At 42.5% G+C, this 71,895-nt stretch overlaps 1 protein-coding gene, 1 long non-coding RNA gene and 2 other non-coding genes across 6 annotated transcripts; 1 reads left to right on the forward strand and 3 right to left on the reverse strand.

Moving 5' to 3' along the window:
- Nucleotides 1-8,160: 8,160 nt before the first annotated feature.
- On the reverse strand, nt 8,161-14,882 carry LOC109257051 (uncharacterized). Its single transcript, XR_002075900.2, has 2 exons — nt 13,013-14,882; nt 8,161-12,036 (listed from the first exon to the last, which is right to left on the reverse strand). It is a non-coding gene; the product is annotated as an uncharacterized LOC109257051 (long non-coding RNA).
- A 1,066-nt stretch (nt 14,883-15,948) lies between these two features.
- MDM4 (MDM4 regulator of p53) lies at nt 15,949-58,150 on the reverse strand. 3 transcript variants are annotated; one of them, XM_053909018.1, is made up of 11 exons: nt 58,010-58,146; nt 43,348-43,460; nt 41,802-41,876; nt 36,868-37,001; nt 35,742-35,797; nt 31,868-31,935; nt 31,038-31,137; nt 28,474-28,634; nt 27,072-27,221; nt 25,303-25,383; nt 15,949-23,365 (listed from the first exon to the last, which is right to left on the reverse strand). In XM_053909018.1, exons 1-11 carry the CDS (start codon nt 58,143-58,145, stop codon nt 22,793-22,795), a joined length of 1,647 nt encoding a protein of 548 aa, XP_053764993.1. In that variant the 5' UTR covers nt 58,146; the 3' UTR covers nt 15,949-22,792. The 3 variants fall into 3 exon arrangements, 1 of the variants encoding a protein (XP_053764993.1); XR_008424564.1 differs by lacking the exons at nt 15,949-23,365; nt 25,303-25,383; nt 27,072-27,221 and having other exon boundaries at nt 28,522-28,634; nt 31,868-31,906; nt 58,010-58,150; XR_008424565.1 differs by lacking the exons at nt 15,949-23,365; nt 25,303-25,383; nt 27,072-27,221; nt 31,868-31,935 and having other exon boundaries at nt 28,522-28,634; nt 58,010-58,149.
- A 7,354-nt stretch (nt 58,151-65,504) lies between these two features.
- Nucleotides 65,505-65,577, forward strand: TRNAK-UUU (transfer RNA lysine (anticodon UUU)). Its single transcript has one exon. It is a non-coding gene; the product is annotated as a tRNA-Lys (tRNA).
- A 274-nt stretch (nt 65,578-65,851) lies between these two features.
- Nucleotides 65,852-65,924, reverse strand: TRNAK-UUU (transfer RNA lysine (anticodon UUU)). The gene has a single exon. It is a non-coding gene; the product is annotated as a tRNA-Lys (tRNA).
- Nucleotides 65,925-71,895: the final 5,971 nt, after the last annotated feature.

A 71,895-nucleotide genomic window follows, 5' to 3' on the forward strand; every position in this document is an offset into this window, starting at 1 on the left:
GGACTGGGGGCGACCCTTCTGGGAGATGATCAGAAATGCCTAAAACCCTCAGTGAACAGATCAGCTCTCAGCTCTGCAATCCACAAGCTCTGAGACCTTGAGCATGACCTTCTCCCTCTCCCGGTCTGCTCTCCCTCACTGTGGAATAAAGAAGTTGCCCTTGAGGTCTCCAAGAACCCTTCTCCCCGATTCTCAGGAGCTCCCAGGCATTCAGCAGAGGGAGTCAAGGCCAAATCTCAAGCCAGGACCTCCCTGCCTTTCCTAGGACACGGGCCCCACGATATCTGGCTGGTGGCACTGCTCTCTGCCCTGCCCTCTCCCCTCTGCCTCCTGCTTCCCAAACAGATCTGCCCCTCATCCATCTGCCCCTGGTTGTCAGCACAGCAGCTGGCTGGAGAGGAGGAAGAGACTGTATTCATGGCAGCTTTGCCCCATATCCACCAAGTGTGTTGACCCAGAGCCTCTACCCCTCCCCTACCCACTCTGCCACTGTATCCTCTCCAGTGTCCCCTCTCCGGTGTCTCCCCCATGCCCCAACCGCAGGAGCCTAACAGATGCCAAGGTAAACAGCCAGAAGCTACTTACAGCTGGACCCTCTGCTGGGGGGGGATGTGAGCCCTCTGACCTGGGCATCTCAGGGGGAGACAACTTGGGCTTCTATTCACTGGGTCTCCTATCGGTTCCATCTGTCCTGTCAATCCCTATGTGTGAGGTTGGGAGGGGTGGTCACAGACAACCTTGCCTGACACATTAAGGCTGCAGAAGCCTGGGAAGTTTCAATGGCTTGCTCAAGTTCACATGCAGAAGCAGGGAGAGGAAGCCACCCAGTGTGTGATAAGAGGCTTGTCCAGGCCCCCAGGCCATCTTGCCATTCCAACCCCCAAAGCCACATTCAGTACGTGGGTGGCTAGATGTGCAGGAGAGGAGCTCTGTCTTCTAAGTCAGTTCACTGTGGAGGGTCAGGGAAAACTCAAACTGTAAAACTGGGAGGGGTGGGAGTAGCAAAGGAGGAAAAAATAAATCAAAAAACAGACTCCCTCAAGAAAGGAGGCTTTGATCCATGGATCCACTCCCTCAGCCCCGGGCACAGCACCCCTCCTCTGAATCTTTTGTTGTTGTTTTGTTTTTAAGTAATCTCTATGCCCAACGTGGGGCTGGAACTCACAACCCCACGATTAAGAGTAGCAAGCTCTGGGGCCCCTGGTGGCTCAGCCAGTTAAGCATCCGACTTTGGCTTAGGTCATGGTCTCGCGGTTTGTGAGTTCGAGCCCCACATCGGGCTCTGTGCTGACAGCTCAGAGCCTGGAGCCTGCTTCGAATTCTGTGTCTCCCTCTCTCTCTCTGCAACCTCCCTGTCTTGCAGTCTGTCTGTCTGTCTCTGTCTCTCTCTCTCAAAACATTTTATGAAAAAAAAAAAAAAGAGTAGCAAGCTCTACCGACTGAACCAGCCAGGAACCGCTGAATCTTTCGTTAAAAGAACAGGACGTAGATGGGGATGGGTGTCCAGCTACATGCTTAATCTGTACCAGAGACCGCCCTCCGCAAAGAGCTGAGACAGATCCAATCTCCTTCCCTGGAGCTCTGGCTCTCCAGGGGAGCTGGAAGCAGAAAAAGACTCAGAAAACTATAAAAAGTAGATGAGTAAAGAGGAGAGTCAGAAGTAGAAGAGTGGACGAGGAACGCGGGCCAAGGAGACCTCCGGTTCCAGGCCACACTTGGTTCCCTGGTGTCTTTCCTCCCCACTAGCCTCAGGGACAAGTTGACCAGTGTCCTCAGCTCTGGATCATTGCTGCAAGGCCCCTGCCTCTGTGCACCTGACTCAACCGAAGACCCTTGCTGTGACTTCTCTCCATCTCCGCTCCCAGTAACTTACATCCCTCGCTGACCACACACCTTCTTTCTTGGGCCCTGAGCCTTTGCCACTGCTGCTCTGTCTGGACTGTCCTTGGGTCGCATTTCTGTCACTCACATCCAAAACAGCCTAACAGAAGAGAATGCTCATCTAGGAGGGCAGAATAGATAGTCGTTAAGTAGGTGGACTCTGGAGGCAAACTGCCCAGATTTGAATCTCTGTCCCCATTTGCTAGCTGCGTGACACCCGGCAAGTCATTTCTCTGTGCCCCAGCTTATTCATTTGTCAAATCGGGTCATGACCGGGCCTATTTTACAGGGTTGTTGTTGATGAACTAATATGAGCAAATATCTGATTAGAAGAGCACACTCTGCAAGCACAGGCCATTATCACTGCCATGACCACTTCCCCGCTAGACCAGCTGGCCAGGGCTCCTTTCCAAAGGGTGGTAGGCACACTCATTCAGCCCACTGGCCACGCCTGCTTCCACAAGCCGGTAGCATTCCCTTGTGCACGGTTCTCCAGGCCACATATGAGAGTGGGGGCATGGAGCCTCGATGGGGAGGGGCGAGTTCGGTGGGAGAGGGGTGTGGAGGGAGCAAGCGGAGAGAGTCAGGGAATGAGGGGGTAAGCACATGGCACTCCTTGGATGCCCTCGTCCTCGGTGCAGTACCAGGAAAGGGGTGCCCGCCAGTTCTGCAGAGGCCAGGGCTGAGCTCAGGGGCCCAGAGCTGCTGGCAGGAGGCCTCCCCGCTCTGACTGCAGCCTTCCCGTCCTCACAGCACCCGCTTCCTCCTAAAAAGCCTTAGGTCAAATACACCTTACCGCCAAGACTAATCTCTTTCCAAAGCTCCCATTTGGCCCTGGAAGGAATTCACAAATTTTCCTGGCCTTATTGTGCAAATAGAGCCTTTATCCCCCATCCTTTACCTTAGAAAGCTTTCTTGACCTGAACAAAAACATTTTCATCTGCCCTGTTGAGGAAGGTAGGGAGGCGCTCCGGGGGATGGGGGACAGGGACAAACGTTCTGCGACAACACGAAGGAGTAGCGCTTAAGGCATGAGGAACATGCTGCTCTTCACAGCGAACTGACACAAACCAGCCCTCTCTCCTGTCTGGGAGTCAGTAAATATTTGCTGAATGAATGACTGTTAACAGCATGTGATTCGGTCTCTCCTACTCTGGTTAAGTTATAAAGTCCATGCAGCCAAATCAGCATGAAACCCACTTTACGTGCTTGGGCCCCCAGGCCAAGGTGAAAACACTGTTTGAAAAGTGGATTGTCCATTCGGGACCATTCGCCCTCTGTATATTTGGTGGGGGGTCCACTTGGTTTGGTGCTAGGACCGGAGGGTTGGGCCCCTCTCCTCCCTCTGCAGTTCTCTGGTTCCCAGACAAACCAGGGTTAGGCTGCCTGTCCTTTGTGAAATGGCACTGGGACCCACAGGCAGCAGCCCCAGTGAATGATTGCCAGGTGGAAACTCATGGCTTTCTTGCTGAGCCCAAAAATGTGCAGAGAAGAAGGGGCGATGCCTGCAGGACAGATCCTGGCCTCTTCTGGGCCCTGCTTTACTCACTGCAGGTATTTTAAGTCTCTCCCCTGATGCTGTGATTGGCATGTCTGTCCTTGGTTTTGAATTCTGCAGGGGAGTCACACACAGACGTCGGTTACTACCTGCCCACCAAGCATGCGGAGAGATTCTTGGGACGATCATTTCTGAGTAAATTGCCTAAGTGCAGCAGGGTCCACCACGGGAGCTGGGGGAGCATAGAGCAGCGACACGAGGTGGGAATAAGGGACTTGTGCATTAATCACAAAGCAATCAGTGGATGACAAGGGGCCCTGGAGCCACAGGGTTGGTCCAGCTGGACTCAGCGGAGGGGAAGGTCACACTTGCCGGGAAACTCCCATCCATCACCAAGACACCCACTTACCTGACTTCATGTGCCCAGGCCTCCTATATTCCAGCTTGGCAGAAATGCTGCACTGGCCTCACTCATCGTCCTTGACCCATAGCATCAAGGGCCATCCCAGCGTCCACAAGCCCTGCCACACCTGGCCCGGGCCATGCAATCTTCCAGGACAACGCACAGGAGGAGCTCCGACTGGTTAACCTTCAGGAAGCCAGGGACCGGGTTTGGCCTTCCTCAGCTCCTGAGGCCTGCGTACTTCTCCCAGTTATCAGGGTCTGAGGAGAGAGGGAGTAAGTGCTCACTGCTCTCCCACCAACCTACTTGTCTGACCCTCCCTGGCTTCTTCCTTCTCTGGTCAAATCTCCCCCCACCCTCCCTGCCTCAATCCCCACTGAGCAGAGAGGCCCCTGCCCGAGGGAGCTCCCGGCTCACCTGCCCCTGCTCCTCTTTGGCTGTGCCCTAACCCTTGGATCGATTTGTCACTGACATTATTTTCATTACAAGTGTGCTATGCCTTCCAGGTCATTTCCGTTTTAACGGGAGCAATGCCTTGGCCCATGTGTAACACAGGATTTTAGCAGTGGTGATGGGATTGGGGGAGGGAAAAGAGTCTTTTCTTTTTTTTTAACATTTATTTATTTTTGACAGAGAGACAGAGCATGAGTGGGGGAGGGGCAGAGAGAGAGGGAGACACAGAATCCGAAGCAGGCTCCAGGCCCCTCACTGTCAGCACAGAGCCTGATGCAGGGCCTGAACCCATGAACTGTGAGATCATGACCTGAGCCGAAGTCAGACGCTTAACCGGCTGAGCCACCAAGGCGCACCGGGAGGGAAAAGAGTTTTCACCAGAAGGACCGTTCCATGGCTCAAATCCACAGCTCCGAATTCAGACCCTAGATTTAAATCCTGGCACAACTTCCTGGCTGTACAACCTTGGGCAAGACATTTAACCTGTCTTAGCTCATCATCAAGAACAAGAATAAACACACCCACCTTACAGATGTCAGGAGAAGATTTAAAACGTATATATTTTAAGATCCTGGTTACAAGGTTGAAACGACCCTCCTTAGCATGGTAAGGCTGGTGCCTCTGACACTGGAAAGAGGGTGAGGGGAAGGATATCAAACTGTCCTCAGCAGCTGAACCCCAGTAGGACAGGTGACTTTATTTTTTTTTAATTTTTTTTTTTAACGTTTATTTATTTTTGAGACAGAGAGAGACAGAGCATGAACGGTGGAGGGGCAGAGAGAGAGGGAGACACAGAATCGGAAGCAGGCTTCAGGCTCCGAGCCATCAGCCCAGAGCCCGACGCGGGGCTCGAACTCACGGACCGTGAGATCGTGACCTGAGCTGAAGTCGGACGCTTAACCGACTGAGCCACCCAGGCGCCCCAGGACAGGTGATTTTAAAGGCACCTGGCTCCAAATACCCACAGCACCAGGCACTGTGCTCCCCTGGAGTTCCTCCGTTACAGCCAGACCTCTGGGTAAGCATTGTTTCCCTCCTCCCCAGATCCTCTCATGACATGTGCAAGTCCCGGGGACATCAAGGTCCCTAATACTGCAATGTGAAAAGTTTAATGAGAAGATTTTGTTTGTTGATTTGTTTGTGAAAACACAGGGCACCCTGGGGCTCCAAAAGCAGGAGGAAGCACGGATTGTCCCAGTGGCGGAAGGCAAGGTGTATGCTTACCCATGACCTCGTTCCACTCCTACAACATCTCTCAGCGGTAGTTGCTGAGGACGGACAATTGCGCTAAAGGTCAAATCAAGACCCTTGTGCAAATATAAAAGTAACACATGTCAATGATTTCATTTCACTCAACAATTAATGAGGGAACTAGTAAGAGGTCACAGGTGCTCGGAGAATCCAGAGCAGATACATACATAAGCCATCAGGAAACTGCACCTAAGGCACCAAAGACGCAAACTTATCGATATCTGCAGGGCAATAATCGGTTGCATTTCCTCTGGACACAATTTGTATGTCTTCGGGCAAAATCATTTGCATTCTTATCGGTTTTCTACAGTTTTGCTCAAAGACCAAGGAAGACAAAGATAATCCAGAGGGAACCAGACAGGACAGCCGACAACAATCTTTTCTGCCCGTTCCAAAGGCTCTCACAACTTTTCCTAACATGACAATCACCCTCCTTTCATGACGGAGCAGAAAAGACAGAGATGGACATAGAGAGTGGGAAGGGGGACCCTGTCCAGGGCCAGTCGCATCTGAGGGCGGAGGAAGTCCGTGACAACGATGTCACCTCTGGGATGACTTTCGAAAACCAAGAATGAGGTCATTTTCCCCACAAAGTTCTAGGATGCCCTTCAAAGGGCAGTCCTTCACTGCAGAGTACATCCTTCATACATTCATGGCATTCGTATGTCCTCTCCTTTCTGAAACCATGGTGGTCATAGACAGTAGTTACTAGTTGTTGCTTTTTAAATGTACTCGTTTGATGAAATAAAGGCCGGAAACCCTAGGTTGAGTCTCCATCTCATAAATACAGATCCGGCTTTTGCTGTTCTTGGGTTTTGTTCTTGTTTATCTTATTCATCTGTGAGAGCCTAAAATCTAGGAGCCCCGATCCCATTCACAATTCTGAAATTTTGCGTTACAGGTAAAGTGGCTGAGGGCCATGCTGAGCACCGCCTCCCAAGTCCCCCAGCCGATCAGAGTTCCCCGGGTCCTGGTGGAGGATGAGCACCTAACCTGGACGAGGCCTCCAGAGGTGAGGCTGAAGAGAGACGGGAGAAGAAAATGAGACTTACGGACTGAGTCCTGGGGATGCCAGAGGGAGGCTAAGACAGGAGAGCCAGGACCTTCTCTGGGGCGAGTCTCCAGATTATTCCATGCATTGTGCTCCATGGCTTGTGGAAAGCCTTCACCTACACGGTCCTCCCCGTCTGTGGCACAGAAGATTCTGAGGTTCATTAAAACCTGGTCTATGCTGGCACATGGACCAGAAGGGCAAGGAACAGGGCTGGGGACCACCTCCCTTCCCGAGAGCCTGCCCCAATGCCGGATGTAGGGATGTAAGCAAAGCCCAGAAGGAGAAGGGTTACGGACTTGAGAAGCCAAAGACGGATTAGATCTGAAGAATGGGAACAGAGATTTCCCAGCAATGTTAGATAGTAACATTTGCAGCCTGGCTTTTCAACTCCTCCACATCAGGAGTTTGGTTGCCAGAGCCCTGCTTCCTCCCCCACATTTGACTATCCCACTGCTGCAAGTCAGAAACCAGCAAAGGCACTGCTTTTAAAGGCACAGGCTGCCCAACCAGAGAGCAAGACCCCTTCCCAGAGAGCATGGAGGGCACAGGCACTGGCACTGGGAGCTCCATTACAAACCAGATGACGTCCCATCATGGCCCTAAAGGGGAAGGTGGGTGGAGTCCAATGGAGGACCTACGGGCCCCAGCATTCTAAGTATTAAGTACTACTATCCTGAGTACCTGCTTTCTGCTGGATTAACGCCAAGAAAATGAGCAGAGGGAAGGAGACAGCTCCTGATGGTTTTTAAAGAAAAGTGCATTTAAGCTTAAAGTCAGTGTAGCAGAACAGCTGGGCTGGAAAATTGGCTGTTTAGCTCTGCAGTTGGTGTCAGGGACCCACTGGCTGAGAGGCAGTAAGAGCAGCTTGCATGTGTAAAACTGCAGGTAATGAGAACCGAGACAAAGGGCCTCTAGGGAGCGGGGACTCCAGGGACAGCTCTTCCCCATTCCTATACATCAGGGGGAAGGACAGGGCCTGAGCCGGTCACACTCCAGGCGCTGGCCAAGCTCTAGAGTTTCCATGTTCCCAGCTCTGCCTTCGAGGAATCACAACCCCAGGATCCCAGAATCTCAGATCCAGAAAGGACCAAAGATCGCACAGGAATCCTTGCTTCAGCTTCTGGGGGTCCCACTGCCCCTAGGAATGCCCACTCGTCCTCTGCCCAGCCTGCCCTGCGGCTGTCTGCAGCTGGGATGGGGAGGAAATTCTTTTTTGTGTATACTGAAACCTGTATCTCTTCTGTCACCAGCACGGTGGACATACACTGTGGCACCTTTGATGGGAATGGCCTCTCAAAGACGACCTGACTCACAAGTCAAGATGATCCAAATTCACTTGCAGGAATTTTTTTTTCTTGGCCTACCTAATGTTTTTTTTTCTTTTTTTAATGTGTATGTATTTATTTATTTAATTTTTTTTTAACGTTTATTTTTGAGACAGAGAGAGGCAGAGCATGAACGGGGGAGGGTCAGAGAGAGGGAGACACAGAATCTGAAACAGGCTCCAGGCTCTGAGCTGTCAGCACAGAGCCCGACGCGGGGCTCGAACCCACGGACCGCGAGATGGTGACCTGAGCCGAAGTCGGACACTTAACCGACGGAGCCACCCAGGCGCCCCTGTATTTATTTATTTATTGAGAGAGAGCGAGAGATTCCCAAGCAGGCTCCACAGCAGCACAGAGCAGGACGCAGGGCTCAGTCTCACCACTGTGAGATCATGACCTGAGCTGAAATCAACAGTCAGATGCTCAACCAACTCAGCCATCCATCAGCCAAACGAATGTTAGAACTGCTTTTACATCCCATATCTACAATAGAGAGCTTTCCTTTAAAAATCTGGCCTGGTGGATTCTCTGGAAATATTAGAAAGGCTGGCAACAATGAGCCCGCGCTACCACATGAAAACACCCTTTGTGTAGGCCCGGCTGTCCAGACGGCTCCAGCCCCAGCACTCCCTTCTGTCCCCTGACCCGGCTGCCGTCCTGGTCTGCGACAACTGATTGGTCTCTAAAGGTATGAGTTTGAGAGGCCAGACTCTGTCCAGGCTCCGGGTTTTAGCAGCGATTAGAAAGGAAGATCGCCTTGGTCTAGCGCTCATTCCCTTCCTTTATAATATAGCCTCTTCCCTTACAGAGTTCTGCTCACCCCCAGGGATCTCCTTCCTCTTGTTCTGTTATCTTCATCTAGTGACCTTCATTAACATAAAAATAACCAGAGGAGCAAAGCAATTTGTTTAACCCTCCTTTTTCCTGTGACCATACATATAAGTCAGTGGTTCTAACAGGTGGCAGGACCACCTACCTGTACTGTACCTTCTGGGGTTTCTGGAAGGTATAATTAGTACCTTAACGACAGGGCTTGGGGGCCAGAGATGTTAAATATTCTGCTATGCAAGGGACAATCCATAAAACAAAACAAAACATAACAGAACAAAAGTTGGCCTTGTGGAATGCTTCTAATGCTGACTGAAACGGAACCCTGGCGAAGTCTTCCCTGTCCTTCATTTAGCTTCTCTGTGCTTCTGTACGGGGGTAGTCCACTCCACTCGCCCAACACCACACTTCTCTCACAGGGCTGTTGTGGAGATCACATGACATAAAACCAAACGGATAGATGACCCAATACGAAGCACACGGCAAACGTCAGCCATGACAACCCATCTGGACAAGGGGATGGTCAGGGGCGCCAGGGTGGCTCAGTCGAGTAAGCGTCCGACTTGATTTCAGCTCAAGTCATGATCCCTGGGTCACGGGACTGAGCCCCGTGTCGGGGCTCCACACAGTATGGAGCCTGCTTAAGATTCTCTCTCCCTCTGCCCTTCTCCCCTGCTCTCTCTCCCTCTCTCTCAAATTAGAGAAAGAAAAAAAAAAAAGAGTAAGCAGTGGGTACCCTGGATATCACTGCTCCCCTGAAATCCATGACATTTTGAGGAAGGCTCTAGTGGCTGGTAGCCTCAACTTTTCCTAGCTGTTCCCCTCCTCAGATGGAGAAAGGGCTTTTTCCCCCCCAGAACACAGCCTCTTGTGATGAGTACCCATCCATCACTAGACTCTCACCTCAAAGGGATTTAGAGAAATGGCTTCTGAGGCTCAACAGTAAGGCAGAGGCTCAGAACTGGATCCCAGCCCCCACTGCTGGAAGGAAGGCTGGCCATGACTAGGGGAAACAGGAGGGAGGCTGCACATCAAAGGGAAAAACAGCAGTTCAGTTCATTGGAACAATCCAGGAAGAAAGGAACAGCAACAACTTATTACTGAGAGAATAATTTGTAACTAGGTTACAGATAGTCTGAAGAGACAGACAATGGATGGTAGAAATGGACAAAATAAAAAAACGTTAATAGAACTCTCTTGATGGTTGATGTAGAGTAAGAGCACCAATTACCCTAAACTTCTTACTTCAGATTTCCCTTCTGCATTTTGAGGAATCTTGCAAATGATTCCTTCAGGCACCAAGAGCAAGAATATTTAAATAAAGACTTGAACCTAAGGGGTTATCCTCAGGCAGATTCAATTAAGGGCAAAGGAACATTCCTCTTAGATTTACAAGTTACTGGTGCCCTCTGGTGGACAGTGCAGGTTATGTCTGTTGGTTAGAAGCCGGAGATTTGAGGCTCCTATTTGAGGAAGCCGCCTCCCCAGCTCTGATGCAAGCAAGTGGAAGGAAGTCTCAGGTGCTAAGCACCTCACGTGCATTAGCTCATTTGTCCATCAGCTCTGTTTTCCAGATCAGTGAGCTGAGGCTTAGAGACATTAAGTGAACTGCCGAAGGTCACCCAGCAAGTAGCTAACTGGCAATTCTGATTCAGTGCCAAGGATTCCAGAAATCCCGATGGTTACAAGTGTTTCAAACACACACACACACACACACACACACAGATGAAAGTGGATGCAATTTTTGCCAAAATGCATCCCATATTTAGGTAGGAGCTTTACCCAGTTTTGAGCAGTATAAAGCTGGAGTTTCTGAGTTAAAATTTCCCAATTTAGGGCCCGGGAAGTCTCACATTTCTTTAACTTGATTCGAATGCATGGTTTATTTCCCACCAGTGACTCTTTTAAAGGTTAACGATGAAGGGAAGAGTCCCAGAGTGCGAGGAGGCAAGATGGGGTTACCCAGACCAAATGCGTTCATTAGTTATAGTTTAAACTGTAGTCAAAACCTCCTGGGTTTGCACGTAAGATTTGACATGCGTGTATATATCCTTTCTCTCAAGAGGCGATCCAGAGCACCCACCCCTTGACCCCAAGCAAGTTACAAACTACGACTCTGTGAACTGTTTCATGGTAAACATCCCCCTGCCTGCATCCATATACTCTTTTGCTTTCCTCTGTTTCTTTAAGCCTTAAAGGATACCTGGGTGGCTCAGTCGGTTAAGTGTCTGACTTCGGCTCATGATCTCATGGTTCGTGAGTTCAAGCCCCTCATCAGGCTCTATGCTGACAGCTCAGAGCCTGGAGCCTGCTTCAGATTCTGTGTCTCCCTCTCTCTCTGCCCCTCCCCTGCTCGCACTATCTCAAAAACAAATAGATCATTGATAGATACCTGGCTTTCCCCCAAGGAACCTTGGCAATCATTTCTCCAAACCTCACGCACCTTCAGTAGAGGAGATGGGCCTCCCCTGACCGCACCCAGACTACTATCCCTCCACACAGAAATCTCTCCTCTTTTGAGACTTAGACCTCCTTTATAGTGCCATCTGCTTACCTTCCAGATATTTTGCTCACTCATTATTGATTTTGGGTTCCCACAATCCTGCCAACATTCTGGGTGATATCGACGCCACAGGAATGACCCATCCAACACCCCCAGCCTCATAGGACCCTCCCTCATTGACCAACTCAACATCAAAAAACTCCTCTTCCACGATGCTTGAACTGCTCACTCCATGCCACGCCTGGGACCTACCCTCACCTGGGATTGCCCACCTTTGGGCCAGTCCGCTCAGACTAAGTCAGTAGCACACCCCCCAAGTCTTGTTTCTCTGCCCACTGCAGGACAGCCGCAGCTCTGCTCCCTGTTCTCGTCGATCTTGGAGCCAGACTACAGGGCAGCCTTCATTCTGGGGTGCACTAGCCTCATGCTGAGGGAAGAAGCCCTGACTGACCCTCGCAATGTCCCCCGAACCTCTGCTCAGAAGCAGTACACTTCATTCCCGCTGACATTTCATGGACAGGCCTGGTGCCACCAGGGCACGGAGCACTACCCACCCTCTCTGGAGCGTGGTGGAGAGAAGTGGCAGATGATTTGATGACACCATCTATCACAATCTTGGAAGTCTTGATTAGAACATCGGTCTAGGGGTGCCTGGGTGGCTCGGTCGGTTAAGTGTCCGACTTCAGCTCAGGTCATGATCTCGCGGTTCGCGAGTTTGAGCCCCGCGTTAGGCTCTGTGCTGACAGCTCGGAGTCTGGAGCCTGCTTCCGATTTTATGCCTTCTTTTCTCTCTGCTTCTCCCCTGCTCACACTCTGCCTGTCTCTTTCTCAAAAATAAACCTTAAAAAATAAAAAAGAACATCAATCTATCTCGGAACACAGCGGCCTGTCGTTCCTGCTCTCAGTCCACTCCTACCATACCATCTATCAACTTCGTTCAGCCTGTCCATTTTCTATCAGCCCCTCCCAGAAATAATGATGATAGATAACATTTATTGAACACTTCATAGGTGCTGACTTAACATCTATTATCCCATGACGAAGCTGAGACTTAGAGAAGTCAAATAATAACTTGTCTTCACTTTCTCCTTCCTATCTTCGAGGGTAGAAACATCAACTGTTAGGGGAACGGGAGAACCAGGGAGAACCGAGAGCCCAGGCTGGGGATGTGAATGCGTCGTAACAGCAATCTGCAAGTTGTATGATTTTTCTCCTGAAGTGCTCAGCGGCTGGGCTTACTGGCTCTCAGCCAGAGGTAATTCTCTCCTCAAGTGACACGTGGCAGTGCCTGCGGACAGTTTTTCTTGGGGAAGGGGCACTACCGGCATCTAGTGAATAGAGGCCAGGGATGCTACAATGCCCAGGACACCGGTCCCCACAACAGAAAATCTCCCAGTTCCAAATGTCCATCGTGCTAAGGCTGAGGAGCCCTGGTCCGGAGACCCGCTAGTGTCAGGCAATCACCTAGCAAGTTTCTCTAGTCTGTTCTCTCCTCTTCCCCAGACTTCCTGCTTCGGACTTCCTCCATTCTCTTCAAACCCTTCCACCAACTGCCTCCCCCGCGGGACTGCACTCTCCTTCCCTGCTTTCAACCACACTAAACTTTCCAGTCTGCCAGATACCATGAGCTCCAAGGCCCTTGCCTGTTTGCTCTTACCTCGATGCTCCCCCATCTCCCAACCCCCGTCCTTCCCTGAGCTCTCGGCTTCTCGACTCTTCAAGGAGGCTGTTCCTGAACTCTCGACTAGATCAGGCCCCTCTTCTGTATTTCCCACAGCAGCACGTGTGCCCCCAACAGAACACGCGCGACACTAACCCTACGTGTTGCCTAGCCCGTTTCCCGAAGCCACGAGAGCAAGGACCACGTTCCTCAGTTTCAGCACAGCGTCCCCGGGACCTACAAAGCACAAGATAAGTGACAGGTGCTTAGTATTTACAGCCCAGGTGTCTCCATTTCCCTTTGGATCTCTCATACGCACAAAGTCAACACGTCCAAAACTCATCACTTTTTCCTACCTCACCACCACCACAAACCTACCCTTTTACCATATTCTTGATCTCCGTGAGTGGCACCGCCATCCACCAACTGCCCAAGCCATCCCTGACTCCTCCCTTTTTCCCCTCACAGCCCCAGGCATTCATTCAGGAAGTGCGTCCCTTCATCCCTTCCGCCTGGGTTTCCATCAACTCCCTATACTTCTTCTTTTGGGCTTTTGTCTCAGACACAATAGTTTTAACCACTGACTCGATTCTGTCAGTTAGGTTCATTCCCTCAGACAGGTTACTTACTTCCTCTAAGCCTTAAATACCTGATGGGACTAGTAAATGCCCAGTCAGCACCCACCAAACGCTCAGTAAGTGCTATCTACTGTTCTTGCCAGGTCTACTGCCATCACTCTAGGAACATTGTTTCCAGCCCAGGTTGCTGCCAGGACCTGTTATCCCTGCTTCTGCCTGGCACTTCAGTCTATTCTCAACAATGTACCCAAAGCTCCCCAAAATGCAAATGAGATGTCACACTCCCGCTTAAAATCCTTAAATGGCTCTCCACTGTCTTCAGGATAAGGTTCAACCTTCCTGGCTTGGCATAGCCCACCCGCACCACACCCCAGGGCCGTCTCTCGGCACTTCTCCCATCACACCCTTGGCTCCGGTCACATGGAACCACCAAAGCCACTTCCTCCACTGCCGCTGCCTGGCCCGTGTGCATACTGCCCCCATCCCTACCTCCAGCGCAGACCGCAGGCAACTGAGGGAGCTTCCTGATTCACTGTGCTATTCCCAGTGCCAAGCAGGATCTGGCTCAGATTAACATCAAATAAGTATTTATTGACCGAATTGAACTCCCATGCTTTATTTTGAAGAGGAAACAAAGCAAAAAGAAAGTATTAACCACATGAGTTCAGGGTTGGGAAGGTATGTAGTGAGATTATCCCTGCATCCCCAAACCCATAATGACCTGCAATCTTTCTAATAGCACTGATTTTTTGATACCTTTAGAGCGTGGATTTGTGCAAAGTCTAGCAAACGGGGGTGCCTGCGTGGCTCAGTCAGTTATGCATCTGCCTCGATCTCAGCTCAGGTCGTGATCTCACGGCTCTCGAGTTGGAGGCCCCCATCGGGTTCTACACTGATGACACAAGAACCTGCTTTGGATGCGGTGTCTCCTTCTCTCTGCCCCTCCCCCACTTGTGCTCTCTTTCTCCAAAAAATAAACTTAAAAATTCTAGCCATCAAGCACCAACTAGGCATTTGTCTGCGAATGCCAATTTGAATCAGTGACTAGTTTCAGCTCGCCTTACTCTAGCCCCAGACTACATTCAACAATGATTCAGCTTGCAGCACCAGGTTAAGTAGGATGCAAAAATCCAGGAAACAAAACATGTTGTGCGGTTGGAATCCACACAAAGTACCTTAAAGGGGTCACAAAACGTGGAAAGGGTTGTGGACACGGAAACTGGCTTCATCCTTGGTTCTAATGCTCCTCCTCCTTTTTTTTTTTCATTTTTAAATGCTATCCCCAGTATTTCCAGTATCACCCCACACTCCCAGGAGCTCCTCATACAGGTACATATTACATAACTCTAGATAAGACAGCCTCCGAAGTGTGTCCCCAACAGCTGTGCAGCATACACCAATCCGTGTCTGTTTTGCAGTGGCCCTGAGCTCAGGACAACTGACCTGAGTTTCACTCACCTTAACGGTCCCAGCTGGGAGGACATGACCTTCTGAGAACGTGGGCTAGCAAGCTCTCTGGTGGACAGGTTGTCTTGATATCCCTCAAAAGAACAGAACAGGAGGGCCACAGACCAGTGGTTTCAATGAAGCTACTGAAAATGAACGTAAAATGTGCTTTTTTTATAAGAATTTCCTAAGTTTCGTTAGCTTTTCAAGGAGGGCTAGAATCCCCCCAATCTAAAAACCTCAGCAAACGTTAGGCATGGAAGTGATAAATTAACGTGTACTCTGTGGCAAACCCTCACTACCTCTTGAACTAGCCCCAATCCGAAACACAAAATAGAAGCCTGCACCTAGCATGTCTCCGTCAACTCAGGAGAGGCAAATCTGTCACCTCACCATTTGAAATCTCTCCAGTAGCAACGACAGACAAGGCGATACAGTCGTGGGCTCAGAAGAGTTAGGTACAGACTGGTGCCTAGAAGGCAGGCTTGTCTCAAATCACCCTAGACATGCAGGTATGATACATTCTCTAATTCTCAAGGGCTATAGTTGGGGAAATTCCACTTGACCTAACTAGCTCAATGTTCAGAGCGACTCTGCAAAATCTTTTCAGTTTCAGAAAAGAAACTGAAGGACCGGGGCGCCTGGGTGGCTCAGTCGGTTGGACGTCCGACTTCGGCTCAGGTCATGATCTTGCGGTCTGTGAGTTCGAGCCCCGCGTCGGGTTCTGTGCGGACAGCTCAGAGCCTGGAGCCTGTTTCGGATTCTGTGTCTCCCTCTCTCTCTGACCTTCCCCCGTTCATGCTCTGTCTCTCTCTGTCTCAAAAATGAATAAATGTTAAAAAAAAAATTTTTTTTTAAAAAGAAACTGAAGGACTGGGAACCTAAAAATGAAATACAATACTCTAATAGGTGAATGGTGGAAACTATCAAAGTCACTACTGATTAAGTACAGCAACTTCTATGGCAAATTCTATTCTCTCCGTCCCCAAATCAGACAGAAGACTGCATATAAAAACAAAAAGTGAGATTCTGTTATATACAAATTTCCCCAATAATGACACCACAACGGCAAAACGAAAAATATTTAATACACAAAAAGGCACAACAGAATCAACAGGGATTAAAAGCATTACATAGTGCAAAAACCAAAAAGATACAGAGCTATTTTATTGGCGCTTAAAAGGACTAGATGAGAACACATGAAGCTGTCTCCTTTCCCCATTTACTAAGCTGGCCACATTCAGTTACTTGAAGTTGCTTTTTTCCTTCCACGCGATGCAAGCACATTGGCTACACTCCTGTCGGTTATGCTACCTGATGAGATACGTTATTTGGAAAACTGCCTGTTTTCGGCGTATTGGCAGTGCATTTTAGGCCACCTACTCAAGTGCACGTAGAAAATTTTCGTGGATCAAGACCATAGCGTGGCAGTTGTATCTACTATCCAAATTTACACACACTTCTCTCAGAACCTAGAGATGGCCTCTTTTCTAGTCAAGAGCTTCATAGCAAGGAAAGAATAGATGGGCTAGAGGCATGGGTATAAGGAAGCAACATAGGCTCTGCTAGGCAGGCATAGAGAGGAGCTTGTGCTCGGCTTCCAGAACATGAGGTATTCTGAATACATACCCCAGAGCTTGGTTAACAATTCTTAACATCTTATTTAAAGCAATTTACAGGTTAGGTTGCTCCCGCATCCTTTATCTCCATAACAAACTATGAGGTAGAAAAAGGGTAGTACAAGTATTCATTTTACAGATGAGAAAAACTGAGGCTTAAGAAGGTCAAGACCAGGACCACAGAGGGTGGAATGATCTTACTCCTTATCTCTACCCAAAAGGCACATAATAGTGCCTACAGACTAAGGACAGAGTCCTGTTCAAAGGCTGCTTACAACTTCTACCTTGCCAAGTGCTGAGGAGGCCAGAAACATTTCATTCCCCTTTTAAAACATTTTCTATTATTTTTAAAAGGAGGAAAGAAAAAAACCCAAAAGGAGACATTTTGATTATTTTAAAAGGAGTGAAAAAGCAAGGCAAACTGAAGGGGAAAAAAGTCCTGTAGGAAAGGGGAAGGCTGGCCTCAATCTCTTAGTGCGGAGACAACAGTGGCCCTGATTGCCCTCCCTGTTCTCCCATCATGGACACAAAGGAAACCTAAACTAAACTACGAGTTGTTTTTTATTAGACAGTAGCTCTGATGTCACAGCTTCCCCTCCTGATTGCTAGAATCTGCCACCTAACTCTCCAACAGAAACACTCCCCCAGACTGACTGGAAAAGAGGAATCTTATCTAAAGATCACTGTAGGTACAACCACCCAGGGGGTGATACAGAAGGCCTTTGGTATAAAAGCAGTATCCAGAAGCAGACCTCTTTGAACTCTGAGGAAAAAAGAGCAACAGTAAGGGAAGAAGGAAGAGGAAAGGTAGGACGCCAAGGTAGCTGTTAAAAAAAAAAAAAAAAAAAAAAAGCCTTAGGATAAAACATTAGGTGTCCTGATAGGTGTCAGTGTTCTAGTGATTATGTCAACTTTCAAGAAAGCATTTGCCGAATGATAGCGACTGTTCTGACACAGGAATTACTCTATAGCACTTGACCCTTTTCAAGATCCCTGACCCATTCTACCCCAAGAAATGAGGACTCTCACTTGCTGTGCTATGTTCCCAGAAGGTATCAAATAAGGATCCTGGATAAAGGAAAACAATCTGCAGGACAAGCAACATCTTTGATTTCGGATAAGCTACCAAGAGATATATCAGCTACTTCTGCTGCAGATACACTTCTCTGTAACATTTTCAGTCATTCAAAAGGCTCTGACGGAGGTACAGTAAACCCGAGTGTTTTTTAAGGTTGTATTTTCTTTAACAAGGTCACACGCACCAGTAATGGCATTACTTGGGATTGCACGTTCATTCTACCAAAAGATCTCAAAATGCTTAGGATACAATCTCCCACAGGTGAGAAGAGATCTGGCGGCTCCTGTAAAGGACGAATGTAGCAATGGTGACCGAGGAAAGCTCTGTCCACGGAAAGGATGTCCCAAAGCAGTCTGGAAAAACTGTCCCCAAATTAGGCCAGGGAGTCACTTGAACCACTACCTCAGTTCAGCTGTAGACCCTCAGTATCTCTCCTCATACGCTGAACTGCAACTCCATTAATCACCTTCCGGACCATTCCAGCAAAGTAACCTCAGCATACCCTACGGCAGTGCAAAATTCCAGACATTTGTAAACATTGCACTTTTTGCTTTTGGCACAGGGGAGAGCTTACAGGTTTTTTCTCTTTGAAGTGCAGATCCTAAACACAGCTAGTTCCTATTTTATAGCCATTTTCAGCAAAGGCATTAGCAGTCTTGATAGTGTATGTACATACATATATACACACCCATGAATGAAGAGAACCATCAAAGTAAATTCTTCTTTAGGGCTCTGATGAACAATTTAAGTAGATACTTGGCTAAATGGAAAACAACAGATTCACAGTATCTAAAGGCATATAGTTCAAAGTTCACATAACTCTCGGGGCGGGGGGGGGGGGGGGGGGGGGGCCGGGCAAATAACTGGTTAACAAGATTCCTCCTTTCTAAAGAGAACCAAGAGATAACACAATACTTCTGCAGAACCCAAGATCTAGCATTCACCAATTTCTCATTAATGACTTTTCAAAGGAGCCAAATATTGCATTGAGTTGACATTAAAAAAAAAAAAAGGTTACAAATGATCCTGACCATTAAAAATTCTCACAAATAAAACAATGTCCTACAAAGCATTATATACACCTAAATATACATAAATTATTATTAAAACACAACTGCATATTTCAAATGCTTGGCAGTGATTCCATCTTATATTTAGAAAAGTTCATGGCAGTTTGTAGGCTGGCTTGGCTAGACGCTGACCCATTGTTCAAGCCTAGGACTGAGAACCTGTGATATTCCATAGATGGACTACGAAAAAATGGCAATATGCATTGGTCTTAAGATTTTTATAAAGTCTGATTTAAGTATTTAATACAAAAGCATAGCAAATATTATAAGCACAGTGCAAGTACAGGGAGTTAATGAGACAGGAGACATTTTTAGCTGTAACCTAAAAATTCATTGTTTCTTAAGATTTGTCACTTTTGCTCTGAATTTTCTGTCCAGGGTAACCTGATCATAAATATTAATAATGGTAATTAAAATAAGAAATTTGATGCCGGGACGCTTGGCTGGGCTCAGTCAGTAGAGCATGCAACTTGGTCTCAGTCAGAAGTTGAAGCTCCATATTGGGGATAGAGATTACTTAGAAAGACAGAAAGAAAAAGAAACACAAAGACACACACACACACACACACACAGAGAGAGAGAGAGAGAGAGAGAGAGAGGGAGGGAGAGAGAAAGAAAGAAAGAAAGAAAGAAAGAAAGAAAGAAAGAAAGAAAGAAGAGAGAAAGAAAGAGAAAAAGAAATTTGGTGCTAACATGGTATGATTTCATTGATCACAAATCTATGGCATGATGCAGAAAAGTTAAACTCCACTGGCACCCCCTTTAAGAGATCCCTCCTCACAATCAAGATTTCCACTCAAGCATCTGGGAGTGAAAAGGGAGAAAAGGAGACAAATCAGACGGGCTGCTAAAAAAAGAGCGGTAAACTGGCACTGTTTCCAGAACACCAGAGCACACTGTCCACCCTAAATACAACTAAAAGATAAATAGTAGTGTTTGGAAATTAGGAATTTACCTGGCAGAAGTAAAACTATGAAGACTTCACGTACAAACTATGTCTTGCTTTACCGGCAGTGAGTAAAATATACCTGTACCGCAGTAGCATGAAAAAAAAAAAAGAACAAAACCAAAAACAAATCAAGATGCAGGTAACGAACTGCTCTGATAGCGTTACGTGGCCCTTTGTAGGACTCTTCACCCATTCTACCCCAAGGAATGACAAGTCCTACTTGCTATCCTACACTCCCAGGGGTGATTACACAGGATAGGGATCCGGGATGAAGGAAACAATGTGCAGGGGAAGCGGCATCCCAGATTTCAGATAAGCTACCGAGAAATACCAGCTGCCTCCTCCTGCAGATACTATCACTCGTTTCTCTGTAACAGCTGCAGTCAGTCCCACGGCTCTCGGCTCTCATCAGAGATCCAGGAAACCCGAGTCCAGGTTATTGTACCACTCACAGCTCAAACATACAGCTTGGGATGTTCTACGCAAAGTATTTCGTGGTAACGGGGACAGTATAAAACCCAGGTGAGCAAGGGGGAGAAGGAAAGCTGAGTAGCAAAAGAGGATCCTGTGCTAGGCAAGGATGTACCAAAACTGGCATCAAATATCTACAAACACAAAATTTTCCCATTTTTTAATTTTCTAAAAAAACCTGCAACTTTTCCTAAGAGGAATCAGAGGGTACAAGTGCAGATCCCCAACTCTCCCTGTCCCTCCTTTAAGTTACCATTTGCAAAAGCCCCGAACTGGCAAAATCAAACCAAATTGAGGGCTATCAAACTATTATGAAGAGAGTAGTACTTGAGAGAAAATAGGGGAAAAAGCCATTTAAATTGCAGGAGTGGTGGAGCATTTACCATGGTTTAACAAAACACTAAACTCAAAGGACTCGTTCTACTTCTAGAAGGAAAACAAACCCTTGTCCCTGATGCCTAGAGAGAGCCAGAAACTTAACTTCCTTCCCCAAGAAGGAACAATACTGGAGACAATGGATCAGGCTCCTCTGCACCTTTATCTGTCCTCCCTGTGGGAGGACATCTGATTATAGAAGAAAGCCTGACATTTATAGGGCCTTTTTCTTTAGGGAGAAAGTGTTAAAAGTTATCACTCTCTCTAAAGTCCTAGTTTGGCTGCAAGCCACATTCTGCAATATTTTAGGATGATGAGCTACCCCAAATTCGAGAAGCATCCCACTTTATATATTTAACAAACAATGACAAGAGAGTGAGCATGGTTTAGAGACTTACTACAAGTTCCCTAGATTCTAGTAATAGCTGCATCACTAGCTGTGACTTTTGACAGTCATTTAACCTTAAATTTAGCCTCAAGTGCAAAATAACAGGGGCTTGAGTATATGAGTGCATTCTAGTTTTAAAATTCTAGAACTTTTAACAAAACTCCCCCTCAGAAAATTAAATATCCTGCTAAAAATGATCTTGTTCATTCTACTTCTTGTAACTGGGAAAACCCTTCCTTCTAGGGCAGGGCTTCCCAAAGTGTGGTCTGTGGACCACTTGAATCAGCTTCCAGGAACACACGTTCAAATGGAAACTCCAGGGCAAAGTGGGGGGAGGGGGTTTGAGTTTGGCTTTTTTTTTTTTTTTTTTTTAAACTTGGGCTGTTTTAACAAGCAACCCAGGTAATTTTTTGGATCAGTAAATTTGTTAATTGTAGGGCCCTCGTCGCCAAAATCTCATATGCATACCCCTGGGCATACTTCAAGATTTTTCCATGGAGAAAGCAGGCAGGGATAGGTATAAAGACATCAGCTTAAAGGTCTTCAACTTCCATTTGTACTGCCCTAAGATTAATGTGCTCAGATAAGGCTTCTTCAGATCTACCATTTTTCTTATTATCCTTTTCACAACCGCCATAACTCCCTATTTCCAAAGGAAAGGCTGCCTCTCACCCATCTAGAATCTTACTATGGGGCATTGCCTCAGAATGTAAAAACCCTCTAGAGGCATCCAATAAAAGAACAACAAAAAACCTCCAGAGGAATGATTCTCAGAAGATAATGAGGACAGAGTAAAGCAAAGGGAGCTTAGGTTAAAAATTCTATGCCTTACCTACCTTAGAACTGTAATTGAGACGGTTGTGCCAGAAATGTGTTAATGCATTTATTTTTAAAAATAAAGTCAAACATTTTCTGACTGAAAGTGAAATCTGATTTGGCTGATGAATTTTAAAATGAGAACAGCTTTGCTACTTTATATGACAGGACTTTTTCTATAACTTTAATCAACGAAACCTACAGCTCCAAGGCTTTGAGAAAAATGTTTTTAAGGCACATATACAATATATTGGATAGGGTACCCTTTCTAAGTATTTAAAGGTATTTTTAAAATTTAGATGTCACACTAAACATGTGCAAAAGGACAGCTAACCTAGAATGAGAGCCACGAAATGGAGGGGGAACTGCTTGGAAAGAGGAACAAGGGAAACATTCTAAGGAGACAGAAATGTTCCATTGCTTGTCTTAGGCTGGCTACTCAGAGGTCTACAACTCACCAGAAAGGAAACTTTGTCTGTTAATTACATACCTCATGGTGTAAAATGTGCAAAAGGTTACATATACTTTTTCAAAATTCTTTTAGGAGTATGTTAGCAAAAATGCTCCATACCATTGTTCTAGGCACACATGGAGAAAGCGCTTGTTTTTCAAGACTTTTCTTTTAGCTTATCTGAATCGTGCAGCCTGACTGCGACAATCTATATAGCATTACATACCTTGACTAATCAAATTTATTATTATTTCTTTTGTTAGCTTTAGTATTTTTCTAATAGCCACCTTGGATCCTAATGCCTAATAACATTCCCTAACAGAAAAAAAGAATGGGGAATACCATTAACTAAAGAAATAGTGAATCTTCAAATAATTTGGTAAGTGAGCGAATTAATGTATTTTTGTTAGTACTGGCAGTTGCTTTCTCCCAGATCCTCATCTTTGAGGAGAGAATGAAGTGGTATCTTTAACGTATCTTTTCACGTTAACAGCGTCCCCCAAATTGGCAACCTAGTTCTAAAGAACTCATTCTCAAATTCCATATAAGTTTAGAAGCAAAAATGTTGGGGAACACAGATGTTTACCCAAATAAATAAACAGATGTAATGGGCTACACTGAGTAGAGATGCTCAATACTGACATTTTGAAACATGACCTAGCCCTGTTAATATTTTCTGCAATTCACTGAGTTAGCTATGCTATAAAAACCTTAATAACCAACTGAATCTCTTTCTTGCAAATAGGGCATGAAGCCCCAGCCTTCTTTAATCTTCTGGCACAGTGAAAACAAGTGACAAGATGGCCCGTCCTCCCATGAATAATGTTTCCATCTCGTGGTCTTTTCTCACACAGACTACACGGCTTCAAGAGATTCTGGCAATCTTCCATGTTTTCTGTATCTGTTCTCTGTTCAAAAAGGTTATCTGATTGTTCTCCCGTGCTTGATATGGTTTCTTGGCTTTCTGAACTGTGGGCCAAATCCAAGAATTCCACTGAGTTGCAGGGATCAAAAAGTTTAGGGTTTTCTTCCTTTGTATACACATCTTTAGGTCTAACAACTGGAGCTGATATGGTTCTTCGGCAATCAGGGACATCAATTCCTTCATTTTCCTTCTTTTCAGGTATGGCAGTGATATCAGACGTGGAGAGAGAATGGGTTAACTTAGAACAATCGGAATACCAATCCTTCCTCAAGGCCCAGCAACGGAAACAGTACCTCTTGCTTGGAGAGTTAAATTTCTTGCACTCAGTACACTGCCACTCATCCTACAAAGACAAGTGCAGCCAATTAACACTCACTCCGTGGCAAACATGAAGCTGAGGAAAAGGGAGGGTAGGCCCTGGCTCATCATCTCACTAAGCTAGTGAGAGTCCGGACATTCCCCATCGGTGGTCTAGCCTCTCATATGAGCAAATTCCACAGCCACGTGTAAGAAAGTCTTGACAAGTTTTACAATGATAGTGACACAACCGCCATTTTCAAGTCAAGATTTATATAGCTATCTTTAAGAAAGTTAAATTCATTATTGTGGCATTCTATCTCATCTGGATGGAATTTTGATTGCTGGCTTTTCCCTGCTGCCTTCTTTTTAGTTCATTTCTTTGTACAACTTAACTCTCTTACTGAGCAAGAAGCTAAAGAATGAAGCAAAGAGAACACTTTCATTCTTTCCCACTAATTAAGAAATATAAAATTTGGCAAAAAAAGGAAGCTAAAATTAAAATGAGATTTGAAAACTACTAAATTTACTCATGGTCTCTCACTAGCTAACTATACGCCTAAACCATACCCTCTGAAAAATGAACGTTCTTGTCCTTGGATGCCCGTAACTTTTTTCCTACTTCTCCATACCCAAATTAGTAGATACCAAATTAGGAGATACTGGAGCTCAATGAATTTTAAATGCCTTGCTTAATGCGAAGGTAGCTACCTGGAACAAGTCAAGGGTATTTAATGTGGCTAATTGCCTGGCTCTGACAGGATCAATGACTGGACACAGGCAGACTTGATTACTTTCAGAACAAAGGCCACACACTTCAAGTTTAGAAGTCGTAACTCAATTTCATGGGCAAAGAGGCAGGGACGCGACCATCTGTTAAACTGGGTGGTCTTCAGGGAGCCTCACAACACTCTTGCCGGCTTAAGATCCTCACATCTCATCTGAAATGCTATCCAGACACTCAAAGGGGATTCGTAAAGATTTGGAATTCATAACTGATGGTGTGTCACAGTCTAACTGGCATCACTTTTTCTTTTTTAGTAGTACATAAAATAATAGGGCTTATCAAATTCAATGGCATCTTTGATTTGATAAAATACAGTCTATTTGCTTAATAGATTTTCTGGGCCCAAGTAGCCAAAGAAGTCTGATGAAGATGGAAACACTTATCTCTGCTATTTGTGTTATGGTCAAGAACCCTTAACGGACCAATATATTCTACTTTATTACTTAGCTATATGCAGACAGATAATTTGCAGTCAACTACCATAAGGGCAACCGTGGCAGGCCAGGAGTTGGGGAGGATCGACCAAAGACAACATACCACTTTTCTATCCCCAAGCAGCAAACTGTAAACTCTCCTCCCCTGTCCTTCCCCCACCACCCTTCTTCCCACGGTGGGTTAGCCAAGGGAAGCACTAAAAGGAAAATGGGGAACCAGCATGAAAAGAGAAAAGGTATACATTTGAGTCTAAACCTGAGTTGTCATTTGGTGACAAATCCATACCTATTACCTTTCCAGCTTAATACTACATTTTCATTGATTAGCCCTCCATGAATATAAACCTGTGTGGAAATTAAGCCATTTTCCATTTGTCGATTTCTAACAAAGCACTGAAAATATGATCTTTGTACTTGACAAAGAATTTTAGATAGCTTAGAAGTCTACCTTTACGATTACAGAGGGGTGGCTAGTGGGGAAAGCAGTGCAGGACTATTCTGAATAACTCTGTGTCCACTGCATCAGGTCCAAAGAATTTCGTCAGCAGGGAGAAAGGCATACAGACAGGCACTTAAGTCACCCTTTCTCCAAATTCCAATAAAAACCTGTAACAAAATATAAAGAAGCCAACATGTCTTAACGTCAAGGAAAGGGAGATAGAAATGGGGGAAATGGCCTTCTTCAACACAAGTGCAGTGCTGGAACGTACACACTGGGAGACGCGGGGGGTGCAAAACAGCTCTTTTACTAGATACCCCTACCTCAGAGGTAACTTCTACATCAGTATCGTCACTTATGGACTTGGAGTCCTCAAGGTCATCATTTTTTCCCACTTCAATCACCTATGAGGGCAAAGACATCTCATTAGTGAGGTTCACCTAGTTTACAGGAGGTTACAACCTGAGAGCAAAAAAGACAGAAGAGCTTCAATTTAAAACTACACTCTGCCTCCATCACTAGCACTTAGAAAGAAAATAGCTTAAAGGATTCTAGATGCACCCAGCCAGAACTTTAGTAGAAGAAATGATTAAAAAGTACCCAGAAAGGTCATCAAATAGAAGAGGGCGCCCAAATGTATGACTTTAATGAAAATAAACAATATCAGAGTAGAAAAGCTACAAATCATTAAATGTGATTTTTTTATGTTGGGAATCTAGGTAGGCATTCAGAATTACACGAGAAAACGGAAGTGAAGAGTACTATATAAAATAAGGAACTGAGATGTCAAGAATGAAAACAAAGTATTTCAAAGTTTTACTTTTCATATTCAAAAGTAAACCTAGTTAAGTGATACTCTGGTTGCCCTGTAACAACATGCCCATGGACCAGGACACAGAAAGTCAAGAAATGTGGGAAGTGTCTTCTAAATTTTAAAATTTGGAATTTAAAATTCTAACAACACCCTACTTTGTGATCTGGTAAATGGAATAAAACCAATTATGATTCAATTAGGGACCTCAGTATAGCAACTTTCTCATGCAAGTTCAAGTATTCTAAGTCCCACCTCTCTCCATGGAAGTTTCCAAATGTCCCCTCTGTCTTCCTTCAAGCCACTTGTAGTCCCTTCTAATGCTCCCAACATACAACTAGGCTAGCAGGACCTAAGCATCTATCTGCCTACAAACACACCAGCATATCCTTCAGGAACCCAAATTACTATGAAAATCCCTTAAATTAAAAAAATGACCCTATTCAGGGTATGTGTTTTGCTACATTTATTCAATGAATGTTTACTGAGAATCTTGTCGATGTCGGACACTGGATCTGGCGTCCAATTTCTTTTGAGACTTGAGCACATGCTTCATCTTGGTGTGCTCACACCATGTGTATTTGGAGTTCTCTCTTCTTTCCCCTTATTTAAACTCTAAAATACGTAGGGAGAACTCATCTATTTCCATTTACATATAAATGGCTATGAAAGACACTGAGATGTCCAAGAAATAAGAATTTCTTTCCCTACAGGCTGCTGTGGCCATTTAGAACGTTGCCTTGTTAGCAAAGAAAGGTCTCCTAAAGAAACAACTCCACAGTGAGAGATCAGACAAGCAGGAAAGGGCAGCTTATTGCTTCTAAAGGAGGAGGAGTTTCACCCAAACAGTCCTATTCTGTTTTTAAGACAGCCTTGGTTAACTTAATGTGACTCTTAAAACTGGATACAGGAAAACATGAAAAAGTAATGAGTAAAAAGCTCAGTTGGTTAAGCATCCAACTCTTGATCTCGGCTGAGGTCATTATCTCACGGTTCACGGGATCGAGCTCCGCGTCAGGCTCTATGCTGACAGTATGGAGCCTGCTTAGAGTTCTTTCTTTCTCTTTCTCTTTCTCTCTCTCTCTCTCTCTCTCTCTCTACCTCTCTCTCTCTCCCCTCCCTCGTGCCCTCTCTCTCAAAATAAACAAACTTTAAAAAAAGAAATTAAAGGGGGGGAATTATGTGAGTCATCTGTTGTACAAAAGGGTTGGGATACCAGACCTGAACAGATTATGCTAGGTACACGTAGATACAAACAAGGCGAAATGTTTCCAAACATACCTTTTTGTCTCTTACTTTCCCTACTTCTTCACTTGTTTGTTCAGTATCTGCGGCTTCAACTTTGATTCCCACACCAAATTGCTCTGATACAGACTCATTCAAAAACCACAAATCATCTGTGGTGTCTGAAACAATGGCAGTACCTATATCCTAGTAGAAAAAAAGGTTTATAGTCAGACGCTTATCAGTGATGCTGAACCAATAAAAATGAACCCAAAACTCAATGTCCCTAAACATCTCCAAAGAACACCTTGCCTCTTTCTTCGACGGACATCTATTCATTCCACAGACATCTACTTCACATCTACTATGTATAAACTCGTGAGTGGATATAAAGGAGTCTGGCAAAGAATTCTCTACTTTAACAGTAACTCAAGTATAACACTTGAGAAATGGTACTAAAGAGCTTAAAGGCTAAAGACTCATAGCTGCTCAACTAAATAGAATCCATTCCCTCAACTCCTTTCCAAAGGTGGTATTCTGAGAACCTAGAAGACATTCTATTAACTGTGGTACATCATTTCCTTGACAGTCAATAATGTTTATTAAAATATGAGAAATACTGATAGTAACTCAAATCTTCTTTCTGAATTCCCAAACAACTTTAAATATAACTTTCTTTCTACATTCAACTATGGATATTTTATGACATGCTTTTCTCCAATATTCCTAAAAGAAAACTTATTATTTTGCCACCATTATATACCCATTCATTTACTGAGCAAATGCTCACGGAACGCCTTTTACGTGTCAGATACTGTTCTAAGTACCAGGTAACAGAATAGAGTGGTAAATGATGCGAAAGCCCTGGACTTACATTTCAGTAGGGGTAAACAGACAAGAGATACATAAACAAAACAGAGTAACAGTTTTACAAAGCGAGAAGTGCAATGGAGAATATAAAATAAGATGAAGGAAGAGAATAATTATGGCTCGCATTAGGGTATGACACCGGAAGTAATAAAAGGGGTTAGATTTTGGATATGTTTTGGGTAAAGAGCTGACAACGTGAATGCGGCATATGACAGAGAAAGAAATCAATGATATCCCTTTGGATTGGGCTAGAATTACTGGATAGAAGGTAGACGTGTGAAAAAAGAAAGGCTGGATAGGAATGTTTGGGGAAAAAGAAAAATTAAAAGAAAAATCTGGTTTGAACATGTTAAATGTCAGATCATCTAAGTGAAGGTGTTGAGTAGGCAGCTGAATATAGAAGGTGGGCATTTAAGAGAAGAGGTCAGGGCTGCAGATACAGATTTGAGCATCAGGCGCACACAGATGGTGCTTAAAGTCGTGGCACTGAATGAGAATTCTTACACAATGCAATGTGTGGTCAAGAGCAACCAAGAATGTTACTCTTTCAAAAGAAAACAAAAAGTTCCTCTTCAAATGTGACATTTACCTGATTTGTCTGTAAATCAGTTGAGCCATTACTTCTAGGTGTATAGTTGTTCCTCAGGTTTCCTAAAAACCACCAAGGCAATCCGGCTATATCCCACTCCTCAAAGCCAAGGTCCAGCTTAGAGGTCTCACCTTGGGTTAAGTTTTTTATGAAGTCTTCACCTACAGCGGTCAAACGGAAAGAACGGTAACTATGGACACAACACTAAGAATCAAAACCCGGTTTGTAACACTTACAATCTCTTTCTAAGACAGATAAAAAGACATGTCTACATCCAGTACAAAAGTGGCAGAGCCAAACCTATTTAGGCTTCATTCATTGGTAAGTAATGACACCAGAAGTAGATGGATCATTTATCAAGAAATCTAAACTCTGAAAGCATCCAAACAACGACAGTGCTCTTAGAGGATTTCAAAATGGTCATTATTCGCATGTTAAACATTCTTACCACAGCAATAACTAAAGAATGACTCGCTGTAGCACACGATGCCTGATAATGGCGCGATCCATTGAACTGCAAATGGTGGCGGCTTGGTGGTCCGACATGAGACAGAACCAAGGCAGCCCAGACCGGAATGCGCACTCACAAGGTTGACGAGGCAGTCTCACCGCTACCACGTATTCAGGAAATGTTTCTCACTAACTCACGTTTTGAAAGGTAACAACCATCATAAAATGCTGAACTCAAGGTTATCCAAGTAAGTATGTCCTTTCTAGATCAATGGGCTTTCCTGGAATTATCTAAAATCAAGAAATATTACAAATCCAAAACATAAGAAGGCCCCACATATTCCAAGTAAGAGATGTTGCTTTGTACATCCAAGTGGCATTCAAGGTGGTTACTAACATAAGTCTGTTGCTACCACAAGAACTTCTTTTCTTTCTTTCCCATCATCCAATCTTTTTCTGCTGTGCTTTCCTCTTTTCCTACTTTCTCACTCTCCTCTACTCTTCCCAATGCACCAGGCACACCAATGGCAACCACAAGTGTTTAAATGTGCTGAGGTACACGTGCTTGGCAACTTTTGTAATAAATAGATCTCTGTCAGAACAAAAGGTTACCTATCTACTTACAAATTATAATGATCCCCGCCCATTAAGTTCAGGAGAAAGTTCAACTTTTTACTTATTCATTACTAGCATTATCAAAACCCAAATTCCTGAGATGGCACCGTATTAAAATTATTCTCATCTATTCAAGCTCTATAACTTCTTGTAAAGAGAACAGAAATATACTTTCCACATATAAAAAGTCTGTCCTTTCTATCTATTTTCCTGAGGATACTAAGCTATTTATTCTCAAAGTTTACATCACAAACAACATATAATCTCTTGAATTGGCTATTCTTATATTTCAAATAGCTTTCTGAGTAGCAAATAAGCAAGGACCTGCAGTTATAGAAAAAAATACACATTTAATACCATTCAGAACAGAATAAGCTCCAAGGTAAACAGGCAGCCCAAAATTCAGTTGCATGATAAATTGTTTCAATTTTAAACAGCGAAAACAATTTCAGCAGCATCACTCTCTGGAGGTTGCTGGAGGTCTAACCTGCCACTGCTCCAAGTGTGAGCCAGGTGCCTAAGACTAGAAACTATCGGACCATGAAACACCTCTGAGTAATTTATGACATTATACACCTTTGTAGAAAAAATGTTAGGACATATTTTATACAGCAGGGCACAGGGGAAACTTCCAAAATATCGACTAACTCGTTTAACTTGACCATAGCATATCCAGTATGGATGGCAAAGAGCTGAGGACTACCATCCAAGGACAAAGGAACTACTAGACTTCTGATACCTCATTCTCAGCTCTAACATACTAAGTACATATCTTTGCAAACTTCAAAACTCTCTGAAAATTAGCCTTTGCCTCAAGCAGACAAATAAAAATAAAGATTGTAACCAGACTGAACATATACAGGTGTGACAGGATTTAAAAGGCCAAGGCAGGGGCGCCTGGGTGGCTCACTTCGGCCTGGGCGGCCGACTTCGGCTCAGGTCACGATCTCGCGGTCCGTGAGTTCGAGCCCCACGTCGGGCTCTGTGCTGACAGCTCAGAGCCTGGAGCCTGTTCCAGATTCTGTGTCTCCCTCTCTCTGACCCTCCCCTGTTCATGCTCTGTCTCTCTCTGTCTCAAAAATAAAAAAAAATAAAAATAAAAAATAAATAAAAAATAAAAGGCCAAGGCAGCTGACTTGCCAGGCAGCAAACTGATAAATGTGTAGCTATCTTCTATTAGCACACTAGGCAAAGGAAGGGACTGGCTCCAGCCCAGAAACCACGGGTTGCTAAAGGAGCACTACCATCCTCTTCAAAGTTAATAATGGTCACTGGGGGAAAGAAAAAGTTTTCAGAAAAGAATGAGAAACAGAAGTGTGACATATGCCCCTCCTACTTCATATGCAAAGAAAGTACATTATATTTTGAGTTGCTTATATAATGGTCCCAATTACAGCCAGTGCTTAATATGAATAAATGCCATTTCTAGAAGTCATCAACAAAAGAAAAAATGAAAAAGAGAAAAAAATAAGTGTATATAGCCTTAACCCAAAACTTACCTTCTCTAGAATTTCTGCATTTATGTTGTGAGGTAGGCAGTGTAGGTATATTGCCTTCTTCCATTCTTTTCCTAGAACTGGAACTTTCTTCCGAACTTTGCTGGAAAAAAGGGAAAGATGTGTATTAGTGCAGTAAAAATGACTGAGACCAGGGGATGTAGCAGTTCCACTCTGGCTCACCAGTTAGTGTGCGGCACAATGGGTTACGCACAAGAAAGAGATCTCTGGAGTTCACAACAGTCATCAAATAAAGGCAACACCTCTCCTCAACCCACTGTGAGCAGAACTAGGAGAACCCCAAAACTGGGGGGAAAAAAATCTCTGCACAAAAGGTCCAAACCGACTGTTAAAAACAGGCTATCGCTCTAAAGCCTCTAGACTACAAAATTAGGCATCGTTCAGAAAACATGTGAAACCCTCAGCATATACCAAGATGATCATAACGTTCTCCCAGGTCTGGGGAAGCTTTAAGAACGGCCTGACATGAATTTAACTGCCGCAAGCCTGTTAAAATCGAATAAAGCAGTTTTCTCAAACACCTATGTACATACACCATCACACATACAGGCACACACAAAAACCCCAAAGAAAATCCAACTGGAGGAACTGAAGATCAGAAGTGCTACATCCCAAAGAAAGATGCAGAGACTGGAACTCTGTTATAGGCAGAACAGAGAAGGTTCACTCTGTCCCTGGTCTGTGAACTCCCAAGAACCTTTCTTATTAAATTCTTACCACATTCAGGGAAAGGTCTTGGGAGTCCAAGATCCACAGGTACAGAGAAGGGGCCACTCTGTACAACAAAAGAAGTCACCGTGTGGTGATTTTACCTTCAGTTGGTCTTGACTTGGAATATCCATACTGTGATCCTGTGCGAGAGCGAGAGTCTGAGCAGCATCTGGATAGCAAGTAAAACAAAAGGAAAACCTTCCCTGGTAATAACCATTCTTTCCACATAAAAAGGACCTCAGCAAACAACCCTGGAGCCAGGTTTAGTCCCTAACGATGTACTTCTCCATGTTGGCTGGACAAGGCTCTCATCCAAAAGGGAAAAATCAAAACTGATAAAAATGGCAAAGACCAAGACAGGCTATATTCAAGATATGTTACCAAAATGTAATCTGGGAGAAAAGGAAAAATAACTAAAAAATGTCCACAGTAAGGGTTCAAATTTTAATATGAAAGTGATTCCAACCAAAAAATAACGGAGAGTATTTTTACCGTATCTTCCCAAAGGTGCTTATGAGCAAATGTGCCTAACTTGTAAACTAACAAACAAACAGAAAGTCTGGCTTTAATTTTTGTTTTCAACTGTTAAAGTTATACAGGGTTATGAAATCTGCAAATCTGGACTTTTCCCCATTTGCTTTGTACACAATAGCACCTCGTGTAAACTTACATTCTAAGTGTGTATGATGACTTCATGGTTTACATTCCCACCACCTGAATATAGAGTTTTTTTAATTAACAAGTTTTATTTTCCCCAGTTACTATCAACATTTCCTAAGAAGGAAGAGGAAGCAGATAAAGTTTTTCTCAAAGGCAATAAATAGCAAAGAAAACAGTAACCTGAGAAACAGAATTCTAAGTCTGAAAGAAATGTACTTCAAGGACTTGGAAATTTTTCAAGCAGAACAGAAGATGAAAACATAGCCAACAGGAAAACAAGCTGTAGAGAACTGAATAACCTAGAACTCTCATTTTGTGAGGTTATATGTAACTGAAGTGTTCCCAAATAAGTCTACCAAGGGTTGGGTTCATTAGCTACCATCAGGTCCAGAGATAGAACACTTACGGAAAACCTCGTCCTCACGTAACAAAGACTGCCAGAGAAAAGAAAAGAATACAGATCCTACAGTTGTCTGATAATTCAATTGTTTTGCACAAAGCAAACAATTTCAAAACTGTAATTATAAACAGCATTATTTCTACAATCATTTTATAGGTAAATGGAGATACTGAGAAGTTTGAGACGGCACTTTCTGACCAGAGTGGTTTTCAAAGATCAATTATCAGACAATGCGGATGAAGCATTTCTTTAATAAAGCAATCTGATTACTGTCATTTGTAGTTCTAAAACCTTACTACCTTACTTAGGCTAAAACATTTAGAAGCAAAAAGAAATTATCTGGGAAAACTACAAAGTACAAAGGAATTTTAAAATAAGCGCAAAGTTTGTCACGTATTTCATTTTACCGGTATACACGTGGAGATTTGGAGAAATGATTCATAAAGACCCACCTTTACTTTAATGGCATTTCGCAACCATCAAAATAAAAGGTTTAACTCACTTGCAAAGGTGTACACGGAAAGCACTTTTCTCATTTGCCCTTTTAAATATAACACATGTAACTCCATTTATGAAGATCAACAGAGCTGCCCAGCCACAAGCACGAATGCAAGGGCAAGTCGGAGCAGACAATCAATCAAAATTACTTTGGTGCAATTTTCTGGTTTTGAACATTATACTGTGGTTACATAAGATGTTACCATCTGGGGAATCTGAGTAAAGAATATCTGGAACTCTTTATAATACTTTTACTACCTTTCCGTAACTGAAGTTATTTCAAGGTTCACACGTTTAAGAACAAACAAAATGTTTTAAAGATTTAATGTTCACAGGAAAAATGTGTTAAGAAAAACTAACGGGCAAATTCTATATGACACCAATGCGTGTGTGTGGCACAATGAAAAGAACAAGAACTGGCCAGTCAGAAATTATCTGTTCTACCAAGTGTCAGTGACAACTAATCTTGGACAAATCACTCATTCTAAAAAAAAAAAAAAAAAAAAAAAAAAACCAACAAAAAAACCCCTCAGTTTCTTCATCTCCAGACCTTCCTCACAACCTTGTTGTGAGGATCATCTGAAATGTCTGTTACAGAAATTTTCATCTTAATACACAGCATGTTAAATGCTGCAGAGAAAGTGCAAGAAAGAGAGAGAAAAAGTGAGAATCACACCCACTCTAGATATTCAGAGAACAGATCAATCAGAAAACAAATTCCACCGAAAGAGTAGATCAGCAAATATAAAATCCTCTGTGTATTTCAAGTCTGCAGTGAATATCCCAGAAAAGCCCTACTGTTTCACAAGTGACTGAATTTCAATAAAGCACTATATTATTTACAAGGCCTTTCCTCCCAACAGAAATTTACAGCTGGGTGAAGTGGGCGAAGTGGGCAAATTGTTCAATGAAGTCAACAGGCTCCAAAATTCAATGTAAGTTCAAAATCACATTTCAATATGAAAGCAAAGTCTCTCTGCTCTCACTTTAAATCATAAATCTTTATTAGAAACAGATTCTTTCCAACTACAGTATTTAGTTCAGTGAACTACTGAAAGATAACCAATCTAAAAGAAACTAGGGATGCCTGGGTGGCTCAGTTGGTTAAGTGTCTGACTTCAGCTCAAGTCATGATCTCACAGTCCGTGAGTTCAAGCCCCAGGTCAGGCTCTGTGCTGACAGCTCAGAGCCTGGAGCCTGCTTCAGATTCTGTCTCCCTCTCTCTCTGCCCCTCCCCTACTCGCGCTCTGTCTCTCTCTACCTCAAAAATAAATAAACATTTTTTAAAAATTATAAATAAATGAATAAAAGAATTACAAACTTGGGCTTTCTTCAAAGGTCAATGTTACCCAAAATCTGATTTGAAGCTCACGAAGGGGCTTCACATAGGAATGGAGAAAAAAAAGGTGTCATCATTTGGCAACGAGCAAGGGAAATCGGGTTACATTTCAGTTATGTACAGCTGATTCACTTATCTCTAACACACCAAACATCAGACCCCAAAGCAGCCAGTTTCCTGCACACACCTACTAACTTAAACTCAAAGGGCAGTATTTAAAAGATACAGAATCAAGCAAAGGGTTAGGCAAATTGGCATTCATACACCAGAAAGCTAAAACCATTAGGTGAAAGGGTCTCGGGGGACCTTTATAACAGATGGGTCAGGGTAACACCACGTGAGCCCACAGAACCTGAACATCACGGAAAGAGGGACAAGCAGACCTTACATGACCCGGATGTGATGCAACAGATGTACAAAGCACCACCCGTGAAATGTTCTCAGCAAAAAATTTAAACTTGAAACTATTCAAGCATTACTAGTTTAATGAAAATAGAAGAAGACATTTAACAACATCACAAGGATACAATGTGCAACCTCTAGAATGTGGGAAATTCTACAGGACAAATGAGCCATTTCTTCAACAAATAAATGACATAAAAATAAAAGGAGGATTGTTTTATAAAGACACTTAGGGGTGTTTCAACCAACCGCAATGTGTGGACTTTGTCTGGATCTTGATCTGAACAAGCCAAATGTGAAAGATATTTCTGAGATAACTGGGGGTCACTATACATACACTGGCTACTGGACAGTAAAAATTAGAGATTTTTACAGTATGTCCAGATGAAAAAAAATTAAATTAAAAAAAAAAAAAAAAAAAAGCACGTCCAGGTGAAGCAAATGTGGCAAAATGTTAACAATTACTAAGAGGTAGGCATCATACTAATCTATTTTCAGTATATTTGAAATTTTTCACAATCAAAAATTAACGTAATAATAACATTCTATGTAACAGGAATCCCTCTCGATCATGCCAACACAGCATTTCATTTCCACCTCAATCCTCGTTTTCCCATCATTTGCCCCCTTGAGCTCAAAGCTGTGACACACACTGAAGAAATATGATGTGACATACCTGTAGTGGCAGTGGCTAAAGTGACAAGATTCTTTCTTAGCATATCATAGAGAGGGCTGTCAGAGAGACAAAAAAAAAAAAATTAATAACCCCATGGTTTTCCAATTTAGATGTTATGTGTCTATCTGATATGTGACCTTCCAACTTTCTCTATAACACACAAAAAGGCAGATATTTTTTTCCCCCAGGATAGATTTATTTGTAATCATTTAAAAGTCAAGAATGTTCATGCCCAAGCCCTTTTGTTACTTTGCCCTCATTAAAAAACTAATTAATTTACATTTTATTTAATTAGCTAACAGCCCAAGATTTCCTTTAGAGACCATTCCTTCCTTCTAGGAATTTTTACAATTTTAATTGGGGAAGGGGTGGAAGGGAGTCTTACCAATATAAGACAAAATGAGCTCAGAAGAAACAGTCATCATAAAGCTATCCAAAGAGAACTGGCTTCCCAATTACCTACTAGCTTTTGACTCTGTAACAACCATTTACACCCCATGCAGCTGGAGAAAGTCACACAACAGGTCAGAGGACCTCTACCGCGATTCTTGAGGCCCATCATCAACCTCGAGCTGCCCGGCAACACTGCATTTCTCTCACCAGCTCACTTTCCTCTCTCTACAACGGCTTCACAGAATCCTAACCTAGCCACGGGAAGCTCCTCCCACCCAGGCCTTTGCACATGACGTGCAATCTGCCAGAAGCTCTCCTTCAACACTCTCCTTCGGGCCCCTCACTCCTTAGTTCTCTTTCAGCTCTCAGTTCAAACCACTTCCTCAAGGAGCATTCCCTTGACTCCTAAGACCCTGAATCCCACCCCCAACACAGCTGCATGTACCTCTTTTCCGTAACACTTACCCACGGTATAATTTTACCTTGTGCTGGTGTGATTGTCTGATTAAGATGGGGAAGCGCATCTACTGTCTAACTACCCTTTAAGTGCCATAGAATCTGAGACTGCGTTGCTCACTGACTTGTTCTCAGTGCTTCACAGGCTACCTGACATACATAGGCCCTTAAATATTGGTTGACTAAAAAAAAAAAAAGATAACCATTAATAACCTATGGAGACTGAGTGGTTAGACAGAAGCCCCCAAAAAGATAAACCAACCTTCGCTCTCCCTACCTCGGATCTTTCACGGAGAAGCTCTGACGTCCTAGCAGTTCTCCCAGAAGATCTCCACCACAATACACCATATGCTGCTCCTGCTGGTCATAAAGCTGCTTCACCATTATGTACTGGCCTAGATAGTGCATGACCTACATGGTGATAAAAAAGCACGAAGAGGTCTGTGCAGCTGCTCCAAAAGACACAAATTCATTATGAGAAGATAGTTTGCTAGAGAAAGAGGAAACATTTATGAACATGACTGTCGTGCTCGAGAAAGGAGTCCTACAACAAGAGAGCTGTCCTCAACCACCAGGCTCCTCCACTTATTCTCATGCTGGACGTTAACAGACTTACCTTTTTTTTTTTTTTTTTTTTAAGTTTATTTATTTTTGAGAGAGACAGAACATTCTGTGCGTGTGCATGAGCAGGGGAGGGGGCAGAGAGACAGGGAGAGAGAGAATCCCAAGCAGGCTCCATGCTGTCAGCTCCACAGGACCCCAACAAGGACTCGATCTCACAAACTGAACTGTGAGATCACGACCTGAGCTGAAATCCAGAGTCAGACGCTTAACTGACTGAGCCACCCAGGCGCTCCCAAACTCTTACTTTTTAGAAATGTAGGGTTTGACAATGATAAAAAGTGAATTTTCCTAGTATTCCCTTAAATTTTTTTTTTCTTTTTATTTTGAGAGAGAGAGAGAATCCCAAGCAGGCTCCACACCAGCAGTGTGGAGTCCGATGGGGGACCCAAACTCATGAACTTGAGATCATGACCTGAGCCAAAACCAAGAGCTGGACACCCAACTGACCGAGTCACCCAGGCACCCCATCCCCTTAAAAATTTTTTCACCAATCCAGATAAAGACGTCTGTTCTATCATTAGAAGTAATAAACATTAAATGTGCCTGGGTCATAAAAGTATTTTCCAAGTCCAGAGACCCATAACTACAAGAGGTTTTTGATGCATGTTCACTTGTTTTTGGCAAATGAAGTACAAGGGTTAATAAGCCATAAGTGCATAAAACATAGAATCTAGTGTTTATCAAATAAAAGTTTAGCCTATCTGGCTTTTTTCAAAGTTCACAACAATGGAAGGAACTCAGACAAGTTCATGATTCAAAATTTTTAAGTTATCTATTTTTTTCATGATGTTTTCTCTAGGTAAATTTTTTTAAACTGTTTAATTAATTAAATTCCCTTAATGACAATAAGAATTCTGTTATCACAAACAGGCCAAAGCAGCTATTTTTATTTTTAGGCCCCAACTTCTCAGGAATTATTAGGTATCTTCACAGAAGATTTTTCCAACCCTGTTCCCACTATTGGTACAAAAATGCTCCCAGGTTCCCCTCCATCCCAAGCAACATTCTGTCCCAGTGTTAATGGTGCTGTCATACCTAACCAAATATCTAGGGGGAAATAAGATGGGGAAGAGCACCTACTGGAAGAAAAAGGAGAAAGTTTTATATTTAGCCTGTCCAACTTGTAAAAAAGAAATCCACTGTAAGTATGCAAAATAAGATCTACAACACTACTCTACATGAGTACGTAATTAAATGTTTGCAGCTCCTGCCACACCACCACTGCCACCTCCAGCTCCCGGGCCCCAGCTGAAGAAGGAGGGGGGTAAGTAAGAAATTCGCTAGATCATGGCTTGCCCAAAGCAGACTGCTCCCAAATCGACGGGTGGTATAGCACCGAGGAAGCCACTGACTACAAAAGCCCCTGGCGAGAGTGCGCCCACTACTGGAGGAGTGAAGAAACCTCACCATTACAGCTCTGCTACTGTGGCGCTCCGTGAAACTCCACAGAACTTGTGATTTGCAAACTTCCTTTCCGGCATCTGGTGTAAGAAACTGCTCAGGACTTCAAAACAGATCTGTGTTTCCAGCGTGCAGTTATGGGTGCTTTGCAGGAGGCAAGTGATTGAGGCCTATCGGTGGGCCTTTTTGCGAGACCAGTGCTCTAACCCCTGTGCTACGGAGCCTCGGTGGGCCTTTTTGAAGATCAACCTGTGTGCTGTCCATGCCAAACATGTAACAATTATGCCAAAAGACATCCAGCTAGCACACCACACACATGGAGAATGTGCTTAAAAATCCACTATGATGGAAACTATTTCATTCTTTAAAAAAACTATTTTTTTTCCATGGGGTCAAAAGGTACCTAAGTATATGATTGCGAGTGGAAAAACAGGGTACAGAAATCGGGTATTGGCAGCTTTTCCATTTTCATTTGTGTGCGAATTTTTTTTTTAATTTTTTTTTAACATTTATTTATTTTTGAGACAGAGAGAGACAGAGCATGAACAGGGGAGGGGCAGAGAGAGAGGGAGACACAGAATCTGAAACGGGCTCCAGGCTCTGAGCAGTCAGCACAGAGCCCGACATGGGGCTCGAACTCACGGATAGTGAGATCGCGACCTGAGCCAAAGTCGGATGCCCAACTGACTGAGCCACCCAGGCGCCCCTTGTGTGCGAATTTTTAATACAAATGTGGGACCTAAAGCATTAATGCAAGTCAAAATGTTTTAGTGAACACGTCTTAGCAGTTCAACTTCACAATAATTATAAATAAACCTGTTACATTTTTCTGGACAATGCCAGCACGTGGATTTTCTTTTTTTAACAAGTAAATTTCTGGGGCACACCTGGACAGTTCAGGTTATGCATCCGACTCTTGATTTTGGCTCAGGTCATGATCTCATGATGTGTGACTTCAAGCCCTGTATCAGGCTCCATGCCATCAATGTGGAGCCTACTAGGAATTGTCTCTCTGCCCCTCCCCCACTCACCATCTCTTTCTCTCTCTCAAAATAAACATTTCTTTAAAATAAAATAAAAATTAGGTGCGCCTGGGTGGCTCAGTCGGTTAAGTGTCCGACCTTGGCTCAGGTCATGAGCTCGCAGTCCGTGAGTTCGAGCCCCGCGTCGGGCTCTGTGCTGACAGCTCAGAGCCTGGAGCCCGTTTCAGATTCTGTGTCTCCCTCTCTCTCTGCCCCTCCCCTGTTCATGCTCTGTCTCTCTCTGTCTCAAAAATAAATAAACGTTAAAAAAAAATTAAAAATAAATAAATAAAAATAATAAAATAAAAATTAAAAAATAATAAATGTGTACATGATTACTACTCTCACTATACCATACTGCCTCAATGCACACATACTGAGAACCAATACTTAAACATAAAAAATTAGAGGGGCATCTGGGTGGCTCAGCTGATAAATCATCTCACTTCAGCTCAGCTTCTCATGGTTCATGAATTCAAGCCCCACATGGAGCTCTTCACTGACAGTGAGAAGCCTGCTTAGGATTCTCCCTCTCTCTCTCTACTCCTCCCAATCCTCAAAATAAATAAATAAACTTTAAAATAATAATATTAAAATTAAAAAAAATAAACAATTGGTGGGGGCACCTGTGTGGCTCAATCGGTTGAGCATCCAACTCTTAATTTTGGCTCAGGTCATGATCCCAAGTTAGTAGGACTGAGCCCCATGTGGGGCTCCACCCTGAGCGTGCAGCCTGCTTAAGATTCTCTCTCTCTCTCCCTCTGCCCCTCTTCCCACTCATGCTCTCTCTCTCTAAAAAGTATAATAAATAATAAAATAAAAAATTAAGAAATTCTTTACGCACCAGAGAGGATCAAGATTCGTAATAGAGAGCTTCATGTAAACTGACTCTGTCCAACTTTTCCCCAGTAAAACATTCTCTGACCAATATGTACTTAATTTATTCTTAACCCAGGCAAAGTCTGCCATGTTATTAAAGGAGATAGCATAATTTATTATAACTTTATTGAGATAAAAATCCATACTTCAGTAATAGTTTGGAAAAAAAAACTTAGAGAACTCTACAGATACAATTTAAGATGATGCACTTAAATTTAAAATGATAAAGGAAATATGGGTATTGTAGAAAAAAATGCTTCTAATTTATTTCCTTGAAAGATCGAACAGCTCAGGAAATAGGAGTATTCTAGAAAAAAAATGCTTCCAATTTGTTTCCTTGAAAGATCCAACAGCTCAGGAGGGGTACCTGGGTGGCTCAGTCAGCTGCGTGTCCAACTATGGCTCAGGTGAAGATCTCACAGCTCATGAGTTCGAGCCCCAAGTCAGGCTCTGTACTGACAGCTCAGAGCTTAAAGCCTGCTTCGGATTCTTGTGTTTCCCTCTCTCTCTCTCTCTCTCTCTCTCTCTCTCTCTCTCTCTCTCTCTCTCGGATTCTTGTGTTTCCCTCTCTCTCTCTCTTTTTCTCTCTCTCTCTCTGCCCCTCCCCCGCCCACACTCTCTCTCAAAACTAAATAAACATTAAAAAATTAAAAAGAAAACTATTATAGCTCAGGAATGCAGTGTTGCTAGTAGGTCTTAAGCTTTTCAAAAAAGTCAAAAAAAAGCTTGATAGTTTTGTTTCCTCCAATTAGAAAAGGTTAGATTTTTACCCTACTAAATGTAAGCAGTTCAAAGAGATTAACATTTTAATATTGAGTTTTTCCACTTAAGGAATTCAATTTGTTTTTCTTAAGAAAAAAAAAACCTTTAGATGCTAAATAAGTTATTTAAATGCATAAGTGTTTAAAGTAACTCACAGTGCTCAGAAGAGTATCTGACACATTTATAATGGAAAACTACTGCATTTAATTCCTGCCTGGCAGTATATCCTATAAATCATAGACAGTGTCATTTTTTAAATCTTGTACACGCTTTGCATTTTAACTCTGAGATCAATGAATTCATGGTTAATTTTAGGTTTGGCTGACAACACACTTCAAGAGGAAATTTAAAGGAAATAATGAAATTCAATTTAGCTTGATGATCTTTAATATAAAGAAAAAGTTGCCTCTCTAGCACCTCAGAAGTAGAATTTGCTTTCTTAGGCCTGATTTCAGAACTATATATTCGTCAGCTTCTACTTCTTCGCTGTTCTTACAACTGAGAATTTTCTTTGATGGCTTACCTCTTTAACAGTGAACATTTCACCTTGTGCACCTGCTGCCTGCAAAATCTTCAAAAGTGGCAGTTTTGGTCGTACCTGACAGAAACAAAATAAACCTGCTATTTACATTTCAATTAGATTGGTTTCTGAAACCCTAAGGAATAAGAGAACCCCCTTAAATATTTTTTTGTTTGTTTACAAACCCTGGTAGAAATACTTATCATCTAATCACATACAACCTTCCAATATATAAAGTAACTGCAGATGATCAGACTACTACTTGTTACCTTCCTGAAAAATCACATTTTCAAAAGACAGGACATTCACACCTACTAGCACAGCCATAAGAAAAAGAAAAAAGGGAAAAAACAGCCTTCCACACTGGCAAGGATGTGGAAAAACTGGAACCACTGTGCACTGCTGGTGAGAATGTAAAATGGTTCAGCTGCTGTGGAAAACAGTCTGGCAGGTCCTCAAAAAATTAAACACTGACTTACCATATGACCCAGCAGTTCCACTGCTACATACGAACCCAGAACTGAGAGCAAGACTCAAACAAGTATTTGTACACCAGTGTTCACAGGTGAACAGATATGACAGGTGAACAGACGAACAAGATGTGGTATATACATATAAGGGACAGTGACTTTGACATCCCTTGACTGACTGCAGAGTCTATCTTCAGCCACACAATTTTATTTTAAAACTTTTATGGTCAAATTTGTCTCTCTCGTCCTCTCACCACCTCTTTGGTTTTGTTTTACTGAAGGCCTCCGTCATCCTAAAGTTTCACACGCATTTCCTAAATTTTCTTCTAATATTATTTTACTTTTTACGTTTAATCTTTATCTATCTGGGATTTGTTTTTGCACAAAGTTTGAGGTCTTCATTTGTTTCCTTCCAGAGATGGACAATTACATCGAAACCATTTACTACATAAGCCACATCTTCCCCCATCAAACCCAAATTCCACCTTTATCATGTACTGAGGTACATAATACTATATATTGTGCAATATTTATGAAAATAAAACACAAAATTAAGTCTTTTTATATGTTAGAGGAAAAGATCTGGAACAAGACACACCAAAGTGTTATCTCAGAGGGAAGGGACTTTGGGGGAAGAAGGGAAGACATGGTCAAGGAGTCCCTACAGATAAATACTTTATAGATAAATACATTAGAAAACTGAATATTTTATAAGAATACATTTGCAATATTTTAGTTGCAATTTAAAATTGATTTTTAAAGAAAACAGACCGGTTAAAATGAAGTGAGAGAAACAGAAACCAAACATATATCTTGGCCCCAAATTCTCCACTGGCCACCCATACCGTAAAACACAATAATTTTCAAAAGGTACCATACTTTGAACAATCTGGAACCTCTATATATTTACTTAATCAATAATCCGAATTTTGCACACTGATACCATTCACTAGTTTCCCTAATAAGACATTTTAAAAAATAACCCTTTCTGCTCTACATAAAATCCTTCAGTCAGTAAAGTCACCTACATGCCCCAATTCAGATTTTTGAAAACTAGAAATGGCTTAAATATGATTTACCTGATTGGTTTGTTCTGCAGAGATCCTGCAAGCACTGTCAGAAGTTGAACACTGGGCAGAGGTGGAAAATGATGTCATTTTGGCAGTGAAGAAATTGCAGTCTGTTGATAAATCTAAAAGGGAAAAAAAAAACATGATGAAACCTCTTCTAAAGTAGAAAATTTTCTCTTTTAAGATTTACAAAATAGCAGCCAGCGGAAGGAAAAAGACACGTGTATCAGAGCGCCCTACAGAAATGCAATATATCCATAATGAGGTTCTTGATACCCTTCTGATCACTTCCTAAGTTCAGATCCTGCAAACAACTGAAGAGTTTAATTAAGAGTAAGAACCATCTATGCTTCCCTCAGGTGAAGCCTGAAACAGGTTTAGGCATGCTCCAACCCCCACAGTGATGATAATGAGTAAACTGTTTTAGCTGAAAGTCAAATTTACAATCATTACCTCCCCACTGCATATCAGAGTTTCAGTAACTCCTCCTCTCTTTGGACAGTGCTCAAGAGCACCCCCTGGAAGACAACAGTTGTGGAGCTGGGGGAATTACCAAGATTAAGTAATAGATTTAAGATGCCAAGAGCACATCAAGAAAAACCTTTACAACATGTTGAAACATGTCTTGGCAAGGAACCACAGGACAGTGAGAATCAAAATACTCAGCATCAGTTAAAGCAGCTTTTAACATGCGCCAAACCCAAAGAGCATAGCAACTAAATACCTACAAAATGGGTTAAGCCAAGGTGGACATATATCATCACGGAAAGATACAGCATGAATTGGAGAAAGAGAGAGTAAGGTTTAGTTAAAATTGTCACTTTCCACCATCTCTCCTTAAAAAAAGAAAAAAAAGGCTATAAGGAAAAATAAACTTTTAAACAAACTTGTTTATCTTCAGGTCTTTTTTTAGTAAAAAGGTGATAAACGATCAGTGACATTTATCAGTAACAAGCCACATCAGGGGAAGGGTGAAAGAGGACTGGAAAAAAGGACAAATACTCTGGCTAAAACCAACAAGATTCCTCAATCTTCTGAGAACAAGAACACTTACTAACTGCAATAAAATATGAATTCCTCCCTCCCCCATCTGCTTCCCTTGCAACAGAATGGGAAGTCAGACAGGATAGAAGCATAATTTACAATTTTAAAGCAGCTAGCTTTTAATTAGCATTTCAAACCTTATACATAAAACACCAATCCTGATCTCTCCAAAACCTGCCAGTCCTTGTAGCTTTCTCCATTTCAGCAAATGGCAACTCTATCCTTTCAGTTGCTCAGGTCAATGACCTCCAAGCCATCCTTGATTCCTTTTTCTTTCACTCCACACCCAGTTCATAAATAAATTATAAAGCTGTATCTTCAAAATATATCCAAAATCTAACCATTTCTCACCACTTCCATTATTACTGCACTAATCCAAATGACCTACCTCTCAACTGCACTACCCTCCAGTTTTCTTGCTTCCACCCTTGCCCCACTAGCTCCTAATCTCCTCCTTTTGTCTGCTCAAATGTCAGTTTACCAGGGAAGCCTTCCATGACTACCCATTTTTAAAACCACAACTCCCAACCCCCAGTATTCCCTATCTCCTTCCCTGCCTTATTTTTCTTTACTGTCCTGGTCACTATACATTTTAAGCACTTATCATGTAAAACATAAGGAGCAAGTTTTTGTATTTGTTCATTAATAAATCCTTGGTGCCTAAGCTGACAATTATACACACTGTAAAGCAACATGATGTATATAAATATCAATAACAGTGTGGAAGGGAGCGTGGGGGCTGGCTCAGTTGGTGGAGCACCCAACTTTTGATCTTGGGGGTTTAAGTTCGAGCCCCATGATGGGTCTACACATAAAACTAAAATCTTAAAAGAAAAAAATAGTAACAGTGTGGATGGTCTCCAAAAATGGTCCCCAATGAACCACATCAATCAAAACAATACAGTGGAAGTGAGATAATGTGCCAATTCCAAGCCTCGCAGCTTCATTTTTTGTGCTTTTTGGAGGCCTCTAAAATCTGACTCCTTTACTGGAGATCACACAAAAGGACCAAGTGGAGAGTATCAATTGTGCATTTGAGCCCAGCCTTCCAGCCATTCCCTCCAAAGCACCACATTCCAGCACCAGCTGTCACCTGACTACAGCTGCAGGCAGACAAGTGAAGAACCATTCAACTCAGACCACAGAATAAATAAATAAAATGGCTGTTGTTTTAACTAAGTTGTGGTTTAGATAATCAAAACAAATGGCAGACTCACACAGAGCTTACTCTATACCAGACACATATATTAACCCACTTAATAATCCTCTGACATACACAATATTATTGCCTTTGTTTTACATCTAAGGCAAGAGATAACACAAGATAATACAATTTAGTGAACTACTAGAGTCAAGATTTCAACTCAAAAGAGTTCTGAAGTCCCCACACAGTAATTTTTGCCCATTAGACCTCAATACACAGAATTTTACAAAATGGATGTTTACGAGTTCTCTATTCCATTTATCAATCTTCTCATCCCTCACATTCCCAATGATCAATCTTTCTAGTGCTTATTTAACACTGTTTTAATTCCTATCTTATAATGAGTCTATCCGGTTAATCAAGTCTTCTCCCTGTTTTTTTCCCACTCCACCTCCTCCCTATTCTTTTTCAGAAGTGACCAGATATTCTTGGCGCTCTACCTTTTTAAGTTTTCAATGTAAATTCTAGTATAGTTAATATACAGTGTTCTATTAGTTTCATGTGTACAATACACTGATTCAACAATTCTATACATTACTCAGTGCTCATCATGGTAAGTGTACTCCTTAATCCCCATCACCTATTTCACCCACCCCCCCCCCACCCACCTCTGCTCTGGTAACCATCAGTTTTATAGTTTCTCTACAAGAGTCTGTTTCTTAGTCTCTTTTTTTCCCTACGCTTGTTTTGTTTCTTAAATTCCACATTGGTGAAAGCATATGGTATTTGACTTTCTCTGACTTATTTCGCTTAGCATTATACTCTCTAGCTCCATCCATATTGTTGCAAATAGCAAGATTTCCCTTCTTTATAGCTGAATAATATTCCAATATATTGTGTATAAATACCAATCTTCTTTATCCACTCATCTATTGATGGATACCTGGGCTGCTTCCATAATTTGGCAATTGTAGATAATGCTGCAATAAACATAGGGGAGCATGTATCCCTTTGAATTAATGTTTTTGTATTTCGGGGGTAAATACCCAGTAATGCAATTACTGGATCAGAGGATAATTCTATTTTTAACTTTTTCAGGAACCTCCATTCTCTATGCCACAGTGGCTGCACCAGTTTGCATCCCTGCCCCCTTAACTCTTCCATATTCATATGGAATCATGTACATGTGATTAGTATCAACTTATCAAGTTCCATCAAAATCCCTGTTGGGATTCTGAATGAAACTACATTTAATATACAGATCAAATTGTTTTCCAATCATTAACATCATATATTTCTCTATTAGTTATTTAATTACTTTTAGTAAAATTGTGTTTCCCTTTAAAGATCTAACATATTTGTGTTAGAATTTCTAAAGCACATTTTGATATTACTGTGATGCTTTCTCTTTATGATTTTTAGTAGTTTTTGCATATATACAGAAATACAAATGACTTTCATTAATCTTTTATCCAGTCACTTGGATAAAATTTACATATAAGTTTACATAATTATCTTTCTTTACATAATTTTTTCTAATAATTTGTAGAAGTTTCTGTTTTCTATGTAAATGTTATATCATCTGCAGATAATAAAATCTCATTCCCTCCTTTCCAATTCTTGTGCTCCTAATTTCTTCTGTCTTCTGCTTAGGACTGTCAATACAATGTTAAATACACATTAATGATAATGGGCATCTTTGTCTCGGATTTTAAAGGAAGTGCTTCTAATGTTTCCCCATATCATGTTTGTTTTTTAACAGCTACTCTTTATTAGTTTAGAAGAGTTCCTTTCCTTCCTCATTAACAAAAATGTATCACGGAAAAGTGATTTGTAAAATATTGTTTCTGTAGCTATTGAAATGATCATAATTTTTTTTCTTTTAATCTATTAATGTGATGACTCTGGAACTTCATTTAGGGACTTTCTAGTATTAAATCCTTAGAGGGTGCCTGGGTGGCTCAGTCGGTTTGCTGCCTGACTTCGGCTCAGGTCATGATCTCACGGTTCATGGAGGTCGAGTCCCACGTCGGGCTCTGCTCTGACAGCTCAGAGCCTGGAGCCTGCTTCAGATTCTGTGTCTCCCCATCTCTCTGTCCCCCCACTGCTTGCACTCAGTCTCTCTCTCTCTCAGAAAATAAACATTAAAAAAATTAAAACCAAAGTAAATCCTTACACACCTGAGATAAACCACACTTGGTTTGGGGGTATTATTTTTTTGCACACTATTGGTACACTATTGCATTTTGTACACTATTGCTATTTTGTTTAAGTTGTAAAGTCTATATTAAGGAGTGAAATGGGTCTGCAATTTTCCAGCCATGTCTTTGTCTAGTTTGGTTATCAGGGCTAGCAGGCCTACTAGAATAAATTGAATAGTCCCTAGTTTTCTATTGCCAGGGGAAAAAACTCCACAAAATTGAGATGGTCTGGTCCTTGAAAGACTGGTAGAATTCACCTTTGAAACATAAAACTCAGTGTTTCTTTGTGGGAAGATTTTTTTTTTTTTTAACATTTATTTATTTTTGAGACAGAGAGAGACAGAGCATGAATGGGGGAGGGTCAGAGAGAGAGAGAGGGAGACACAGAATCGGAAACAGGCTCCAAGCTCTGAGCTGTCAGCACAGAGCCGGATGCGGGGCTCGAACCCACGAACCGCGAGATCATGACCTGAGCCGAGGTCGGACGTTTAACCGACTGAGCCACCCAAGCGCCCCTGTGGGAAGATTTTTAATCACTTTATTTTGAGACAGCACGTGCACATGCATGAGCCGGGGAAGGGGCAGAGGGAGAGAGAATCTTAAGCAGGCTCCATGCTCAGCCCAGAGCCCAATGAGGGACTCGATCCCACGAACCTGGGTTCATGACCTGAGCCGAAATCAAGAGCTGGATGCTCAATAGACTGAGCCACTCAGGCACCCCCAACCATTTTAATAAATATTAGATTTTTCAAGCTTGTTATTTCTTCTTGCATTTGTCTAAGTTTTCAAAATTATTGGCACATAATTGATGGTATTCTCTTTCTATCTGTATACAAATGCATCTTCCTTTATATTAATGATATTATATCTTTACTACCTCTTCTACTTTTAAAAATTTATTGTTGGTCATTTCCTGATCTCTTAAGACATTTAGCTTACCCCTTCTCTTATAATTTGAATACTTAAGACTAAAATTCCTTCCCCCTCCCACCCTAGCACAATTTTTAATTCAGCCCACAGATTTTGCTATATGAAGTTTTCATTATCACTCATGTATATTTTTAAATTTCCATAATTTTATAAAGCCATGAGCTTTATAGCTATGCCTATGCAGTGATTTTTCCAAATTTATGTTTTTGAACTCCTAATTTAAAAGCACTGTAGGGCAATATCATCCTCTCTGTAGAACTTATTCTTCGAAAATTTTTTTCTTTTTTAATTTATTTTTGAGAGAGACAGAGCACAAGGAGGGGAGAGGCAGGGAAAGAGGGAGACATAGAATCCGAAGCAGCCTCCAGGCTCTGAGCTGTCAGGGCAGAGCCTGACACAGGGCTCAATCTCACAAACTGTGAGATCATGACCTGAGCTGAAGTTAGACACTCAACGGACTAAACCACCCAGGCACCCCAGTTCTTTGAAATTTTTAAGGCTTTCACCTGGTCTAGTTGGTGACCATTGTATAAAATATGCTTGCAAAACTCCATGTACGTTAGGTTAAGCCTGTCAACTTTTTACAATCTTACACATCTAATTTATCAGCCTGACCTACAATTAAGAGAGATGTAATAAAATCTACTATAATGGTGGATTTGTCCATTTATCCCAGTGTGAGTTCTACCAATTCTGCATCATCTATTTTAAAGACTTTTAATCAGAGGCATGCATGCTTTAAATTGCTGTATATTCTTGGTGAACTGTCATTATATTATTGTCGCTATACTGCCATTATATAGTGATTATCGTTATGTAGTAATTCTTTCCACCCCAATTAACACACTGTCCTAAAGTATATTTTACCTAACATTAGTAAGGTCATGCCAGCTTCCTTTTAGGTTTCCAGGTATGTATTTTCTCAATCTTTTTCTTTCCATCTTTAAATGCCATTAAACCTTTGGGGTGTCCCTTGTAAAAAGCATGTATCTGGACTTTGGGTCAGGCCGGGAGGGTTAATCCACCTTGTCAGTTTTTACCTTTAACTAGTAAATTTAGTCCATTCGCTGTAATTAATATATATATGGATCTGTTCCTACCACCTTGACTTAGCATTCATCTGTTCTACTCTTCCTATGCTTCTTTCTAATATGTTACCTTTCTTAAAAATTCTCTCTCCATCACCCTGCTAGTAAGACAAGAACTTTAGCATGATACCACCTGGACTTTAAATTCTGGAATAGATGTATTTTTCTCTTCTTTTTTTGCCTTAGCCCTTACAATAAATATCAAAGAACTATAATCACCTTTACTTCATATATCTTCTTGTAACATGTCTCAGATTTGAATCTCTCAGTACTTCATCCAGAACTATGTTCAATATGGGTCTTTGTATGGCAAGGCTTCCAAGACTTCATACACCTGAGAATATTTTTATCATTCCCCTCCTATTTAAATGAATGTGGTTGGGTATAAGATTCTAAGTTTCTCTCGGGGCGCCTGAGTGGCTCAGTCGGTTGAGTGTCCAACTTCAGGTCATGATCCCACGGTTCGTGAGTTCGAACCCCACATTGGGCTCTGTGCTGACAGCTCGGAACCTGGAGCCTGCTTCCAACTGTGTGTCTCCCTCTCTCTAGGTCCCTCTCCCCCTCATGCTCTGTCTTTCTCTCAAAAATAAATAAACACTAAAAAAAAAAAAAAAAAAAAAAAAAAAGATTCTAAGTTTCTCTTTAAAACTCCGCAAACACTTTTTTGTTTTCCTGTATTTAGTAATGCTGTTCAAAACTGGTTTCAATTCTTGTTCCTTGTAGTAATCTGTTCTTTCTCTCTGAGGCTTCTTTTGCTTTGTTACTTCTAAATTTCATTACAATGATACTAGAAGCAAATTTTTCCTGATCTCTCATCTTCAGCCTTCTAAGGAAACTTTCCCTCTGAGGACATTCATCTTTTTGTTTTGAATTCTAAAAGAAAACTATTTTTCCCACTATTTCTTCAAGGATGTCCTCCCTTTCCATTTTTTTTTTTTTTAAGTAGGCTCCATGCCCAACGTGGGGGTGAACTCATGACCCCCAGATCTACAGTCAAATGCTCCTCCAACTGAGCCAAGCCAGGTGCCCCCTCCTTTTCATTTTTATTTAAGATTCCTACTATTTAGGGGCACCTGGCTGGTTCAGTTGGTGGAGCATGCAACTCCTGATATCAGGGTTGTAAATTTGAGCCCCATGTTGGGTGTATTACTTAAAAATAAAATCTTTAAGGGCGCCTGGGTGGCTCAGTCAGTTAAGCGTCCGACTTCTGCTCAGGTCATGATCGCGTGGTCCCTGAGCTCCAGCCCCACATCAGCTCTGTGCTAACAGCTCAGAGCCTGGAGCCTGCTTCAGATTCTCTGTCTCTCTCTCTCTGCCCCTCCCCCACTCACTCACTCTTTCTCTCTCAAAAATAAACATTAAAAAAATTTTTAATAAAAAAATAAAATCTTTAAAAAATTAGGGGGCGCCTGGGTGGCTCACTCGGTTAAGCGTCCGACTTCGGCTCAGGTCATGATCTCGCAGTCCGTGGGTTCAAGCCCCGCGCCGGGCTCTGTGCTGACAGCTCAGAGCCTGGAGCCTGTTGCAGATTCTGTGTCTCCCTCTTTCTCTGACCCTCCCCTGTTCATGCTCTCTCTCTGTCTCAAAAATAAATAAATGTTAAAAACATTTTTTAAAAAAATCTTTAAAAAATTAAATTAAAAAATAAAATTTTTTTAAAAATCTCTATTATTTAGATGTGAGTACCTCTACATCTATTTTCCTTACCTTTTAGTTTTTCTTTTATATTTTCTTTTTGTCCTTTCCTTCTTTTGTTCTGGAAGATTTTCTCAACCTGGAGCTCTAATTCATTAACTGTATCCATTCTGTTATTTGAACCACTGCATTTTTCAACTCTACTATTTCCACTTGGTTCTCTCAGTCCCTGCTTATTCATGTTTCAAGTTAAGATCTTCCCTATTTCTTTTAGAATAATTACCAGTCTAGCTTTAAACTCTTGGTCCATCTGTTCTATTGCTTGTTCCAATGAAACTTATACATTATTCTCTTGAAATACCTGTGCTTTTCAACTGTCTCTGTTTATTTTTCCCTAGAGGATAGCAGATACCCTGACAGGCAAAGAATATGGGGCAAGGCCAGATTCCAGCCCACAAGGGCTGCAGTAAGCTGGAGTAAGGTAGAAAATAAGTACTAGGGGTACCTGCCTGGCTCAGTTGGTAGAGCGTGCAGCTCTTGATCTGGGAGTTATAAATTTGAGCCCCACGTTGGGTGTACAGATAACTTAAAAATAAAACCTTTAAAAGAAGAACTACTACTAAAGTAGAAAGTCCCAAACACCAGGAAACCACAATCACTCTCCACCCCATGCCATCACTACCCAGATCAAAGACTTACCCTCTGTTCTCCAAGGAGAAGCAGTATTAGGATAGGATTCGGGAGACCTAAGGCTTAAGAAGGTAAGGGACAGAGAAGTGACGGTCTAAAGTCAGTCATCTCCTGTTTTTCATCAACTTCACACAAGTGTATGCTTCTGAAATGCCCTAATTCACTCTTGAGGAAAGCTGGACTAGAGCTCCGAGTCACAAGCGTAGAAAAAGGTGAACTCCAAGGTAATGAGGCAGGGGAGAAACTAGAGTAGTATTCCAGCAGTTCCCTTCCCCCATGGTTTTATTCTCTTACAGCCATACCTGGCTGACTCCTGTCCCAGATGAAACACTGTCCCATCTATGCACACACACACAAGTTCAAAACAGCCTACCTCATGCATTTATTTTTCACGGCATTTTCCTATTACAGTTCCTATACGGATGATTTTGGGAGGGAGCCAGGAGTCATGCAGCATCTTGGTGGGAACAAGAATTAACCACTTGACAGGTCTGAAGAATTTAAACTTCAATAAGCCTTTCCTACTTTGCTTTAACACCCGGTAAAAAGTGTTGTGCCATAAAAAAGGCATTGCTTTAAGGCCCATGGAAGTTAAGTGTAGGACACAGTGCTTTTGATTGCAAGGCAAAGGAGGACTGAGAGGGAATGGAGACAGGAGTGGAAGGATTTTAAAATGGCCGAATAGTGGAAAGAATGGGAAAGCAAATACCAGCAAAGGCACTGTTCAAGGCATATGTGAGAAATGGAGTCAAATGACAAGCTCTGAATCCAAAGCAAGATCTTGTCCCTTTCCCACTTGGAATCTTTTTTTTTTTTTTAAATGTTTATTTATTTTTGAGAGAGACAGAGAGACAGAGTGCGAATGGAGGAGGGGCAGAGACAGAGACACACACAGAATCCTAAACAGGCTCCAGGCTCTGAGCTATCAGCACAGACCCCAACGTGGGGCTCAAACTCAGGAAAGGTGACATCATGACCTAGGCTGAAGTCGGACACTTAACCGAATGAGCCACCAAGGCACCCCTTGGAATCTCTTGATTACAGCAGGGTTAGGTATTGCTACCTGCTCCTTACATGAGAAAGCTCAGCCTTAAAGAAGTCAAATAACTTGCCCAAGTCTAAAGTTTATCCTTTTCCACTATGCTACCAGTTAGTAGTTACATTCAGTTACTCAAACCAGAAAGTCAGAAGTCATTGTGTCTCCCTCTTCCCCTGTTCTCACATCATGAAACCTGATCAATTTTAACTTCTAAATCTTTCAAAACCACCCTTCTTTTCATCTACATGACCATTTCCCCAAACCAAAAAGTGTTATTTTTCGCATGCATCACTGAAATAGATTCTTAACTGGTCTAACCGCCTTCAAACCAAACTCCACACTACAGCTAGAAGGATTAAAAAAAAAAAAAAAAAATTAAACAAAACCAATCCTACAGTGCCAAGCCCTGCTCCATAGCTTGCTATTGCTCTAAAGATAAATACAGAACCTAGCCCCAGTCTTGCCAGTCTTTCCTCTTGTACCTCATGTTCTTCTCCATGCTCCCTGCACCTCACCACACTGATCTTTTAGTTTCTCAGAGCATTTACTTCCTGCTTCAGGGCCTTTGCACACATCGTTCCTTCATTTATAGCAGTGTGAGTTCTGTGCAAGACTAACTCATCCTAGACCTTTTAGTCTCAGGTTAAGCATCACCTCCTCAACAATCATTAATAGATGCTAAACCATTAAAGTAAAAGGCTGGGGGAGGGGGAACTTTAAAACACATGGAGAAGGCTGAGAGCACTTGACCACTGACAAAACTCTCTAAAAGAGCATCATTCACACATCGTATACTTCCTGATGTGAAGCAATAGGAAGGACCTAGAAGCTCCGACCTCCTACGAAGTATTCCTGACAAAAAAACAACGAAACAAGCTTCTAGATCTAACTACTAACTACATGTTTGTAGGAAAACTGGAGAGTAAAGGAATAAGTAATACCAAAAGCAAATAATTACCCAAACCCAGATCATGGGAAATTCTACAGGATCTCTGGTGGCGGAATACACTTAAGGGGGGAGACCATCATAGAGACTTAAAAAACATAAACCTAACACAGCGTGTGTATCTTGTTCATTCAGGTCCTGATTCAAACAAATCATCTGTAAAATGCCATTTTTCCCTAAACAATCATGAAATTTTGAGTTACGTACTAGGTTAATTAAGAAACTGTTAATTGTAGTAAAAAGGCACTATGGTAATTTTTTTTTTTAATCCTGACCTGGTAAGATATACATCCTAACATATTTAAAGGTAAAATGACACACTTGTGATATGCTTTAAAATATTTCATTAAAGGGGGCACCCGGGTGGCTCAGTCAGTTAAGTGTCCGAATTCACAAGCCCCACGTCAGGCTCTGTGCTAACAGCTTAGCTGTGTCTCCCTCTCTCTTGGCCCTGCCCCACTTGTGCTCTATCAGAAATAAACATTAAAAAATTTTTTTTTAATTTCATTAATGGGGCCCCGTGGTGGCTCAGTCAGTTAAGCATCTGACCCTTGATTTTGGCTCAGGTCACGATCTCACTGTTTGCGGGATGGAGCCCTGCACAGGGTTGTGTGGAGCCTGCTTGGGATTCTCTCCCTCCGCTTTCTGCCCTCCCCTACTCACTCTTGCTCTCCCTCAAGAACGTTTTAAACAATATTTCATTAAAACGTTGAGAAAAATAGAAAAAATATTGAATTAGAACAAGAGGTTTTACTTTATTAAATGGTATACACCAAATGGAAAGAAATCACAAACATTGTTTATTGCCTGCATCTTGAAAAAACTAGTAGTCTTAGGAAACACTCCAGTTACAAAAAAAAAAGAATCTACATCACTAATTGGTACTGTTTTGGCTCTCTGGAAGTTTGTTTCTTTACAGCTAATAATGAACCTCAGGAAGGAGTATAAAAAGCTGAACAGAATTTGCCTACTTTTAAATGAACGAGGGAACAAAGTCCTTTTTGCAGTTTTTTCTTGCTTTCAAAAAAACTCTCCCCGGAACAAAGTGATGGTTGCCAGAAGGGAGGAGGTGGAAGGATGAGCAAAATGGGTGAAGGGGAGTGGGCAATACAGGCTTCCAGGAATGGAATGAATAAGGCACACAGATAAAAGGTACAACATAGGGAATATAGTCAATGGTATTATACTAGCGTTGTATGGTGATATATGGTAGCTGCACCTGTAGCGAGCACAGCATAACATATAGAGTTGTCGAACCACTACACTACACCTAAAAGTAATGCAACACTGTGTGTTAACTGTATCTCAAGTTAAAAAAGAAAATAGGAATTAAAAAAAAAAAACAAAAGGACTCTTCCTCAAGAGAGATGTGTTTATTGAAAAGGAAGTCATCCCACCACCTTGGTCCACAACACAGCAGAACTAGGAACAGCCCAGGGCAGGCCAAAATACCCTGGTTTTTCAGTGCATCTCAAGAGTGAAGGACTATCCCACACGGGTCTATAGAGCTGACTCACAAGGCGTTTTCATTTCCAGAAACTCACTCCCCTCCCCTCACTGGGTATGTGTACATCAGCTTCCGTGATCTGTCTCCAACTTACTCTCTCCGTTCCACCTCGGTTTCCACTTCAAGTTTCCACTTCCACCACTCAGTATCTACCATGATGAATGATGAACTCAGTTTCTTGAATCCGTAAGCCCCTTTATCACTCACCTCCCAGGTATTTTTAGTACTGAGTTTTTCAAACTACAAGTTGTACCCCAGTTGGTCTTAATCCCTCCCCTCTATTAATGAAACAGAATAGAAAATAAAAGTAAATAACAAAGGTTAAGTTTTGTTTTGTGGAACCTGCTTCTGTTATTGAAAAAAAGCCAACACGACACAGTTAAGCACCTTTGTATCAGGCACTCTTTAAAGCACTTTTTTGCAATAACTTACTTAATCCATACAGAAATCCTATTAGGTAAATATATTATTGTCCGCACTTCAGAAGAGGAAACAGAGGCAGAGAAGACACTAACTTGCTGAAAATCGTGGTCTTAGAGCGCAAGCACTCTGGCTGCAGAGCCAGAGCTTAACCATTCATTACCCCTCCTGTGTGTACTGGGTCACAACATAAAACGTTTTTTTTTACTGGGCATCATTGTTAAAAAAGTTGGAAACCCACTGCCTTGGCGCTTGTCCTTTCTCCTCTTCTGTGATCTATTTTCTACTCTTGACAATTCCTATTCTACCCAGGTCAAAAATCACTTCCTTGGTCAAGGCCTTCTGATTCTCCAAGGGAAGATGTCACCAGAGCACCTCTATTACCACTTAGGTTTTTATTGTGTCCTCTACTGGACTGAAACCACAGAGGATCGAAATTGTCTTACTCATCTCTCAATGATAATGCAAGCCTGGTTTCAGCCGACATGTAGTCCAAGAGATTCCTACACCTCATCTTCAAATTTCTACCTTTGAAGACAACTGTGATTTTAAGACTGAATTAAAGACTTCTTGTCAGAAGTTAGCAGGAATAATCATTCTTAATTCTTTAAAGCCCTAAGAGCCTCTACTAAACAGTACTGTCTGATTCTCTTTCAACTACATACTTGAAAGTAATAAAAACAACTTAAAAAAAAAAAATAACAACTACTGTTCTATTCAGATGTTGTTTCAGTTCTTACAAAGTCTGCTAGGCACCTACAAAGGTCAAGTGTGTAGCAAGAGTATACTCCTACATAGTTTGCAAAACAAACAACGGGCCAGGAACAACCTAAAACTCCATCCATGAGGAACTGATGAGGAACAAAATTGTTGTACAAACTCTATAACGCAATACTGTGCAAATATTTAAAAGAAAGCCTTACACGTATATTGGATGGAAGGTGTCCCTGCTATCATCTTAAAAACGTAAGGTGCATACACAATACGTACAATGTGACCCCACTGTTGTTTAAAAATGTGAGTACTGTAGGGAAAAATCAGGACGGATGTTAACATCAAGCAGTTAACAGCAGCTAGCCTGAGGAGAGACCCCGTTAGGGTTGATGAACAGTTAAAACTGTACACGCTTCTGTATTGTGTGCATTTTTTTTTAACTTCAGGCACTTACTTATTTATTTCAAACAACGAAAATGTGTGATCGTAACCGGTACTGTCAAACAAAATCCTGTGAAATAAACACTTTTAAACTCAATTGCCTTTTCGTATCAAGAGATTCCTGATAGAAGGAGGGAGGAGACAACACCTAAACCAAAAGGTAGTAATACTTCCCACCAAAGGCACCAAGTACGTTTGACAGATACTTGTTCAGCGTGAAGGGGCTTCCTCACCAACACAGAGATTTCCTAATGACGGGGCAGAGCAATAGCATCCTCTCCGGGTGTCGCTTTAAGACAGTGGTTTTCAAACTTCACGGTGTACAAAACTCAGTTGGGGGGTGCGCTGATGAACATATATATTCCGGAGCCCCATCTCCGGATGTTCTGCTTGGGCGGGTCTGGGTGTGGCCCCAAAACCAGCCTTCTTCAAACAAGCACTCGAGTGCATCGGGCACAGATGGCGCGCAAGCCCTTGAAAGTTACTACCTTCAATTCTTGGGACACCTCAGTGTTACTCTTCCCGCCTCCCTCTGCGCCCATCTCTTTCCTCCAAAGGGCCTCAGTATTTCTCCAATTTTGCGTCCAGTTAAAAACATCGTCGACCGACGATTTCGATTTCCGACTTGTAAACCAGCCGGCCGAACTGCAGCAAGCACGTCAGTCTACCTCCATTTTTACCTTCCGCGGGGCCTCAACGCAGAACCCTTCCCCCACCAGCCCTTCTTCCGCCCGCGCCGCCACCCACGCCTCAAGCTCCACCCGCCCGCTGCCCCGGCTCCGAGGGCCGCCGAACTGGCCGTACCGCCGCCCGCTCCCCGCCTCCCGGCCCCCAGTCGCCCGGGACCCGGCCGCCGAAACCCAAGAGCCACACCTTACGGCCGCTCCATGAGTCGCTCCCCCGCCGAGCCCGGGGGGGGGAGGGGGCGTCAGTCTCAGGCCCTAAGGCCTCAGCAGCATTTTGAAACGGCGAGTAGTGAAGGCGCAACTTCCGGCCTCCTGAACCCATCTCACACCAGGGCTTCCGGTGAGGCCTCCGGAAACCATAGAGACGCCACTGGAGGGCTAGAGAGGCAGAAAGACTGCGGTCTCCCCACCATAGAGTAGAGGCCAGTCCGGGGAGAGAGTCGCAGGACTTGGAAGACTGAGTTGTGAAGTTTCAAGAGAAAACGTTTGAGGAGCTCGCAGAGTCTGATGGTATTTACAGATGTGTCCTAGGACGTCAAAAATCGAGGATGGAAGAAACCTAATAGCGTAGTCAGAGGAAGCCTTCCGCTCTTCCAAAAAACACCATTCCCTCTGTTTCTCAAAGTTAACGTATTCATTCTTATTCCCCAGAGATAGTGGCTGCAGAGGGCAAACAGCATCTTAGTGTTGTCGCTCATTGGGGGAAATAGAACTAGGATATACACGAATAACAACAAGATATGTGATAAATGCTGGAAGAGGTGCAAAGAACGAGGGAGGTGGAGCTTCTTTGGATCAGCAACCCGGTCGAGTCCCAATATAAAAGCTCCTGCCACAAACCTCTCAGGTTGGCCAACTTCCACCTCAGAAGGTGCCAAATGGTATTCTCTCTCCCAAATACCTCCTCTCATTGATTTCAGGATAATTCTAAATATTAGAGGATTTTCTGAGCTGAAGTATGTTACTTTGCAGTTTCCGTTGGTTTCATTTCTACACTTGGGACACATAGAGTAAGGCTTCATTCTTTACCATATGAATACTGTTCAGTCATTTGAAGACAGTTACCATGTCCCATCTCTAACCCTGTGCCTTGTTCTTCTGCAAGCTAAAAATCTCACAGCCTTCAACTATTTCTTACTTGACATGGCTTCAAGCCACCCTGGTCACCATCTTCTGAACAAGTACCTGTTTGTTCTGTTTAAAATGTGGTTCCCAGAACTGGGTACAAACCCATGCTAAATAAAATAGGGCAATGACACCCCCCCTTAATTTGCACATTGCACCTTGCTCTATTTCTGGCATAACCTTAGGCAGAGCTGGAGATCTAGGTCTCTGCAAATGAGCCGAAAAAGTAATGCCTTTTCACAGTTGCTCTGAAAGAGCTTGAAGTCAGCAACCACCTCTCTCAAAAATTAGAGGGGAGGGGCTTTTTTAGGTGAACCAGTCTCCACTGTTTCCCCTCTCTTTTTATGCAATCAATTTGAGTGCTTTTTTCATTTAATTCCCAAACAGGAGTTTGTTTTGTATCTTTCAAATAGTATCCGGTTAGTTTAGGTCTCTTCCTATTGCCTCCTGGACTCTTGGGATTATGATCCTGTGATGCAATTCATTTTGTTTAAGATAAACATTTGTTGAACACCTACTGTGTGCCAAACACCAACCTAGAAGATTCCAAAACAACACCTGGAATCTGTCTAGTGGAGGACTCAGACAGTCCAGGTTAGGAGAATGTGGGTCTACAGCCATACCGCCCTGAACGTTACCAATCTCATCTGATCTCAAAAGCTAAGCAGGGTCACGCCTGGTTAGTACTTGGGTGGGAGGATGTGGTAAGTGCAATGCTTGATGAGCTGCACTTAACCATGCCTGGAAGGTTGAGAGGGATTAGTTCTTCTACATTTTGCAAAAATTTTGATTAAGATCTTTAACGTGTCTTCACTGAAAGTCTTGATAAATACGCTGAATAGGACATGGTTAAGAATAGAGCTTTTCCTGTCATGGTTGATATTAATTCGTGATTAATCATTCATGCTTGAATGTTGTTCTTAAACCACAAATGATTCTACCTACTTGTGGTCAATATCTGGACACATTTTGCTATCCTTTCCCAAGGACTTCATAAAACTTCATCACATGACTTGCTCTAATGAAAATAAGCCATAACTATAGCATTTCTTCTGCTCATCAAATGCACTTAAAAAGAAAATGAAATTAGCTTAAGCTCATAACTAACTCAGTGATCCTCGCTTCCTTCCCTAAGAACTATACTCAAAAACTGTTTATTTAATAAAGAGACAGGAAACCTGGGTTTAGTCTAGCTATTTCTAGAAACCAGAAAGTTACACAGTTCTACAGTTTCCCAGTCTGTGAATAAAATGGCTAAATGAGATGATTTTTCTAGAGTCCCTGGTAGTTCTAAAGGAATTGGAAGTCAGCGTTATTATAGCCTTTCTTAAAAATTCATAATGAGCTACTTCACACATACAAAAAAAAGTATAAAGAAGAATCTAATCTTTTCCCCGTAACTCTTCCTTTTTTTTTTTTAATGTTTACTAATTTTTGAGCAACAGAGTGGGCGCAGGGAGGGGCAGGGAGAGAGGGAGACACAGAATCCGAAGCAGGGTCCGGGCTCTGTGCTGTCATGACCCGAGCCGAAGTTGGACACTGAACTGACTGAGCCACCTAGGCAACCCCCCCCCCACTTTTCCTAAAGAACGATACTTTACCTGTTACAAAAAGGTTTCCTATAGTAGTCCCATCTCCCTCCTTCAACTCCATAGGGAACCACTATTCTGAATTTGGTATTTACCTCTCCCATGCACTTCTTTAGACCTTTAGGATTTATATATGTATATATTCCCTCAGAATTTTATGCTTTTAAAATCTTTGTAAATGGCATCAAACTGTATGTATTCTGCAACTTGCATTTTTTCCTCATTGTTTGTGAAGTTCCACCATGTTAAATCACATATGGTTAGTTAATTTTCAATATTGTGGAGTAATACTGTATCGTAATATATTAAATTGTAGAATTAATTGTTATACAGCAAGTGTGCTTCTCTAGGGCTGGCATCGCAGAATACCACAGACTGGATGACTTAAACAATAGAACTTTGTTTTCTCACCGGTCTGGGTGCTAGAAGTACAAGATCAAGGTGTTGGCAGATTTGGTTTCTTCTGATACCTCTCCTTGGCCTGCACATGGCATCCTTCTTGCTGTGTCCTGACCCCTCGGTCTGTAAGTTGTCTGTGCCCTGATCTCTTCTTATAAGGCCACCAGCCATAATGCATTAGGGCCCACTCCCATGACCTCATTTTACCTTAATCACCTCCGTAAAAGGCCTGTCTCCAAATAGAGTCACATTCTGAGATGCTCAGGGGGTAGGACTTGCACACATTAATGGGTGGGGGGCACAACTCAGCCCATAATTGTAATGATCATACCACAATTTTTTTTTCGCCTCCTCCTTTGATAAATACTAAGGTGTTTCCAGTCGTTTACTGTTACAAACAGTGCTGCCATCGACATTCTTGTACTTGTGAACTCCAGGGAGTAGAATTATTGGGTCACAAACACATTGTCAATGCTGTCAGATCATAACACAGTGCTCTCCGAAGTGGTTGTGGGAATATACACTCCTCACGAATGTGTATAGGAGTGTCTTGCTCCATATTTTTGCCAACCCTTGGTATTGTCAGACTATTAAAAAATGAACCTGATAGATGTGAGAATTTCTTATGGTGGTTTGATTTCTATTTCCATGATTAAGAGTAAGGTCGAGCATTTTTTCGTAACTATTGACTACGGTTACTCACCTATGAATTGCCTGTCCATATCTTTTACCCATTTTTCTATTGGTTAGTCTTTTCCTTGTCCATCTGTAGGAGTCCTGTATATAATCTGGACATTAATCCTTCTTGATTATTATGTATTACCAATCTTCAAATCTATACCTTGTTTTCAGTTTTTTAATGTTGTCTTTTGATGAACAGAAGTTTTTTTTTTCAGAAGTTTTTTTAATGAAGTCAGATTTATTAATTATTTTCTTTATGTTTCACTTCCTCTTTTTTTTTTTTTTTAAAGAGATTCCTCCCTGTTTGGGGGTCATAAAGATACTCATATATTTTCTCCTAAAAGTTCTAAAGACGTCCTTTTCACATATAAGCCCTTAGCTCATTTGCAAGTGATTTTTGTGTATGTTGTAACATGGGGATCCAATTTTACTTTTTCAATTTGAAGAATAAATACATGTCTCTATTACTGAATCTGTAAACTGAATATGAGTCTATCTATAGTCTCTTGAATTCATCTTTTCTTCCTAGTTAACACAATCATTGAAGATTTTGTAGAAGAGGTTTCATTTGAGTGGGGCCTTAAAAAATTGAATAGGATTTTGGGGGTTGCCTGGGTGGCTCAGTCGGATAAGCGTCCAACTTTGGCTCAGGTCATGATCTCACAGTTCATGGGTTCGAGCCCCGCATCAGGCTCTGCATTGACAGCTCAGAGCCTGGAGTCAGCTTCCCATTCTGTGTCTCCCTCTCTCTCTGCCCCTCCACCTCTCGTGTCTCTCTCTCTCTCTCTCTCTCTCTCTCTCTCTCTCTCTCTCAAAAATAAATAAACATTAAAAAGAAACTTTAAAAAAATGAATAGGATTTCAAGAGGTGTAAATAAGAGAAGTCATTTGAAGAAACATGGCACAAATAATGAGGAAAGAAAGAGATGAATTGGAAGGTATGATCTTAAAACTGAAAGAATCTACTTTGATCAAAGTGTTGGTTACTGAGTAAAAGATTGGCATGGTATTGAATCACACTGTCTCATATAATATTCACCAGCCACATGTGGCTTGAAATTTGGCTAGTCCAAATTGAGATGTGCTATGAGTGTAAAATACACATCATATGTCAAAGACTTAGTAGTGAAAAATGCTATATCTTATTTATAATGTTTTATATTTTTAATTTTTATTTATTTATCTTAATGTTTATTTTTTGAGAGAGAAATAAAGACAGAGCATGAGCGGGGAAGGGGAAGAAAGAGAGGGAGACACAGAATCCGAAGCAGGCTCCAGGGCTCTGAGCTGTCAGCACAGAGCCCGACGCAGAGCGTGAACCTAGTAAGTGTCAGATTATCATGACCTGAGCCGAAGTCAGACGCTTAACCAACTGAGCCATCCAGGCGCACCAATAATGTTTCATATTGATTACATATCAAAATGATAATATTTTGAAATATTGGGTTGAATAAAATGTATTATAAAAATTAATGTCATCTGTTTCTTTTTACTTTTTTTTTTTAATGTGGCTACTGGAAAATTTTAAATAACAATTTTGGTTTGTATTGTATTGGTATCAAAGTAGGCCAGGGCCAGATTGCGGAGGATTTTGAATGCTGCTATGAAAAGTTCCATGTGTTACTCAGTGAAGTAGTAGGGAAGAATCAAAGGGTTTTGAGCAAAGAGAAGGCAGTCTAATATTCCTAACTTGATGGTTAAACATCCCGTCTGCACAGAGCCAATTTTAGAAACCTGTACCATTAGCCTTGGGCAGATGATTAATTCTGATGATGTGATTCTTACAGAGAATATTTGATGGTAGTCCTTGTTACTGTTTTTATTGTAGCACAAACAAGTCTAATGTGTGCTCCTTTTAGTGGGAAATTGGAACATAATTGAGCCAAACTTTAAAAAAAATGTTTTTTGTTAAGTTTATATGTTTATTTTGAGAGAGAATGTGAGCAGGAAAGGGAAGAGAGAGAGAGAGAGAGAGAGAGAGAGAGAAAATCTCAAGCAGGCTCAGCACTGTCAGCACAGAGCCTGACTTGGGGCTCAAACCCACAAACCTCGAGATCATGACCTAAACCGAAATCAAGAGCCGGATGCTCAACTGACTGAACCACCCAGGCACCCCAAGCCAAACTTTTAATAGTTCCCCCATTGCTTAGAGGATAAAGTGATTCTTTTTGTCTGGAGTTAACCCAATATTGTCAGCCTTCAAAATTCTCAACATCTTCTCGAATCCATTCAAATATGTTAAGCCTGATACAGCACAGTCACTATAGTTAAATAATGCTGTAGTGCATATTTGAAAGTTGTAAGAGAGCAGATCGTGGAAGCTTTCATCGTTATTAAAAAACGTGTTACTACGTGTCGTGATGCATGTTAACTAGACTCACTGTGGTGACATTTTGCAATATATACAAATACGGACTAGTTATGTTGTGCACCTGAAACTAATGGTATATGTCAATTAGATCTTGATAAAAAAAATAATTGTTAAAAATAAGCTAAGTGCTTGTTGAAGTGTAGACAGTGTTAGAACTCTAGCTAGAGCAGAATCTGCAGTCTGTTCTTGTTATGTCTTTGCCATTAAGTCTTTATATGACTTCGTGATTGCTTTTTACTTGTCAGACACTGTTCCAAACAATTTGGATAAACTACCTTACAAATTCTCACAATTATCCTATTGTCCTGAGACACAGAGAAGTGGTTTACTCAAGATCACACAGTGGAAGTAAGGTTTCAAACAGGTGCACCTCGATTCAGAACACAGACTTTATAGAGAGACATTTATGCTTTCAGTTTTTCAATGTACATATATGCACCTTTTTAAAAAAATTGCTTTGAAGTATTTCCTAACTTAACAATGTTTTGCATTTTCCTCAAGTCGTATTCTTCTACAGCATGATTATTAATAGCTACATAATACTCCATGTATTAAGACAGTACCATAATTTATATAGCCTTCTCTGTCATTTGCAGTATTTTCCACTTAAAATATCATGACGATCTCTCCTGTAACCAAGTCTTTTTATATATCCCTGATTATTTCTTCAGGACAAATTCCTAAAAGTGACATTGCTGGGCCTGAACAACCACTCCTAAAGTGTTGGAATTAGGCAGATGGATTAAGGGAGAGCAACACCAGCGAACACAAATTCTTTAATGTCTCACCCTGAGCCCCATGGTGGATAAGTCTCAAAGCCAGCCCTGTAGCAGAAGGCAGTGCTCAGATCACTGATGGCAGTGGAAGAGAAGAGCCTCGAATGCCATGATCAGTAAGATCTCTCTGCAGGCACGCTCAGCTTTCTTGTCTCTCTGGCTGGCAGGGCTTGTACCCCCCAGGATCACTGCTGGTGACTTCCTCCAGGGTTTGCGTCATTTAAAATTATTTGGACGTCTTCAAGGGACCTGCGGGACACTCACACTATCCCTCTGCAGGGTCCTTTCTCCCAGTTTGTACTCTGCAGTTCAACCCAGTAGCTTCCCAGCAGCATATTTATACTCTTCTCTTAGACTCTTTTCTTCTTTTCTGTTGTCGGGTCAGTTTTAGAACTGATATCCACGTGATTATCAATAATAAAAGAGACCTGATGCCACCACAACACTTCAAAAGTGATGTACCTTGCCGTTCTCTTAATCCTGGATGTGTTGGATTGATTGCAAATCAAAGAAGCCTACGTAATAATGGCTATTGGGCACATAAATACCTCTCAGTTCTGAAGTAGCTGCTAACGCTGCTGACAAGTACATGATTCAGGTCTTCTGTTTCTCTTTGTTGTAAGAATCGTGAGCTTTCTTGGGTTTAAAACGGTTTCACAAAATGTGGATGGAAGGAAGCGATTACGCAAGGTTCTTTATTCTTATGTAAGGCATTGTAATAGGAGCTTTCTCTTGTGAGAGCCCGGATAGCTCAGTCGGTAGAGCATCAGACTTTTAATCTGAGGGTCCAGGGTTCAAGTCCCTGTTCGGGCGCTTTGCTTTAACTTCTGCCTTCCTTTTTAGCTTCGATTTTTAACAATCTGAACAACACAAATTCCGTCTCACGGGGAAACCACCACACAAAAGCTTCCATATTCACCAAGAAATTGAGTTCGCGTAGTCAGTGTTTTCTTCCCTGAGAACATATTTACCTCGCATATGCTGAAAGCAAGGAAAAAAACCTCAATTTGAAGCAGAAGTTCGCTTCAGTGCTGAGATTTTCATACGGTAATATTTGGTAATGTAAGTAAGGGGCAAAAGCCACAGACGCCCGAACAGGGACTTGAACCCTGGACCCTCAGATTAAAAGTCTGATGCTCTACCGACTGAGCTATCCGGGCGCTCTTGAGAGACTCTGCTCTTCTGTTTACTTGATATAATTCTAATAAATTACTTCTCTGGTTGAACCATATTTAAAGTATCTTTTTTAGCAAGATTTTTAAAAAGCATTTATTTTTCTATTTCCCCATTTCCTTAAGATGTGTGTTCTTGAAGTTCTTGCATATTTCATATTTGATCAATTGCCAGTATCTACTAAACTCTGAAACGAAATGGTAGCGACTTATGGGAAAGGGAAACCAACGTTAAACTTTCAGACATAGAGCTGTGACCTCTTTTTGTTACGATTCTTGTGTCTTCCGTTTATCACTTCGCCAATAGGACCTCTTAATTTTAGTTACCCCACGGAACTAGATGACCGTATCTTTCTCTTTAATGAAAAATACATTTCCATTAACTAGATGATACAGCTGTTAGATGAGCATCCCTCAGCACAAAAGAAGGAAAGACGCATTTGATTCACGACTAGAGCAGCTAATATAGGAAAATAGAAGTGACAGGGGAAAGGTGGGTCCACATTTAGACGAGAGAGAAGCAGCTTAGACTTTTAATTTCGGTTTTGACCGAATTTTTGCTTTTCCCTGCCTTCTAGGCACCTTGCAGTTGCCAGGTCAGATTCACAAAATGAGCCCTTGCAAAGCAGTGTCAGCGTGCACCAGTGGGAACAACGTGGAGTATTAGCAACATAAATCTCCAGATCAGCCTAGTTTTTCCCAAAATCAGTTTCAGCAGCCCTGACGCATGGGGTGGGGAAGGCAGGATCATGAAATTTCGAAGGCTGATAAGGGAATTCATTTTTGTTTCTGGGAACTGGAGGCTTCTGAACACAATGAACAACAAAACAGCTCAGCCTTGGTTGGAGGAATTTCTTTCCCACAATTGTCTGATTCTTTTAGAACAAAGACCAACAAATTGTGTGATCCTGAGCAGTCCTGGGTTTCCACATCTATAAAATGAGGGAAATTGATCAAATGACCTGTAAGATACCTTCTAAATCTGAAGTTTTACCACGCTCTTCCTTCTCCCACAGTGAATAAGATTAGAAGGAACAGACTCAAAATGCAACAGGAAGGAATGATTTAACTGCATATTTATTGATCATCTATTATGGCTTAGGTCCTGCACTAGCTCTGGAGTCGGAGATCTGTAGGACACGGATCCTGCTCACAGCCTGGGAAAGAAGGCAGACACGTAAGCAAACCACTTTAGCAAAGTAATAAGTGCAGCAAGACAAATTCAAGTACAGAGTGGCATAAGCATGGGCAGCAAGGCCATGGTTACAAAACCAGGATAGGGGCCCTGGAGTTTTCAGCAAGGAAAACACATGGTCAGAGTTGAATTGCAACAAATAACTGTCAGAGGTGTGCAGAGTAGATTGTAATGAGCCAGCAGACGTTTGTCATTTATTCATTCAGGCATTTCTTAAGCATCCACTGTGTTAAATAAGGAAAACTCCTCGCTCTGTTTTTATGAATGAGATGTGGAAACGTGCGATACCTAAATTTGTTTAAGGAGGGGAAATGGTGTCTGTCTAGGCTCCCTAAAGGGGAGAGAATAGAGGGGCTTTGAAGGTTTTTTTTCCCCCTTGCCCAATGGCTTTGTTATGTGGTATTCCGTGGTAGCCCTGAGAGAACACAGCACAGATTTAATCACTCTCTCCTTTCCTTCTGTTTAAAGTTCAATAGACTGGATAGGATTGACCCATCAAGCGGCTTGTTGAATACCTACTATTTCCACAGCAGTAAACTAGACACAGTGGGAAGGAAAACACTGAACCTGGAAGGAGAGCGGGGAGTGTCAACGGGGGGTGAAGAATGGTGAATAGGTTAGTGTGGCTGGAATGGAGGGAGGTAGAGACAGGAGGTGCCAGATTGGAGACAGCTGACCAGATTTATCTGGGGCCGGCGAGAAAAATTGTGTCGTACAGGCAATGGCAAAGTTTGAAAGTTGAATCAAAAGTCTGGCTTGTTCACTTCCGACTTCGGCTCAGGTCATGATCTCACGGTCCGTGAGTTCAAGCCCCGCGTCGGGCTCTGTGCTGACAGCTCGGAGCCCGGAGCCTGTTTCGGATTCTGTGTCTCCCTCTCTCTGACCCTCCCCCGTTCATGCTCTGTCTCTCTCTGTCTCAAAAATAAATAAACGTTAAAAAAAATTTTTTTAATTAAAAAAAAAAGTCTGACTTGTTCACATTGCAGTGTCACACCTGAGGTAGCGTGAACTGAATCCGCTTTTCCCCAAGTTGAATTACAAACAGGGGTGCCATCTGGCACCTTATTTACCACCATCCCTTCCGGGAGTGCCTCTTCATTTCTCACCTCGCCCAGACTGTCGAACTTAGTTCTCCCACTAGAGGGCAGTCGAATGTCACAGATTCCATATTGGGTCCTCTCCCCTCCCCACATTTCTTAAACATAATTTCCGCCACTATTTTGTCTTTTTCTAATCCAATGTTTAGCTTGGTATACTTAACAGACGGCATTACATTAGTTTCAGGTGTTCTCCCACTAATTTTTAAAGGGATGCTTTTTACCCCCCCCCACTCACCCTTTAACCCCCCCGCCTCCCCAACGCCGCCCGCCACTCACCAGACTCACCTGTCTGAAAATCACCATCAGTTCTGTATCAGAACCGGGAAAAGTTGTGGAGCAAGAAAGGTCTCTGCAGTTCTCACTCCTTGCCCTCTCAGTGACACCGTCCGTTACCTGGACCCTGACACAGTCCTCTTCCTACAGCTGGCAAACGTTAGCTTGTGTGGTTACACCTTGAAGAGGAAACTGTTTTCACAAGGCCTTAGGGGCACCTGCGTGCAAGGTGCGGTCTTGTCCTCCTCATCCTGAGACTCCCACAGTGGCTCATGACAGGAAAGCATATGGATAGTTGGGAGTTGAATACAATTGTATTGAAGAGCCAGAAAACATCTCTAATGTTGACTTTTTTTTTTTTTAATGTTTATACATTTATGGGGGGGGGGGCAGAGAGAGAGAGGAAGAGAGAGAATCCCAAGCAGGCCCCATGCCGTCGTGAGATCACGACTGAGCTGAAATCAAGGGTCAGACGCTTAACCAACTGAGCCACACGGGCACCCCTGTAACGGTGGAATTTTAGGCCAGCGGGAAAGGTTTAATTTTAAGAGGCTTTCCCAGGGCTTCCCAAACCAATGCAAGGTGTAGCTGCCTGTGCAAAGACCCCATCTTCCATCAGCACTGTGTAGAGTGTTTGGAGTTGAGACCATTACAAGGTACCAGAGAGATGCATGGTACAGAGAAGTTGTTTGGTGAAGTCTTCTCTGGTGTTTGGCCCTAAAAACTCCAAACTGAGAACATCCTGGGTTTCAGGTGAGCCCTCCTACTCTTCTCCTCTCTGAGAATACAGAGAGGTTGGCAGCCCAATAATCTTGGACAGCCTCAAGAACTCAGACACTAGGATTAATATTCTCCCTGAACCAGGCAGCCCCCAAATGTTCTGGGTCATGGAAAAGGTGTAAGAGAGAAGCAGGACTGATTTCGAGGCCAGTGGGACCCAAAGGGATTGAAGTCAGTCTGATCACCAAATATTTACAGAGTTTCTCTACCCCATCTCCAGTATCCATTCACCTTTGCAAAAATATTTGGATCTCTTCAAAGAAAGTCTACTGAAGGATTTTTAAATGAAAATGGTACAAACATTGCCCTTTGCAATTTTAGCTCAAACTTGTTTTACGGATAAGCCCGGGCCCAGAGCAGAGCCCTGAGAGAACGCAGCACAGATTTAATCACCCTCTCCTCTCATTCCTTTCGACCACCTGCTCCCTAACTAGTAACCAGTTCTTCATTCACCCACTCATTCATCAAGTATATACTGAACAACAGCTTTGGATCAGGCAATGAATTACTCCTATAAATTCAAAGGTAAACCCAACAGAGATTGCCTTGTCCTTAAGAAGCTTACACTCCAATTACCCTCCTCATCTGTCCCCTCCCCAATTCAGAAAAAAAAGCAAACAGGCAATTCTGACACTCGGTGATAAGTGTTACAATCCAGGCAGCTTTCAGGTGTATCTAGACATTGTTAGGAAGCACTCCAGGGAAGCTTCCTGGAAAGCTAATTATAGGGTGTATTAGTTTGCTATTGCTACTCTAACAAATTACCACAAATTTAGTGGATTAAAAGTTTATTATCTTAGGGGCGCCTGGGTGGCTCAGTTGCTGGAGCGTCTGACTCTTGATTTCAGCCGAGGTCACCATCTCATGGTTTGTGGGATGGAGCCCTACCTCGGGCTCTGCACTGACCACGCAGAGAAACTATTTATAAAAAGCTTATCATGTAGGTCAGAAGCCTAACACGGGGCCCACTGGGCTAAAATCAGTGTGTCAACAGGGCCATGTTCCTTTCTGAAGGCTGTTGGGGGGCATCTATTTCCTTACATTCTCCGGTTTCTAGAAGATGTTCACATTCCTTTGCTCAGAACCTCAGTTCTCCAACTTAAAAGCCACCAACGTCATATCCCTTTTACCATTCTTCCATCATCACATCTCCCTCTGGCTTCAGCTGAGTAAAGTGTTCTGCTTTTAAGGACCAGTGTGATTAGATTGGGCTCACCTGGGTAATCCAGGCTAATCTCCCCATCTGGAGGTATTTAACTTAATCATATCTGCACAATCCTTTTGCCATGTAAGATAACATATTTATACGTCCCAGGGATTGGGAAGCGGACATTTCCTCCTCAAGGGGGCCATTACTCTGCCTGCCATGTAGAAAGACAGCCACATAATGGGAAGGGCAACAGAGGTGGGATTTTGGCGGGTAGGAGGCCCTTTCCAGGCAGTGGGAAGAGCGTGTAGAAAGACCCCTAGTTGGGAATCGCATGTATTCTAGAAGCAACATGGAATTTGCCTTGGAATGAGGGAGGGAGTGATTCATTCAAGCCCCATTTATTAAATGATGACATTATGGGCATTCGGAGGATACAAGATGAACAAGACAGTCTTTGTCCTCCGAGGCTAGAGTGAAAAGCAAGGGCCAGATTATGAGAGGCCTTGTTGACTTTCTTAAAAGTTTGAGCTTCATGCAAGAGCTATACAGAGTCATTCATCCATTCGTTTGGCAAATTTTATTGAGCACATGCTACATACCAGGCACTGTTCCAGGCTCTGGGAAATACAGAAGTTTAAAAACTAAGGTAAAAAAAAAATAATAATAAAACAATAACAATAATAACAAAAAATAAAAACTAAGGTAAAGAATCCCTGCACTGGGGCCCCTGGGTGGCTCAGTTGAGCAATCAGCTCTTGATTTCAGCTTAGGTCATGATCTCATGGTTGGTTCCTGGGTTCAAGCCCTGAATCGGGCTCTCACTGACAGTTTGGAACCTTCTTGGAATTCTCTCTCTCTCTCTCTCTCTCTCTCGCTCTCTCCCCTTCCCCCAAAATAAATAAACTTTAAAAAAAAATCCCTGCCCTCATGGAGCAGACAGGCTAGTTGATGTTAAGGAAGGGAAGCAGATGTCTGCTTTAGAAAGATCATTCTGGCTAGGGTGTTGGAAAAGAGACAGGACTGGAGCAAGACTAGAGGTAGCCCAGCCCCTTAACCCCCTTCCTCAAGATTCATAGCCTTTCCCCACCTTCACATCCCTCCCTGGCCAGTTCCTGTTTTGTCAGGAACCCTCTTTCCCCTTTATCCTCCAAGGGTACCTATTCTGCAACGCCGCCGGGCTCCCCGCCCCCAGCCCTGATTGAACATTCTACACCTGGGCTTCCCAGTGCTGCAGAAGAAAATGATGAAAACGTTAATACCCTAGCCACTACATATCAGAATATCTGATTCCAGCCACATCCTCCACCCTGCTGACAATTCCATTCCCTCTCTAAGAAGCTACCGCCCTCATTCCTTGCCTGAACCACTTTCCTGAACTCCTCAAGCCCAGCTTGACCCCCTTCTCTCTCAGGAGATTACCTACAGACCGACCGTCAGGTAGCAGCCAGTTAGCGCCTAACC

This window comes from Panthera pardus, unplaced genomic scaffold (assembly GCF_024362965.1).
Source record: "Panthera pardus isolate Hobbes unplaced genomic scaffold, ASM2436296v1 HiC_scaffold_21, whole genome shotgun sequence".
Classification (NCBI taxonomy): Eukaryota; Metazoa; Chordata; class Mammalia; order Carnivora; family Felidae; genus Panthera; species Panthera pardus.

What these genes read in the sequence shown, in the direction of transcription:
- MDM4 (XM_053909018.1), bottom strand. Translation starts at nt 58,145, where the DNA reads ATGGGTTCAGGAGGCCGGAAGTTGCGCCTTCACTACTCGCCGTTTCAA. An exon ending in CTCATGGAGCGGCCGTAAGG is followed by an intron (nt 43,461 to 58,009) that starts TGTGGCTCTTGG and finishes TTTCCCTTTTAG; the next exon opens with ATTTATCAACAGACTGCAAT. An exon ending in CAAGTCAAGACCAACTGAAG is followed by an intron (nt 31,138 to 31,867) that starts GTAAAATCACCA and finishes CCTTTTTTCCAG; the next exon opens with CAAAGTTCGGAAGAAAGTTC.